Source organism: Cajanus cajan, chromosome 8 (assembly GCF_000230855.2).
Source record: "Cajanus cajan strain Asha chromosome 8, NIPB_CcT2T_4, whole genome shotgun sequence".
NCBI classification, from domain to species: domain Eukaryota; kingdom Viridiplantae; phylum Streptophyta; class Magnoliopsida; order Fabales; family Fabaceae; genus Cajanus; species Cajanus cajan.
The window spans coordinates 13,692,876-13,763,135 of NC_138524.1; the positions used below are offsets into that span (position 1 = coordinate 13,692,876).

At 30.9% G+C, this 70,260-nt stretch overlaps 9 protein-coding genes across 24 annotated transcripts; 3 read left to right on the top strand and 6 right to left on the bottom strand.

The window, feature by feature from the left end:
* Positions 1-5,224: 5,224 nt before the first annotated feature.
* Positions 5,225-6,088, bottom strand: LOC109806362 (ethylene-responsive transcription factor 9). The gene has a single exon (XM_020368735.3). It carries the CDS (start codon positions 6,040-6,042, stop codon positions 5,482-5,484), a length of 561 nt encoding a protein of 186 aa, XP_020224324.1. The 5' UTR covers positions 6,043-6,088; the 3' UTR covers positions 5,225-5,481.
* A 10,228-nt stretch (positions 6,089-16,316) lies between these two features.
* Positions 16,317-19,851, top strand: LOC109805597 (reticulon-like protein B17). The gene is made up of 8 exons (XM_020367748.3): positions 16,317-16,960; positions 17,854-18,007; positions 18,100-18,174; positions 18,276-18,417; positions 18,520-18,589; positions 18,699-18,764; positions 18,844-18,966; positions 19,294-19,851. Exons 1-8 carry the CDS (start codon positions 16,483-16,485, stop codon positions 19,470-19,472), a joined length of 1,287 nt encoding a protein of 428 aa, XP_020223337.1. The 5' UTR covers positions 16,317-16,482; the 3' UTR covers positions 19,473-19,851.
* A 534-nt stretch (positions 19,852-20,385) lies between these two features.
* On the bottom strand, positions 20,386-22,224 carry LOC109805596 (Tetratricopeptide repeat (TPR)-like superfamily protein). The gene has a single exon (XM_020367747.3). The coding sequence runs from the start codon at positions 21,931-21,933 to the stop codon at positions 20,539-20,541; it is 1,395 nt and encodes a 464-aa protein (XP_020223336.1). The 5' UTR covers positions 21,934-22,224; the 3' UTR covers positions 20,386-20,538.
* A 149-nt stretch (positions 22,225-22,373) lies between these two features.
* Positions 22,374-25,966, top strand: LOC109805598 (Peroxisomal membrane 22 kDa (Mpv17/PMP22) family protein). Its single transcript, XM_020367749.3, has 6 exons — positions 22,374-22,638; positions 23,169-23,324; positions 23,425-23,557; positions 23,655-23,694; positions 25,532-25,651; positions 25,734-25,966. Exons 1-5 carry the CDS (start codon positions 22,402-22,404, stop codon positions 25,617-25,619), a joined length of 654 nt encoding a protein of 217 aa, XP_020223338.1. The 5' UTR covers positions 22,374-22,401; the 3' UTR covers positions 25,620-25,651; positions 25,734-25,966.
* A 2,982-nt stretch (positions 25,967-28,948) lies between these two features.
* Positions 28,949-36,263, top strand: LOC109805541 (mitochondrial metalloendopeptidase OMA1). 10 transcript variants are annotated; one of them, XR_014428447.1, is made up of 6 exons: positions 28,951-30,492; positions 30,882-31,030; positions 31,719-31,932; positions 32,341-32,404; positions 32,485-32,526; positions 32,995-36,263. XR_014428447.1 is itself a non-coding variant. In XM_020367648.3 (5 exons), exons 1-4 carry the CDS (start codon positions 29,551-29,553, stop codon positions 32,374-32,376), a joined length of 1,341 nt encoding a protein of 446 aa, XP_020223237.1. In that variant the 5' UTR covers positions 28,951-29,550; the 3' UTR covers positions 32,377-32,404; positions 32,485-36,263. The 10 variants fall into 10 exon arrangements, 6 of the variants coding, with proteins under 6 accessions (XP_029128618.1, XP_020223237.1, XP_082918092.1 ...); XR_002240312.3 differs by having other exon boundaries at positions 33,655-36,263; XM_020367648.3 differs by having other exon boundaries at positions 32,485-36,263.
* Positions 35,362-38,492, bottom strand: LOC109806024 (protein NUCLEAR FUSION DEFECTIVE 6, mitochondrial). 7 transcript variants are annotated; one of them, XR_014428449.1, is made up of 5 exons: positions 38,267-38,490; positions 38,047-38,168; positions 37,331-37,378; positions 35,925-36,435; positions 35,362-35,662 (listed from the first exon to the last, which is right to left on the bottom strand). XR_014428449.1 is itself a non-coding variant. In XM_020368356.3 (4 exons), the coding sequence occupies exons 1-3, from the start codon at positions 38,410-38,412 to the stop codon at positions 37,371-37,373; spliced, it is 276 nt and encodes a 91-aa protein (XP_020223945.1). In that variant the 5' UTR covers positions 38,413-38,490; the 3' UTR covers positions 35,362-35,662; positions 37,331-37,370. The 7 variants fall into 7 exon arrangements, 5 of the variants coding, with proteins under 5 accessions (XP_020223945.1, XP_020223946.1, XP_020223943.1 ...); XR_014428448.1 differs by lacking the exon at positions 37,331-37,378 and having other exon boundaries at positions 38,267-38,491; XM_020368356.3 differs by lacking the exon at positions 35,925-36,435.
* A 3,669-nt stretch (positions 38,493-42,161) lies between these two features.
* Positions 42,162-48,984, bottom strand: RPN1A (26S proteasome regulatory subunit S2 1A). The gene is made up of 25 exons (XM_020368245.3): positions 48,726-48,984; positions 48,519-48,619; positions 48,278-48,398; positions 48,121-48,180; positions 47,906-47,973; positions 47,713-47,755; positions 47,063-47,128; positions 46,902-46,940; positions 46,729-46,811; positions 46,098-46,212; positions 45,878-45,952; positions 45,470-45,628; positions 45,280-45,387; positions 45,056-45,160; positions 44,830-44,970; positions 44,636-44,740; positions 44,303-44,524; positions 44,007-44,120; positions 43,681-43,896; positions 43,436-43,495; positions 43,247-43,360; positions 43,079-43,164; positions 42,856-42,964; positions 42,575-42,753; positions 42,162-42,493 (listed from the first exon to the last, which is right to left on the bottom strand). The coding sequence occupies exons 1-25, from the start codon at positions 48,807-48,809 to the stop codon at positions 42,421-42,423; spliced, it is 2,646 nt and encodes an 881-aa protein (XP_020223834.1). The 5' UTR covers positions 48,810-48,984; the 3' UTR covers positions 42,162-42,420.
* Positions 48,985-54,790: 5,806 nt separating this feature from the next.
* Positions 54,791-57,787, bottom strand: LOC145950693 (uncharacterized). The gene is made up of 10 exons (XM_083062333.1): positions 57,514-57,787; positions 57,237-57,440; positions 56,929-57,152; positions 56,195-56,836; positions 55,860-56,122; positions 55,619-55,786; positions 55,447-55,551; positions 55,295-55,367; positions 55,119-55,214; positions 54,791-55,032 (listed from the first exon to the last, which is right to left on the bottom strand). Exons 4-10 carry the CDS (start codon positions 56,645-56,647, stop codon positions 54,943-54,945), a joined length of 1,248 nt encoding a protein of 415 aa, XP_082918459.1. The 5' UTR covers positions 56,648-56,836; positions 56,929-57,152; positions 57,237-57,440; positions 57,514-57,787; the 3' UTR covers positions 54,791-54,942.
* Positions 57,788-60,398: 2,611 nt separating this feature from the next.
* Positions 60,399-65,232, bottom strand: LOC109805859 (putative transcription factor GLK1). Its single transcript, XM_020368112.3, has 6 exons — positions 64,373-65,232; positions 63,695-63,835; positions 62,823-63,101; positions 62,015-62,071; positions 61,714-61,824; positions 60,399-60,917 (listed from the first exon to the last, which is right to left on the bottom strand). The coding sequence occupies exons 1-6, from the start codon at positions 64,859-64,861 to the stop codon at positions 60,768-60,770; spliced, it is 1,227 nt and encodes a 408-aa protein (XP_020223701.1). The 5' UTR covers positions 64,862-65,232; the 3' UTR covers positions 60,399-60,767.
* Between the last annotated feature and the right edge of the window lie 5,028 nt (positions 65,233-70,260).

Consider the following 70,260-nt stretch of genomic DNA (forward strand, 5'->3'; position numbering starts at 1 on the left):
CCTTTAGCCTCGACTGGAGGGTTTGTTCTCATATGCCTAAAAATATCACATTGCTTAAGAATCAAGACTAATGATATTTTTATAAATATTTTCTCTCTTTAATTCACTCAAACACTTTTTCAAGAATAAAATCATGATGACTCAACAAATATTTAAGTAGATAATATCTTGAATACAAGAATCCTTATGATATTAACTGACTTACAATTGAAATATAGTTAAATTGGGATTGAATCTTACAAAATCATTAAGTAGAAGAGGTTTTGAATAACATCAAAGCCCAAAAAAAACAGGTTATATTTTTTTACTTATTGAATGTTTTGGTGATAGATTTTTATTGAAACAGTTCTCGTGGGCCATTAAAGACAAATCACCACTCTGTCAATTCATCTACTTATTTATTATATACGGTAAATAAATTAACAATTTTTTTTTAAAGAATTGTGATTAAATGGCAACAGGGACGAACTTACTTAGAGGATTAGGGAGGCCTTGAGTCCCTGACTTTTTCACAATTTTAACTTTTTTAATGTTTATTATATTCCAATTTTAGATAGTTAAGATAATTATTATATTTGAGAGTTTAGTTGTGGAGAGAATAATATATAATTTTTACTTTTATCTTCTATACTTTTTATAAAATATTTTTTGTTTTTTCTTATTATATTTATTACAAAGATAATTACATTTTTGTTAAACAATTTATATAGTTTTTATTGTAAATATAATTACGTTTATCCTTCTACTTAGACAAAATATTTAAGTATTATTTCTGAGAGTATCTTATTTGTTGTTAATTTTTTTACAACAGAAAAATCAAATTATTTCCATTTCAACAATACTATGAATACAGTGAGGCAGGTATTGCAAAAAAAAAAATGAAAAATTATGAAAATAGACAATGGAATATCTAACTAATGTATGAACCATTCTATTTGTCTCTCATCTAACAAAAGAAATAGAATAAGTAAGATAACTTGCAAGTAAACTCCACATTCTGAAATATCATCTCTTTCATTGCTACCGTTTTGGACAATCTCTCAATAATAACTGAATTATTTTTAGAAAGACATAATTATAAACATTTTATACAAAATTTAATACTTACATTTTATATATTTTATGCAATTCTAAATTTTTGGGTCCATCTCTAAAATTATTTTATATGACAATGAATTGATTATATTAATTATGACGTGCATTAGACGATTAAAAAGTCCCAGATGTTTAATTAAAAAAAGAAAAAAGTGGTACCACGTTTGGAAATTTCCTTCATCACTCTACTTTTAAATAAACTATTTAAAATAAAGTTAAGAATAGTAAGAAATTACAATAATTAAATAATTGCGTAAAATTATTTTAAATTGTTAGCATTAAATCCGTAGTCATGAGTTACTGATTGATGATGGATAAGGGTGTTTCGCCGTGACGCCGCCCACCACATGATTTGATTTTGGTGCAGTGCCACGTGGCGCCTCACCAAGCAACGTAATGCTTCCGTGGGTCCCACCCTGTGCCACGTCATTTAAATGGAAACAATACCCTCACCCAGAAAATAATCTTTTTTTTTATGAAAATATATGGTACATTTAATAATAAATTTAGTTTAATAAGAAAAGGAGAAATAATTGGGAGCATAGTTTTAAAAACAGGACCAGTAATCGAACCGGTTATGGTACTGGGTCAATGGCTACTAGTAAATTACTAGTTAAACTGCATAACTCGATTTTTATTTATTTTTATTAAAAAATATTCATATTAAATATATTTTATATTTATAAATTTTAATAAATTCATATTTTATTTTAAATTTCAATTTTTGTATCTTATTTAAAATTATTTTTATTTTTATTTTGTAAAAAATACATTAAAAAAATTACATGTTAAAAATACAAATTAAAAATATAAATAATATGTACATATATAATATGCTTGTAATTGATATCAAACAATAATATATGTAATATCTATATAGATATTATATTATTAAATATATAATTTAAAATTAATAATATACTATAAAAGTTATTTAAGTTGTATATATTACAAATAAATATATTAGAACAAGTAGTCATTGTTATATTTAATAAGACTTTTTACTCTTTTATTAAGAAATTTAATTTTCATTATTATTTTTGTGATTTATGTCTCTTAATTTTTTTTAAAAAAATAAAAAAAAAAGTAATTGAAACGGTTTGATTCACCAATTCATCAGTTGAATCGAAAAATTAATCAATTTAATTTAATTTAAAACAAGTCGATTACACAACCAATTTAACTTAAAATTTAGATCGATTAGATTACCAATTTTTGATCTCCCCAGTCTGACCGGCTGGTTCGATCTGGATTTTAAATTACTGATTGGGAGTTAAAGAGAAGAAGTGTAGGAGGCAGGGAGAGAGAGAGGATACTGGAAAATGCGGTGCATGATTCGGCGTCGGTGCATTAATTAATTCATGAAATCCACCACCACAATTCACAAACAATCATCCTTACTTTCATTTCTCTCACCATCCCCATTTAATTCTTTTTTCAAAATGCATAAAAAATTTATAACCACTCTTTTTAAATTTATATATAACAAAAATACTTTTTATTTTCTTAGTTTAAATATAAGTAAATTACGATTCAAGTCAATTTAATTTAATATTTTCTAGCCAAAAAATAATATATGTGATAAATGTGATTAAATATGTTTTTATAAATATAATATATTTTATATGAAATTGTAAAAATAAATATATTTAACTATTTTTCTTAATTTGTGTGACATTTTTTTTCTTATGTATAGGTTTAGAGGTCAAGAGTGTATCACATTAATAAATTTTAAAATAAATATCATGTTAGATTTTTAACGTGATATTAATTACTCTTTGTTTTTTATTATAACAAAAAAAAATATTTTTTTAAATATAAATAAATTTTAACTATTTTTATCTCATTTAATGATACTTTCTAGAATATCTTTTCTTTAATATATGATTTTTTTTAATTACACTACTTTTTTGATATTTATAATAAAAATAATTTAGAAATTTTTTTATAAAATTAGTAAAATTTAATGCAAATGAATAATTTTTTTAATATACATAAAATCATTTTTTTCTTATAATAGATAATAGTGGAAACACCTCTTTTTATATTTATTCCTCTTATAATATTCCTTCTATTTCTTTTTATCTATCAAATTTTCAATAAAATTTATTTTTATTTACTTATTATTTTTAAAATTTAAATAATATTAATTATTATATTATCAATTATATATTTACATTTCACCTAAATTTTAATTAATTTACATATGACAACTGATATACATTTATTATGAAACAAAAATAAAAGAGAGTATATACTAAGAAATGTTAAAATCATTCTATAAAGTATAAAAAAAAATTATTACATTTCTTGGTTTATATAAAATAAACTTAAACAACTACTATAAATGAACGAAAATCCTATTATGTAAAAAGTTGTTGTATTACATTATTTTTGTATTAAAAAATTATAAGATTAATTTTGTAAAATTATTATTTTTTTAATCTACTTATTAGTTTTTTTTTTAATATGAGTGAAATAACTTAGATCGATACATTTATTATGAGACGAAATTGGTCGATCAGAATATTTATTTTCATTCTTATATGTTATTACCATTCTTCTGTAATTAAAATTTATAAAATTTCTAAGCGAACTTGGAAGCAAACAATTTGTGGTTGATCATAAAACGCTGTTTGGTGTGTGCATATCTGTCAACTGATCAGATGTGCGAACAAGCGTAACTTGAGTAGTTCGTTTGTGTGTAAATCATCACCATTAAATTATCTTATATTCTTTAAATTGTTTATTATCAAAAATATTTTAAACCATAATTGTCTAAATAATTTTACTTTTTAGTCGCTTTAATTATGCTTGTTTTTATTCTAAATCAATTTTATGAAATCATTTATACGGCATGCTTCAATTCGAAGAATTGATCTTGCATGTCCTCGTTAATTAAGGACTTAAGGAAAAATTGTCTGTTTTCAACCTAAGGCAGTAGGGTTATATGAGCATCATTACTCATTAATTAGTCACTAGGATCACTCTAGAAAGTACTAAAAACCTAAGGTTATTTTTCAAAGCAAAACTACCTTAAATACACTACTACTATTAGTATTATTATTGTATCCCACTTATTGAACAAAGTGATTTATGATTAATGGGTTCGTATCTTTCCAATTATTAGAAAATGAATGCCTCGTGTATATGCTTGCTTGAGTTAATTAGTAGCAACATACTAGGACTTTCAAGTATAGTTTGCACGTATCATCTTTTTTTTGTTTTTGATTGAGAGCATTCACTACACGAGAGTAGTTTTTGATTGAAAAAAAATAGTTTTGCAATAATTCACGCAACTACTCGATTCAATTAGACCCTCACGACAAATTAAGCTTTACATTGAAGCAATCAATCCATGTTTAATTAATTATGTTTATACACTTGTAATATAGTCTCATTGAAAATTGAAATAAGTCAAACCGAGTGAAAGGTTCTACAGTATACCATATTAAAGCTATATGTGTAGCTTCATAAGTTTTATTTAATTTAGAATGGTTGTTAATTTTAATATGATTACAAAATGACCGTAATTTGATAGTGCTAAACTCTTTTATATATATATAAATAAATAAAGTGATAACACACTCAATCCTAATAATTGACAAAATTAACACTAATATAAGACGCCGAAACTAAATATTACTACATAAGCTTGAATTGTAATTTCATCCAATTATAGTTATTTGTCTTAAAAAAGCTTAAACAGTTGATTAGTTGAACCATACATTTATATGGTAACAACTACTCAAATTGTTCAACACCATTACAAAATTTCCTTAAAAGATGTATGTCAAAATATATAAACTTTCACTCAAAAAAAAAAAAAACTTTCTTAAATGGTCATTAACTTTTCAAACCTTCCTATAAGAAACATATTCAAAGCATGCCACCGTTTCCTTTATAGCTACGCTGCTTCATAATATTTGTCGATTATCTTTATCCTATTTTATGTCAACATTCCGTACAAAAACATAGAATTATAATTACAGTGTACCTAATATTACTACATACGTTTGAATTTACACATGAAAAAACAAAATCGGCATACTCCTCTACAATACCTGTTTCTTTCCCCCACAATTTCGTCCAATGCATAAAAAAATAATAATAATAAAAAAAGAAATGATTATGGTAAGAAAAATTATCATTAGCCAGAATTACATCTTACATAGAATTATACTACCAGATCTAAACAATTTCTGGTGATGTCCTTTGTCAATTCCAAAGATCTAAACTTATTTACACCCAAAGATGTAATTAACAGGAGATTAATTTTAATCTATCATAAAAATAAAAATTGTCCTTAGTCCTTTCCTTTCCGCTGTCTGCTTTTTTTTTTTTCTAGGTACTATATGAAAAATAAAAAAAAAATATAAAAAAAAATTAAACATCCATAGGAGGAGCGAGGTTAAGATCCAGATTTAGCTCTCTTTTGGGTTGACAATCCACCACAGAGGACGAATCGGAGTCGCTCTGAACCGGAACCGGTTCGAACCGGACAGGAAACAAGCCGGGGCGGTCCAGGAAAAACACCGGCTGAACCGGTCCCATGGGAGAGACGGGAGAAACGAGGAGCTGGTGGAGGAAGGGGAAGCGGTTGTTGGGGCGGCGCGTGGGCTCACGCTCCGGGGTGGAGGACTCCACGGTGCTGCTCTGGCTGGGGCTGTTGTTGTTGGTGGTGTTCTCGTTGGTTGCTGTCGTGTTGGGGAAGTTGGTCTTGGCTTTGGGGCCGCGGAACTGACGCGCCGCCGCATCATAAGCACGCGCAGCTTCTTCGGCGGTGTCAAAGGTGCCTAACCAAACCCGCGTTTTCTTGTTGGGGTCTCTGATCTCGGCGGCGTAACGGCCCCAGGGCCGCTTTCTGACGCCGCGGTAGTGAAGGTCGTGGCCATTGTGGGGTTTCTTGGTTTTGGCTTTTGCGTTTGCGTTTGGGTCCTTCACCATGGTGGAAGAAAGAAAGAGTGTGTGTGATGGAAGAAGAGGTGGGTGAGTATATATATATATATATATATATATATATATATATAAAAAAAATTATGCGGTGGGAGTAAGGGCGCGTTTGGGTTTTCCAGATAAAAGAATAAGAGAGGAAGATGCAGTCAAAGAAAGATGTGACGCCGCCCAAACGAAAATGACGTGTTTGTGTTTGCGTTTAGGGTTACGTGGCACGCGGGAGTTTCGAGACATGCGTGCCGGCTTTTAGTTTAACCTAATGTTAATGTTAATGTTTGATGTTATGTTACTACTTTTTTGGGCTCTTGTTCTCCACATTTACACACGCTTCTAATTTTTAATAAAATAATTTGGATAGTGATGAGTGATGACCGGGTAAGGCTGTTAACAAGTGTGAGTGTGTGTGTACTTGAATTGAATGGTTGATTCTTTGTGGAGTGAGTGGGAACGTGTGAAGGTGTGTGTACACGCGTCACTTTCTTTCTCTTGACGCGTCATTTCAGGAACCTTTCTAATCGCCTTCTGTCGCTCTCCGTTATGTAACGGAACGCGGTTCTTTTCACGGGGTTGGGAAGCGTAACGTTGCTAGAATTGTGCGGAGAAAAGGATAGAAAGTGGAAAACCGCGGTTGTTAATAAAATATTAATATTTTTTAATTTATTTATTATAAAATAATTATTTAATTTAAATTATTATTTTATTTTCCCCTTTTTTTGCCGTTGTTTTTAGCACCGCTTGGTAGTTGAAACTGGACGGCTAGATCCCGCGAAGCTGCTTACATGCAAGGCGACACATGGTGGAAAGGCCATAAAATATGGATTTTATGTCCATATATGTGAGATATCCAAAGTGTCGATATTTTTATTTAGGAAATACTAATTACTACCCTAGTTAAAAAAAGAAAAAATAATTAAAAACTGTAATGTTGCCTATTTTCATTATCTTTAATGAAACTTTTAATAAATAACTTTTTTATTAACTAGTATTTATATGGTGACTTTGTGAGTTAACATAAATGGTACAGGATTTAGTTTGAGATTGTGTTTTTTTTCTCTTGTGATTTGGATAGCTCTTATTATTATAAAATTATATTTTTGATAAATATAGCTATTCAAAAAGATACTTTAACGTTAGAATGAAATTTTTCTAGTAGATCTTTGTTAGTCTTCATTTTAAAAAATAAAGACATGAATCAAATTAAATATTAAATATGAAAATAGGTTACGTCTTAAATAGAAGTGTATAATCTGATTTGGTTAAACTTTGACCTTATTTTACTTATTTTAAAAAAAATATCAGGTTTAAACTTTGAAAAAGACCTATTCATTTAAATAGGTTGAGTTTAATCTAAAACAAAGTCATTAAATTTAATAGATTAACTTATTTATCTATATAATATAGTAATAATAAATAATATATTATATTATTAAAAATATAATTGAATAAATAATTTTGAAATTAAAAAGTTAAATTATTAATATTTTTAATATTCTCACTAAATTAAATAGTTTACTTTCCTTATTCATATAAAAAAATCAATAAATAGAAAATAAAATTTCTAGCAGCCGCATATTTTCCTACTCTCTTTTCCTTCATTCATAATTGTTTATTTATAATATTCTAAATAGAATATAAAAAATATTTAGAAAGGTTTTTGTTGATATGGTTATCTTCTTTCATTTCACTTACGCGTGAGTGTATACAAGTGTGCATGACTTATATCTCTTATGTTAGTTCTTATTTTTATTTTAAATTCTAAATTTTAATAATAATAATAATAAAGGAAACTATTTTTTTATCACAAAAAAAAATCACTTACCTATTTAAAACTAGGTCTATTGACTTGTTTAAAATTAATTTATTGGCCTATTTAACAATGTTAATGTAAAATAGATTTTTAAATAAGCTAGACTTTTAAAAGGTTAGGTCAAACCTAAAAATAGCCTCTAATAGATAATTGGTCACGCTTAGTTTTACATTTATGGAACAGGTTTGATTTGTATATTCAGAATTTTTTTTAACCTGACTTATTCTCATTCTTAGTGATGCTTTGTATGAAAATTTCTAATATGTCATTGATTACCTGTTCGGTAGTCATAGGTGTCATCATCTATCTACCATTTAAAAAAAATTACTTTTAAAATATTAATTGACAAGAATCTTTCTTATTTTATGTATAATGGTCATTTGAAGTTAGTACTTTATATGTAAAGACCAACTTTATATGTTTATCACATAAAGGGTTGACCTATAATAATACATATAAAAGATTTAAAGAAAGTGATAATCTCTTGTTGCAGGATCACTTCACTAGCACACCAGATGCATTGCATATGTTCAAGTCATAAATATTATTTCTACATCTACTCTTAATCATATAGGCATGAAAATTTTAATATTTATTTTACCTAGTTTGACCCAATATTCCTTTATTTTTTTGGTACCACTAAAGCTCATTTGCTTTCAAGTATAAAGGTCTTTTTTAATTTCCAAGGTTACTGCTCAGTGAAAGAAATTAGTAGTTGTCGTTCTAAAACTTAACATAATTAAATTTCAATGCTCATATACCAAATGATTGCCCTTGTGCATTATTAATCACCATAAGTTTGTATTTTAGTTAATTTTGAAATATTTTTTTTTCAAGAAACAAATATAAGGCTTTAAAATGAAATTAAGAGTTGACAAGAATTACTTACATATTTCTTGTATATGCTTTTTGCACACTTTATTTCTTGTACCAAGAACAAGTTAGGATAACATGTTTTCTAAAAAGAGAAACTAATTTTTGATATTCAAAATAAAAAAGTCATATTAAGCTTGAAGAACCTATTAAAAAGTAGTTGACAAGTCACTTCATCCTATGAAAGGTTGGACCGATTAACTTGTAAGAGAATAACCTCACCCTAAACATTTGCATCATTAACATTATATTCCTAGGCATGAGGATATGAGCCAATAGACGCATCAATAAACAATATGGTAATGGTATCATGTCCATGTGTTTAGGATTTAGGGTTTCAACATTGTAATTAATTATCAATTTAATTTGATTCATTATTTCCAAGTGCTCTCCATTAATGTATGACTCCACATGAATTATTGTCGTATTGTTAATCATGGTGGAATCTTACATGACTTCATGTTACTATCAATGAGTTTTTGTCCTTTTTTCCTGACTCAAACCTTTAAATCATAAGTCGCGTTTCCGTTTCTATTTGTAATAAATATTTCTTATGACGTGATCATAATATTTGTCACACTAAAAGTCGAGATGATAAGTTTACTATTTTCATCATTATAACCGTTTCCATTTTGTCACATTATTATCTTCCTTACTGGCTTCTATTTTTTTATACAATTATTATTTTACCTTTAATGTGACATTACCATCCAATCACCATGTAACAAATTCCAATATTTTGGAGTTGTATAATGTTCGAAGTTTGAATTAATTACACGATGCTTACATCTTCTACTATTGTTTTTAGCAATTGCATCACTTTTCATTAGTGGAATAGTCCAATAATGACTTTCAACATGTTTGTTTTGTTGTTTAATTTACCGTTTCACACATTTCCAAAGAGTGAATGTGGTTGAAGAAAAATGTTGCTTTCATGTTCAATGAAGGAAAAATGGTTTTATAAAAACAATATTTTTATTTTGATCTAGTTGAGGGAGAAGGGACTGGGGGACACTCACGGGTAAGATGTCCATGATGGAATTATGAAACTTCAATGCATACAAAGACATTTCTTACCTGTCATGACATGAAAATGCTATAATCCCCAAAGAAGTTCATTTTTTTTTAATTCATTTTAGATAAGTAAGTTTAGATTTAAGAAGAAAAAAAAGAATTTTATTAATTTACACACATTGTAACTTAAGGAGACAGAGGGAGAAAATTCCAATTGAGAATAGTTGTTGATAATGAAGGGATAAATTGTTTAATTGAGATGCCGATATGTTTTTTTTTCCTATTTAAAGAGTGGAATGACAATCTATGACATCCTCCTAATAGTTGGACCCATTAACTTATAGGAGAATAACTTCAACCTAAAATTTTGCATCACTAACATTAATCAATGAATTAGTCATGGGATAAGGTATTTTCCTCTACATTTTTAACATTACAAATAATTGATAATTGAATTTGACTCCTTGTTTCTAAGTTTCCCCCCTTGTAATTGGTAGGCCCCACTTGATTTGTCATCATATTGATCATGGTAGAATGTTACATGACTTCTCATTATTACTAATGAATTTGGTTCTTTTTTTCTTGACTCAAACCCTTGAATAAAAAGTTGTGTTTCCATCCCTATTTGTAATAAATGCTCCTTATAACATGATCAAATAATTTGTCACATTAAAAGTCAAGACGATAAATTTATTATTCAGGCCATCATCTTCTTTATTGGTTCTTTTTTTTTATTTATATCGTTATTGGCTATTTTCTACATGACTTTTCAATGTGAAAGAAGGGTTTTTCATCGTTACAAAAATGCACTACTGTTATTCGTATATTAGCATATAAATCAACTACTGATAATACAAATAATTATGTTTGAATTGGTGAAATCACTATTGTAGAATGCTTACAGAGATTTGTATCAGATATATGCACTATATTCATGGATGAATACCTTAGGAGGCCTACTAATGAAGATATTGAATGACTACTTCAAACGGGTAATGCACGTGACTTTCCAGGTATGTTAGGTTCCATTGATTGTATGCATTGGGAATGAAAATATTGTCTAGTCGCTCGAAAAGGACAATTTTGTTTGAGGTGATCACGACAAACCTATAATCATCTTGAGGTTTTGGCATCATAAGACTTGTGGATTTGACATACATTTTTTGGTATCTCAGGTTCAAATAATGACATTAATGTGTTAAATGCTTTGAATGTGTTTAATGACATTTTGTCGGGATAAGCTCCTATTGTAAATACACGATGAATAGAATCCAATGTAGTATAGGATACTATCTAGTTGATGAATTTTATCCAAAGTGAGTTACATTTGTGAAGACCATCCCTATGTCACAATGAGAAAAAAGAAAATTATTTGCCAACAACAAAAATCAACCAGAAAAGATAAGGAATGAGCCTTTAGAGTGTTGCAATTTTAATTTGCAATTGTACATGGACTAGCACGTGCTTAGCGTGTTAGCACATTGAAGAATATAATGTATGAATGCATCATAATACATGTGGAAGAAAATATGCACAAATGTTTTGATGATGCCAAAGTGATTATAAAACATTGAAGAAGAATCAAGGTTGAGCTAAAGCAAGTTGATGCAAGAACAAGATCTCAAGTGTTACATAGATAAGTCTTGTCAACTTAGCTAAGAATGTAAAATAATCTTTTAGAACTGCAAGTTTGTTTGGCCTTGAGAATAAGTTTTCAAAAATCTCAAATTAATCTCTTAAAATTTAAGCAAGTTTTAAATCTTTTGAAAGTAAGTAAAAATATTTTCAAAAGACTTAACAAAAGCTTTAAAGAATAGTTCTAATCATTTCTTAAAAGAGATTTGTGAAAGAAATTATTGATATGAAGTTTTCTACATAAAAGTTTTTGAAACAATGCAAAAATATGTTCTGGTAATCCATTACCAGGCCTTGTAATTGATTATCAGAACAAGGAAACTTCAAAGTTTAAATTCAGAATACAAAATGTGTTCTGGTAATCGATTACCAGGCCTTGTAATCGATTACTAGAAGAGAAAACTTCAAAATTCAAATTCAAAAATATAACGATTAAGTTATTTTAAAATTATAACTATTGTAATCGATTACCAAATCCTTGTAATCAATTACCAGTGTATCTTTTCAGAAAGAATTCAAATAGTTACACCTTTTCATGAAAAGATACAACCATGAAATTTTTATCTATAAATATGGATGATTTTTCCAAAAAGGGTGACGAACCAAAAATGTGAAAAAGAATTACAAAATCTTCTTGGCCATAATCACTTGCAAATTCTTAAGAGTTCGTTAAGGATCTTCATATTGTAATATCCACTCTTCAAGAGAATTGTTCTGAAAAACCCAATTGATCATTGGATCTATAAAAGAGAAAGAGTTTTCTCCTTGTTGGTTTTGAATCTCAACACAAGGAAAGGGAGTTTCGAGGTGTTGGAGGATTCAAGTCTTGTAAGGTTTACAAGAATAGTAGAAATCTCAAGTGAAAAACTTGAGGACTGGACGTAGGCAGGATTGACCAAACCAGTATAAAATTGAGTTTGCAATTCTTCTTTTCCTACACTTTTAATTACTTGTTATTAATTGTGATTGAGTAGTTTGCATCATCATTCATTCTTTACATACAAATTTATCTAAGGAATTGAATTTGTAAGAAAGTAATTCGGAAAAGTTTTATAAGAGGAAAATTTGGAAAACTTAATTCACTCCCCCCCCCCTCTCTTAAGTTATATGAGGGTACTTGACTAACACTACACAACATGATTTGTTGAAGATGAAAGACACACATACAATATTAATTTTGATTATGATAATGGTGGTAATGAAGTCTCAACTACCGATGTATCTAATGGTCCTCGTTTTATTTTTACTATAACATACTTAAAAGGAAGACACATCTTTGTGATAGATAACAATATCAACAACTTCAAAATGACTTGGTGGAACATATTTGACAATGTTTGAGACATGAAAATAACAAAAACTAGGTGTTAAATATTGTTATAAATAATTTATTGCTATGTATTTCTAATCTTTGTGTATTTCTTCTTTATTTGCTTTTAATATTTAATATTTTATACGCATTAAAATAATAGTGTCAATTTTTTTATCTATGTTAAAATATTATTTATTATATTTTATTAAATGAACATTTAATTATAATAATTAAATTTCTTTTAAGTTGTCAAAAAATAGTGTAAGTAAAAAATTATAAAAGTGTAAGATGCTTATAAGAACTACCAATTAGAACAAAACTTATAAAAATATAGTATGAATTTCTTAAAAGTGATGTGGTATGATTGACCTTATTTAAAGTGAAATAAAAATTTTAATAAATTATTTATAAGAACTTGCACCAAAAGTATTATAAGCTACTTCAATAAACATATGAAAATAAGTTATAAATTCCTAAAATAAATTATTGACTAAAAAAATTTGTTTTAATCAAATTAACTTATAAATTTGTCATAAAAATTTATAATTTTTTTGAAATATTTTGTCAAATGCATCGATAACATATGAAAATAGACCAAAGAATAAAGAAAGAAAGAGAAAAGTGGGAAGAGACAGAAAAGTTATGTTTGAAAAAAAACTTTTCTAATAAAATATAAGACATTTAACTCTTTAAATATTTTTTAAGACCACATATATTCTTTATAAAAGAATTAATTTCAAATTGAATAGAGCTATTGTGCACGAAAAAATATATATTCCTCTAAATATTTAACATTGTCATACTTAGGACTCATATTTAACACTACTAAATAAGATGAAACAACACACCAATTAATCCACATGTTGATTTTTTTAATGATAATTTTAACGTATTCGGCTTAACTTCTTGTTAGCAGAAGAAAAACTTGTTTTATTTTTATTTTTGGATATATAGAAACTATGTATTCTTTAGGTGCCCAAGGTATTTTGTTTGAGATCTTGGTCTTATTGCCCTTGGTTTCAAAAATCAAAATTATTTTTTATTTGATTTTCATGTTGAGGAAATTTTCATGATACTTGAGCTGTTTATTACTTTTTTTTTTAAATTTTTATTGGAGATAAACAAGTTTGTTCAGGATACTGTTTATGTGGAAGTTGGAAAAGTGAAAATCCATATATCTATCTTATTGGCATATTGATATTTGCATTTCTCCCTTTTTTTGGGCTTTCTAATATACAATATTATTTGTTTTTCCTCTTCCCTTTGCAATAAGTATCTTTTGAGGCCCATTAAAACTGGGCTATGCTTGATTTGTGAAGTATAATAAAGCTTTGGGCCTTGCAAATTCAATGCTGCCATCTTAATTGAATCTTAACAAATTCACCCTTCCAAGATCAAACTTTTGATCTAAACTCAATTTAGTATTGTGAGATTGAACTTCACATCATACCTACTTCAAATATTATTCGATCAGGTTTTTGTTTTACTTTTTATATGTGAATTAAACTTGAGAGGACTTTTTAATCTCAAATCATCCTTTGACATCTAAAGATATGAGAATAAAAAATAAAAAAAACTCTCGAGAACTACACAAACTTGAGTTACAAATGAGTTAAAACTATATACAAAGTCAATACTCAATAAAAACCTATTTATATGTTGGACCTAAGTGCACCTAGGTTCAACTCCTAACAAGTCTAACTTGACTTAGAAATAAAAAATTTCCCTAAAATATGGCACTACCTTAATGGGTAATGTTGGGAGTCAAATTCTTGACCCAATTTGGTCTCAACGCTAAGGTCCAATTACACAAACTAGTCCAAAGCTCAAAATACAAAAATAATGCCAAGGACTTAAAAAAAATATAAAATAACCCAAAAATTAGAATTAAATGTACTATTATAAAATTTAGTTCCCTCAATAAAATATTTGACTTGTTCTTAAGCTCTTCTTTATCCTCTTCCGCGTAGATCTCGATTAGGAATGTTTAGTAACACTTTTAATAACACTTTAGACTTCATTGAACATCATTTTTTTTTTTCTTTTTCAATCTAATATCTCATTTAATGTTTCTTTTCTAATTTAATGGCACAACTTACAAAATTATTGATTTTTAATAACAATTAGAAAGACATGTTCATTATATATTATTAAAATTTATAATAAATTATACATATATAAATACTATATTTGAATATATAAATAATCTCTATTATTGAACATGAATCTTTATCTTAAACAAGAGTATTTTTAGAAATTTTTTTAACTCTTTACTTAATTTAATTTTTATTTATTATAATTATTTATAAATTAAATATTAATATTTAAAAAATATCAATAAATAAAAATAACTTTTTTGCTGTAAGATAAATTATTTATATTAAATTAAAAATATTATTTATATATTTAACAATATTTATGTATGCTAATTTTAAATATAATTTATATATTTAAACATAGTATATATATATATATATATATTATAAATTTTAACTAATTTTTCTATATTAAACACAAATTTTTATTTTGCGCGAAAATATTTTTAAGAACTTTAATTAACTCTAATCTATTTATACAAAATTTAAATATAATTTATATATTTAAACATACTATTTATTTGTATATTTTATTTATTATAAATTTAATATATATAATAAATATTTAGCCTATACAATACACAAACTAAAGTACTAGTTATATTTAAAATTAGTATACATACATATTTTTAAACATATAAATTATATTTTAAATTTATGATAAATAATTATAATAAAAAAAATTATTTTTATTTATTAATAAATTATTTTAAGATATAAATATTTAATTTATAAATAATTATAATACATAAAAAACTGAATTAGGTAAGAAATTCAAAAAAATCTTATAAATCTTTTCGTTGAAAAAAAATCCCTAAAAATATTTATTCTCACATAAAATAAAAATTAGTATTTAACATATAATTTAATATATAGAAGTTAATATGAACTCATACTCTACCAATTAATGAGACTCATACTCTACCATATATATGATTTTAATTAAGGATATTTTTTTATAAACAAATTAAGTAATCCAAGAAATATTTTAGATTATTCTTAAAAAAAAAAAACTAATAAAAGTAATATTTATCCTTAGTAATAATTTTACACAATCATTTCCATTTAATTGAATAGATCTCAAAATTTTACACCTTTTTTTTTTTTTTTTTTTCTTTTCACAAATCTAGTCACCTTGGAAGAATTTTTTTAAGCATGAGTGTCACCAATTTTATTTGTTCTTCTTCCATCTCTCTCTCTTCTCTTTTTGAAACAACTAAAAAATACATCTTAGAGTGCACTTGATTCTCTCTTACTACTCTTTTTCTCAAGTTAATAATCTTCAAACATATCTTACAACTCTTTCAAATAGTGCACATTTTTCCATCCATGAATCTTTTGCAGTCATCTAATCTAAAAAATAACAAAAGGCACTCACATTCACACACTCAAACTCAAGAGGATCAATCCCATCATAGCTTGGTGACATCACATTAATAGTTAACTCCACTAAGTTCCAAGTTCCAACGTAAACAACCATTTTTAACTTTTCCTTAGCATTAACCGTTAAAGATGACGGACCCACGCACCGCTACATTTGAAAATAAGTCACGCCCATCAACGCCGTCTTTTCTCCAACGGCTCCCAAAATCACCACTCTAAAGTCTAAACCACACTCACTCGCGCAACTCATCATATCTCACATTCACATTCACATCAAATTCAGATTCAAATTCAAATTCACATTCACATTCATGGATTGTTTCTCTTCCCCCTACCACCACCGTTCGCGGACCAAGTCATCGTCGCGCTTGGCTCGCAGAGCCCACAACGGAACGGTGGAGCCTCTTCGAATTTCGCTCGACGTCGTTCCCTCGCCGGCGGAGGCCGCCAAGCCGCCGTCGCCGTCGCGGTCTCCGCTCTCTCTCCTCCGATCTCCGACGAGCTCGCTTCCGCTCAGGGACCTTCTCCTCCTCTCGCCTTCCTCCGCGCGGAGGTCCAAGGCGCGCTTCGACGAGGAGGCGCCGGAGGCCGCCGGAGTGCGGCGCCGGTGCAAGAGCCGCGCGGCGGCGCAGATTTCGTCGCCGAGGAGCTCGCGGAGGTGGCGGCGCGAGGAGAAGGAGGCGGCGGTGGATGAGGCGGTGAAACAGAAGAAGAGGAGGCACAGTGGAAGACACAGGAAGGAAAGACTGAGCTTGGTGCCTTTTCAACCTCCTTCAACTTCTTCTCCAAGTATGTATAAATGCATTGTTCTTAATTATGTTTTAATTGCTCTTAGAGATCATAAATGTGTTTTTTTAATTTGTTTAATTTTTAAGACTTCATAAATGTTATGGGATGATGCTCATATAAACTCACTTTTGCTTATTTTTGAGAGTTTAATTAATCACTTCTACATTGGAGCATTGATAGTTTAAACATCAACGCTTTTTTTTTTTTTTATCATGTTATCCAATAACGAATTAATTGTCATATTTAATAGTTTACCTCATTATCACATTATATTAATGAATTAACTGACAAATTAAAATAGTCAAGTATTACTGTAACATATATCTGGATGAAAATGCTGTACACTGATTTGGTGTACAAAAGTTTAATGATCCTTACAGTTTAGTCTTAATAATTTAAAATATTATATTTTAGTCTTTATAGTGTTTTTAGTTTCATAATTTTTACTTTTCAAGTCTCTATATGAATAAACAGTATGTATCAAGAGAAAAAAAATGGTATGTATATGAATTAAAATAGAATATTTTTAATTATAGAGACTGAAAGTATAGTTTATCAAATGGTAATTAAACTAATTCTAAACAAGTTATTGTAATTCTTATGAAAATATGCATCTAAAATTTATTTCAGTAAATTTGGAGGCTAAATTTATGATATATAAGCTCCTACATGATGGCACACTAAATATAAGAAGCCCATTGAAAGGATTAATTAATAATTAATTTAACTGAATTTTGTGGCCGAAAAGAGATTTTTGCGTTTCGTAGCTAAATTTTGTGCGACCGAATTTGGAGGCTTATTACACTCTTACTTGTTTTTGTTTATTTGATTTTATTTAATGTTATTTTAAGGCGTAGTATATAATTAATGCGTTACTTTGATTTGATGTTTAGAAACTGATGAAGAAAATGGGGTTGATCTTGACCGTGTTGGGGCGCTGATCACTGATTTGATTATGTGGAGAGATGTTTCGAAATCGACCCTTTGGTTTGGTTTGGGATGTCTTTGTTTCTTGTCTTCTTCCTTCACTAAAGGATTCAACGTTAGGTCTGGAGCTTCTCTCTCTTTGCTTCTTCTCTTTTTGTGTGTCTCTCTAAGTAGATGATGAGGCTGAGACGTTCCCATTCTTGTCATTGCAGCATATTCTCGGCCATATCACGATTGGCAATTCTCTTGTTGGGTGTTTCGTTCTTCTCAAACTCAGTTTGTCAAAGGTAATACAAGTTTAGTTTGTGATAATGTTGTTTTTCTTCTAAGCTGTCCTAGTTTTGGATTTGGATGTACTCAACGAATTTGTGTTTGTTAATGTGTTCAGAAACCAGGTTGAGAAAAGGAGTTACACCAAGCTGAAAGAAGATGACATTTTACATCTTGCAAAATTGATTCTTCCTGCGCTAAATTTTGCAATTTCAAAGACTAGAGAGCTGTTTTCGGGAGAACCGTGCATGACCCTGAAAGTAATCCTCGCAATCAAAATCTTGGTTTCTGATTGAGTGCTAAATTTCTTATAATAGCGTTTGTTCATTCCATCATATTGTATTTTAACTTTTTTGTTGCAGGTAGCTCCTTTCCTTTTACTAGGAGCGGAGTATGGGCATCTTATTACAATTTGGAGACTCTCTGCCATTGGTGAGGACATCATGAACTCTATTATGTTTAGCATTATCATTTTTTTTTCATTATATTTTAGTTCTGATTATGGATATCTTGTTAAATTGCTAAATACATGCACGAGCAGGGTTTTTTGTCAGCTTCAGTGTACCAAAGCTTTATTCTTGTTACTCTGCGCTGATAAACCAGCGAGGTATAATTCCACCGTCTTATTAACATTTGTAGGTCTATCCACGTTTTTATTTTATACTAAGGTAAGTTTTGTCGTATAGTTGAATGCTTGAAATTGCGATTGTTGGACACGTGGAGTGCTTGCACTCACAAGAAGATAGTTGTCGCTTCGGTGCTTATTACCTTCTGGAATCTATCTACCGTAAAGACTCGAATCTTCGCAGGTAATTCTCCAGTAAGCTACTTGTTTTAGTAAATTTAATTTAGTTCTGACCACCACATTCTCGTTCACAGCCTTTTACAAAAGAATACATGACTAATTAAGCATCATCAGTCTCCAAAATCGTAGCAGTAGTCTCATCTAACTTGAATATTAAAACAGTGTTTATCTAATGGGAGAATTTTACTCATCTTACTTATTTACTAGGTGGAAAGTGATCCTTAAAAGATTCATTTTGTCTTAAGGTCTGGACAGCTTAATTAACACGTAGCATGTGCAATTGCAACTTTACGACCGAGAGTTGATTCTTATGGTGTGATTTTCTTTGCAGCATTTATATTGCTTGTAATACTTAGATATTTTCGGCAAAATGTGATGCCACATGTAGAAGATGGTGAAGCACAAGCTGCGGAGAAGGAACAACAGCAGGCATTGATAGTGGTTGCAGAACCTGAGGAAGAGGAACCACAGCAAGCACTAGTGGTTGCTGAACAGCAGCGCCAATGCTAGAAACTTTGGTCATCCGGCAATTTCTTTATACTGAGCACGTATATGTATCTTGCATTCACAGATGGGTCATTTCTTTGCAGTTAGATTTACAATAAAAATGTGATTTCAAGGCAGCCAATGTTCAATATTTGCAATCAAAAGGCATTCTACAGTCATAGTCAACCTGTTGTCTAAATGTATTCATTTCTTGACACTTAGCACGAGTATGTATCTTGCACCTTGAGATGGGGCATTTCTTTGTAGCTAGGTGAAAAATAATAAATGTGCTTTCATTGCACAAATTAATTCAAGTTAGTGCAGTGCACATATGTATTAATTCATACACAGCTATTGTCAAATCGACAGTAAGAAGCTTCATATTTGCTGCCTTACCACTTCATTTCTGACTGGTGAGAGTCGAACAGCAAATTGCATCAAGAAAAATATGGCAATTGGCTTAATATTTGGATGGAGACCAAGGACCTGCCATTCTAAATTTTTTCTTTGTCTTTCAAGTTTTTTTACAACCATTGATTAGTCTCCTACTGACAAACTAAATGGTTAGAAACCTAACCAACTAACTAATTATCAGCAGCTGTAACGGCCTGCTGCAAGTTGGTGGTCGGTGAATGGTGATAGCTTCACTGATGTCACCAACAGTAATGGAGGGGTGGCTCCCACTGTGCAGTTTCTTTGTTACTTCTGCTGCACTCACCTTCATCTTCTGGTAATTTGCACCTTTGGGAAAGTGCTGCTTAATCCTAAGTGGTTTGTTCTCCATTGGCTGGTGCTCCACAAAATCTGCACCAAGTTCATGTACAATGTACAAATAATTTTGCCTCCTTCCTTTCCATCAGTTCTTCAAGTCTGCAACAGTATCAACGACAATATAGCAATTGGCTCAATATTTGCATGGAGGCCGTAAGGATCTGCCTTTCTATTTTTTTTTTTTTTTTCAAGTGTAATTGACATCAGGAAAATTGATATCTGGAGAATATGTCCATGTTGGATAACAGTAGAAAATTAAGCCAAATCAAGACAATCATCATGTCACTGAATTTCTCAATCTTTTTGAAAATAGTTATTTCTAGTGAACCATACTGTATGCGGGAATTTTCTGAATTCCAGCCTCCATTATTTCTCTCCTCAGATCAGCAGCATGATCCCATCTTTCCTTCTCTGCATTCATGCTTGACAATAACACATATTGGCCACAATGCTGCGTCTGCAATTTAAGCACATTTTTACTTATTTCTTCTCCAAGTTCAATGGCTCCATGAATCCTACATGCACCCAAAAAGGCTCCCAAAACAGATGCATCAGGCTGAAAAGGCATATTTCTAATGATCTCAGCTGCTTCTTCGATATGCCCTGCTCTACCCAAAAGATCAATCACACATCCGTAGTGCTTCATTATTGGCTCTATTCGAAAGTCATGCCACATTGACCGAAACAACTCCAACCCTTCCCAAATAAAATTTCCACGAGCACATGCTGTAAGAACTGCAACAAAGGTAATGCCATTTGGTTTCAACCCATGAAGCTTCATCTGCTCAAACATGTCCAGCGCCTTCTTTTCTCTACCATTGGAAGCCAATGAAGAAATCATTGCATTCCATGTGCACACCTCTCTGACAACCATTACTCTGAAAACATTCTCGGCATTACTCATGCACCCCATCTTCCCATAAAGATTTATCAATGAAGTTCCCACAAAAACCCCCAACCTTACCTCATTCATCAGTACATATCCATGAACTTGCTTTCCACAATCAAGAGCCACTTTTCCATCTAAGTTGGCACAAGAAGAGAGCACACATGCACAAGTAGCCTCATTAGGCTTAACCAAACCGTCCACCACATCCTCATGACTCATCATCTTCCCAAAAAACCGAATAGAGGCACCAAAATTTCCATTCAAAGCAAAACCATTCACAACAGTTGTCCATGAGATAACATCCCTTTGGGGCATGAGTTCAAAGAGTGACACAGCAGCCTCCATGTCCCCATTCATGGAGAAAGCATTCAGCATTGCATTGCAAGCGACAATCCCAACCATGGGAAGTTCCTCAAACACCCTGCGTGCATGAGGAAGGAGGTTGTTTCTCGCGTAGAGGGCAAGGAGAGTGGTGACAATAAAGGGGTCAGATAAAAGGCCACGCTTGAGGGTTTGGGAGTGGAGGGTAGAGCCCAAAGGAAGAAGGGAATATTTGAGAAGGGGAGGGAAAGTGTAACTGTTGGGTGGAGCTTGGTTTGCAAGCATGTGAGAGAAAAGGTGAAGAGCCTTGTGGTTGTGAATGTGATAGGCACTGATGAGGGCGTTGTAGAGAAGAGTAGGCATCCATTGATGTGATGATGGAGCATTTAAGTGATGAAGGAGGTGACCATTGGTGATTATAAAGGAGTGGATTTGCTTCATTTGTTTTGAAAGCTTCTTGCATCGTTGTGTAAGTTGCAACAATAACTCACCCGAGTAACTCATAAGTCGTAACACTAATAAAAAGTTCGAGACCCAATTGGGGAATTGGAGAAAGATTGTTGCTTTTGGTCTGGAATTGGGTTTTGAAACTATGAGGCTTCGAGAATCTTTACTTTGGAAAGATCGCTATGTGAAATTGTGAGAGAACAAAAAGATTGCTATTCATTCTAGAGACCCAATTGAGGAATTGAAGAAAGCTTGTTGCTTTGGGCTTGAACAAAAAGATGTCTTTAAAATGGACTTCACTTAATCACAACGTGAAATTCTGAGAGGACAGAAGTTGCCGCTCATGCTGGTTGCTGGGTCTTGAATTGCGTTTTGAAACAAGAAAAAAAATGATTTTTATTTGATTTAGAAACGGGAAAAGTTGAACATGAAACGGTGCGTTTTCGTGTTTGTTTGGTCCCACGTTTGTGTTTTGCTATAAAACCAAAAATATCACGTGTTTGGAGGGGTGATAATATTGGGGGAATGGACGCCATTGGGAATGGGGGCTGGGGGTTGTGGCAGTGGAATCCGTTACGGCAGTCTCCACGGCGTCGTAATCGCCCCAATTCCGGTTCGGCGGGCGCAACCGGTGGAGGCGGTTTCCGGTTTCCGGTGAAGCAGGCGGTGACCGCCGCCTCCCTCGCCCTCACCGGTGACACAATCGCTCAGCTCAGCAACCGTTGGAGGAAAGCAAAGGAGGGGGATGACAGTGTCTCCCAGGTGAGTAGAAAATTGTAACTTGGAGATTGTTAATTCAATAAAGGGTAGAGAGGGAGAAAAAATGGGGGTGTAAGTGTAAAGTTGTTTAATGTGTGTGAAAATTATCATACTTTCTTGTAAAGGGTGGTTAATTTTGCGTGCTACTAGTAACTTGAAAAGAATTCTCACATTTTGAGACATTTTTTTTAATGTAAAATTACAAACAATGCCTGAAGGTTCCTTAGTAACTGAATTGTGTTTGGTTTTTGCACTTTCAATAATCTACAACTCTTTATAGTGTTATTAAGTGGGAAAAAAAAAAAGGTTCATGTAAATTTTTTACACCAGTAATATCAATTTTTATGGTAATTAAAAATATATTGTAAAATGAAACTTGTTTGAAAGTTTTACTTTATCGATACATTATAGGATAAACCAATCTGTTGGTGAAGTTGTGGTGGTGGATGAGAGTTGCTGTTTTTCCTTTGCAATAATAATGCTTAGTAAAGATACATAGGGGTTTTGTTATTAACCAAAAGGGGTTGTTATAGGATGTATTGTCGAACCTACTTTCAGACCATGATTGGCTACGTGCTCTGCGAATGACTTCCTATGGATTCCTTTTATATGGCCCTGGTTCTTACGCCTGGTACCAGTGTCTTGACCACTATCTCCCCAAACCAACGGTTCAGAACCTAATGTTAAAGGTACTATGCTTCATTTACAGTTATATTCAATTTAATTTATAGGAGCAAGCAGAGTTAAGGATAGTGATGCCTTCAATGTTCTCTTTGTCTCTTCTGGCAGGTTTTACTAAACCAGATTGTGTTAGGTCCATGTGTCATTGCTGTTGTTTTTGCATGGAATAATTTATGGCAACGGAAGCTCTCTGAGCTTCCAGAAAAATACAGAAGAGATGCTCTTCCAACATTACTTTATGGTACAAACATTGTTGCCTAATTGATATTTATCATAACTTGTTGATGCATAGTTCATATGTGTTGATGATAGTCTTTTTTTCTAATTTGTCTGTGCAGGATTTAGATTCTGGATCCCTGTCAGTGTATTAAATTTCTGGTGCACATCTTCATACCCTTCAATTTAATCTTCTACTTATGTTTACTATTTTCCCTTTTTCTATTGAGTAAGTGTGCTTTTGGAAATCCCAGTAGCTAAAAAAGCGAAACATTTCCTTGCTAAGTTGCCATGAAAAATGCTCTTTTGTAAACGAGAAAGGCATTTGCATCCAGTTAGAACCATGAAAGCTTAAGCAAGAGCAATTTGAACAAATTAAATCGTAGACAAGACACCTTTGTAGAACAAGTGATTTTTAGATTTGCAAAATGCTTATATATCGTGCATATGAAGTCTTCTCTTGCTTTTGTGAATGCCAATGTCGTAAAAACCAGACTAGATTGTCAGTTTGATGGAAAACTAGTGAATAGATCATGTGTCAAGCCTTTCAACCGAAAAAAAAAAGTGGATGATCACAGAACCAGTGAAAACCAGTGGTGGAGGAACTAGTTTGAACCAATTTTTTTTTGTTTAGGGTTTAATTCAACCCAAAACATCTTTTTTTACAAAGCTAAAATCTCAATGTCAAGTTACATTTTTTTTTAGAAATATTTATTTGGTTAAAAATATATTAAATTAACACTAGTACAACCATGTTTCAACCATAGTCAGATTAATGAAACGTAAACTAGTAGCTTCACCAGTTCACTGACTACTTAGATTTCACTGATAATCTACCCTCCATCTGCAACTGGTTCTTATTAAGGTTGCTTTTCTTTTAAAATTGAATTCAAGATCAATGACATACTAGCTCTTTTTTAAGCTTTAATATTAGTTATATTACAAATGTGACTTGAATACTATGAAGCACAAACACTCTTGTTTATAGTGTTGGAGTTTCGGACACATCTTCCACTTTGACACCTCCCCAACATCGGCATGACACATGTTGGATATCCCACACTAGATTGATTAAAATAAATTATATTTTTTAGCCTTGGAGGCTTGGACACTTAAGCACATGTTTGGTAACACGTCACTTACCTTCGGACATGAAAGCAGCTCAGACTTGCTTCTGCGTCTCTTTCCTCCTTTTGACATGGAATTAAGGAGTAACGTGGATCTTTAATGCAAAACCAAACATGCACTAAGTTGATACTTCCATATAGCTAGGACACCTGAGCCCAATTCCATATGCATGGACACTTCAACGACGCCAATAATACTTTAAAAAATTATCATTTCTTATTTAAAATTCGTAAAGTTTCAGCTTAAAATATAATATAGAATACTTAAAAGTAATCTCTTAGTATTTATTTTGAGGTTCATTATCATAGAAAAGAAAATAAAACTCAGCAAGTTGTAATGAGAGGATGAATATATCTTGAAAGTTGAAAGATATAATTCATCTTATTTTGAATTTTTTTATGAAGACATAAAGTGATTATGTTGTAAAATAATGGCTTTAATTTTTTGCAAGGCTTACTTTATATATAATTGGTGTCCTGGGGACCACTATTTTGGACATTAGCTGCGTGAGAGTTTCGATGTTTTGTTTGGTGTCTGGATTAGAATCATGTTCCATAGGTTGGATATGATATTTTGCTCCTTTGTATGATGGTTGCAGTTCATAGACAATCTTGCGTGTTAATTATTATCAGTTTGATTTTGAAGCATATAAGTATACCTAATTCTTGTTTTATTGGATAAAAATAACAGTTAACACTGTACTTTTTAAATCCTTTGATGGGGATGTTATTTAGGGGGACTTGTGATCATGTTGGTATAACATCTAGCTTTCAAATATCTCAAATTCTCAATGATCATCTAATTATTTATGGTTTGAATTGTTCATATGTGAGTCTTACATTCCTTGGCTATTTTTATGGTGGATGTATAGGGTAGTGCCACTTCAAGCTCGAGTGGCTTTCATGTCAATGGGTTCAATATTTTGGAATTTCTACCTGTCATCAACAATGATCAAGTAAAATGCATGGTCTACCAGGAATTTTTACACTAGGTATGTTATGAATACGTGATTATTTTTCGCCTTTAATAATTTGGTTAGTTACAAATTATAACATCAAGCCTTGTCTTTGTAGATTAATAAGTTTTGGTTGAGGAAAGTTGTGGGGGATGAGTTATGACTTGGTGTGCTGTGCAGGAAATATGATATCAAAGAACAATTGCATTTTTCCTTCATTTCTGACAATTGTAAAATTTATCTTTCATATGAAAAGTTATAGTGTAGGTGCTAGCTTTCAAGAAGGAATAATATTTTTTGGGATAATTTGTGTATGTTGTTTATTTTTTAATGCATAAGCAACTTTACTTATTTCAGAGTTATTTATTTAAGAGTTGTTTATTTTTAAATAATTTTCTATGTCATGTTTTTTATTAGTAAGATGCACCAGAAGTACTTCCTATAAGAGATTCTCTAATAAACTTTTGGTAAATTATTATTTCAAGCATTAATTTTTAGGATTTAACTGATTGGATTTATACATTTATCTTTTCATCTTTTGTTACAAAATGTTTACATTATTTATTCCAAATATGGTGAAAAATAACATAAGGTGATTTAATTCAGCATCATATGGATATTATTTTTTAAAAATATTTTTATTTTTATAATTATCAATAATTAATAATTTTATATCACAAAATAAATTATTTATCATAAATGTAAAATATAATTTATTTATTATATATTTTAATTAAATTTTATGTTCAAAATATTTAATTATTATAAATTTTAGTTATATAAAATTTATTGGCTAAATTGTACTTTTGATCATTCTATTTTGTCTATCTACAATTTTTGTCCCTAATAGAGACATTTAGTTTACCTATTTTTTAAAGTATGGAATTTGAATCTCCATCAATTTGATGTTTTTGTATCATTAAATTTTAACATTGTGAATTGATTCGTCACTACTTTAATGATATGATATTTAGTGATACGACATATTATGATAAAAATAAAAAAATAATAACATAAAAAGGTTATATATATATATATATATATTTACTAGTGATTGATATTTATTTTATTAATAAAAATTTTATTTGTATTTTTTTTTAATTTTTTCATTTTTAAATGTCTTATTGCTAAATGGTATATTACTTATATGAGTAAACACTAAAATTTACTCTTTAGTAGATGTCAGTTTGATAAGAGGATCAAAATTTCATATTTTTAAAATTAAAAATATTAAATGTCTCTATTTTAAAATAGAGGATCAAAATTGTGAATTAATAAAAATGAAAAGGTTAAAAGTATAATTTAGTTTAAAATATTCATCCTTTAAATTGCAAAAGATATAATACTATAAAGGAAGTTACGGTAGTTTAAGAAGTCAGAACATGGAAAAAAAAAATTATATATTACTTATCAATGAAATTAGATTAAGATAAACATTAATAAATGATAAATTAAAATAAATAATTTATAAAAACTTAGGTTAAAGTACGTTAAGTGTTATTCTTAAAATTTCATCACAGTCGTAGATTAATTTATAATGTATTTTTCTCTTAAGATATTAAAATTCGTTAAATCAATCATATGTTAAAAAAATTAAATCAAAGAACACCACTATAAAAATAAAAAACACTTTAATAATAATATCAATAAATATTTAATATAAATTGAGGAAGATAATTCACATACTATAATCTATTACAAATATGTGATTTATATGCGTTGTGTCTTGTGTATAGTTATTCATCTATAACAATACAGAGAATTGCGCACAAAATTATATTATGACTAAGTTAAAGGAAATAAATAATAATAATAATAATAATATAAAATAAAAAATAATCTTAATAAAATCGGATTTCACTCTCAATGTGCAGCAACAAATTAAAGTAACATTTAAAAGATAAATTATAAGACTTGGTCAAATAATGTTAAAAGAATAATTAAATTAATATTTAATATAACATTTAATTTAAATTTTAAATTACAAATAAAATTTTCTAACCAATAGCAGAGAAATGAAGGAGATAGAGAAGAAGTACGAAATAAAAAGTTGAAGTTATTTGAGCCTGTAGAAATAGATTAAGAAGAAAACATATTGATATAAAATTTGCACGTTAATCGCGATTCTAAATGCTGATGATCCATTATTATTGGTAATTGATAATCAACTCATTTTTTTTATACGTAAAACTATTTTTTCTACCACTTATTTGATTAAATCATTAAAAAAAAACAAATTATTTCACTTAAACATGTTTTTTGTTTTTATTTTTTATATTTCTCTGTTTCTTATCATATTCTGGAGTTCAAATATATATCAGAATAATTTAACAAAAATATTTTAAGATTTTTTATTATAACGACTTGCTGTAACCCTTACACTTAACGATTTCAACCATTAATGACGAAAATAATTATTTATTTAGGATTATATACATCATTAGTTGTTGTCGACTAACATGCGTAAACTAATTATATAAGAGTAACATCAAAATAGTATCAAATATTGTCATTTATTATATGGCCTCCACTGCACACTTCCTCGTATTTATTCATACTTTGCTTTCATATCAAGTATGACTATTATAGTCCAATCACATGAAAACAAATAAGGATAAATTAGAGTTTAAAGAATAAACATAGTCTACATAAGATATGAATCATAATTATATATTCACAATATAAAGCAATAAATTTATAGTTATAAAAACAACATGCAACCATCTTTATATCAAAACATAAATTTTCAACCCAAGTATACTTCAAAATACCACAGTACAATCATCTCATCATACAGTCCAAGAATCCAATGCATCAACACATTATTGATGGACAATACAACATATGCAACTTAATAATCAAATAAAGAATTAGTCCTAGCTTCCTTTAATTTAGGATTGAGGTGAACTAGAGAAAAGATGAAGAAGACTTCAAACAACCACTAGACGACTTCGAATTGAAGTGAACTAGAAAAGAGATGAGAAAGACTCCAAACAACACCTAGACGACTTCACATGAATCAACACTCTTGATTTAAGTTTCTACTAACCTTGATCAACATACAACACAACTAAGATGAAATTTCAGGAAAAAAATCACCCTTATAAGAAAAGAATTAGAGAGAAAAAAAACTTACAAACTCAAAATATTTCTCTCTAATTTGTCTCTATAATATATTTTTATTTCTATACATTACACTAATTAAAATACTAATTTAACTAAATTCAGACACCCTTAATTTAATTTAATTTTATTTTTATTTCCCTTTACTCTAATTTAATTTAATTTGTTTTGATTCATTCATTGTATTTTTTAGCTGATTTTTTTTCCCTGGTACCAAAAACTTGTAGCCTGGTGCACGAGTTATTAGAGATAAGAATGAGTTATTTCTTGGAAATGGAAACAAACCCTTATTTGGCGAAGTTCAACACTCAACACTCAACACTCAACAGTGCCATTCACACCGAAATTTCCCAATTCAATCCATCCAAATGCCATATCTCTCCAACATTGACACCGTACTCATTGCATTTTCTTATTTACTTTTGTTCATTCCTTAATATAATCACGTTCAACGTCATAAGTAATCATCTTCAGAACTTTAACCAAATTTCTTTTTACCAAATTAGTGTAATTGATTTTTAATTTAGTGGAGTGGTGTAAGTTTTGATTATTATTTTTTTTTGGTCAAATTGGAGTAAGTCGTGATTGTAGGGAGTGAGTTATGACGGTGCCATGTGTTTCAGTGTTCTCTCCATGTATATTCTTTGTTTTTTTCTTAAAGGTGCCATGTTCTCAACTCTCTATAAACCTTGTATTTTTTGCCACTCTCATTCACCTATATATTGGCTTCCATTTAGCACATACCTTGAGTTTTGAATTTCTCTAAAACTTCAAATTTGCCTCTTTTTTTCTGGTTTGGATTTGGTGTTTTGATGATCATGGGGTGGTACAGAAGGGGAAAGTTTGCACTTGATCATTTTCGCAGCGTGGCTTCAAGGGTTGTGCCAAAAAATCAAAATTTTCAGCGTAGTTGGAGGAATTGTCAATCTGGGTATTTGGATTCAGCTTCAAAAGGAGCTGGCTTTAATGGGTTTTTTTTGTTTTGTTCAATTTATCCGAGGCTAAGAACACAAGGTGTTGTCGAAATTAATACGAGCTTTCACAATCCGTTTCTTTTGGGGGCTAAGAGATTTTACCATGTTGATCCTTACAATGTGCATCATTTCAGGCCAAGGGGGCCAAGACGTTGGTTTCAGAATCCTAAACACTTTTTTGTTGTTGTGATGGTTGGTTCAGGGGTTTTAATCACTCTGTATTTTGGGAACTTGGAAACAGTTCCTTACACCAAGCGAAAGCGTATGATTCTGTTGTCAAAAGCCATGGAGAGGAGGGTTGGGGAGAGCCAGTTTGAACAGATGAAGGATGCTTTTAAGGGAAAGATATTGCCTCCTATTCATCCCGAAAGTGTGAGGGTGACAATGATAGCTAAGGAAATAATTGATGCATTGCAGAGAGGGTTGAGGAAGGAGCAGGTGTGGAATGATTTGGGGTATGCATCAGAGCATGCTATGCTGGTTAAAGGAGATGGAAGGGATACATTAAGTGCATTGAGTGAAGACAAGGTTGAAAGGAGTTGGGACAAGGAGGATAAGATTCTTGATGACAAATCAGTTCGACAAAGCCAGAAAAATGGTCAGGAAAGAGGGTCACTGACTGCTACATCACATTTGGATGGATTGAATTGGGAAATTTTGGTGGTAAATGAGCCAAATATTAATGCCTTCTGCTTACCTGGTGGGAAGATTGTTGTGTTCACTGGTTTGTTTGAGCATTTTAAAAGTGATGCTGAGATAGCAACTATTATAGGACATGAGGTATTATACTTGTGCTTGGTTTTAAGTTTAAGGACCTTTTTGGGTAATCTTTTTCAGAAACACTTCTAGGAGAGAAAAGTAGAAAAGAAAAATGAAATAAGTTTCTTCATAAGCTGAAATTAGCTTATTTGCATAAACTAATTTGTAGAACTTCTCACTAATTAGTTTCACATGCATAAATTAGTTTTAGCTTATGGATAGATTATTCAATTTTTCTTCCTATTTTTGTCTCCTAGACGTAATTATGGAGAAGTTTATCTAAATTGTTTTTGCAGTTTAAAATGCCTAGCATAGGAGACCTAAAGCTTACACCTAACAATTTGCAAATTTTTTATTTGCACAAATGATATGCAAACATGTTAGTCTATATAGATTTTCTTGTTAATTAGGTTGGGCATGCTGTGGCAAGACACAGTGCAGAGGGGATTACAAAGAACCTGTGGTTTGCAATTCTACAGTTGATAATTTATCAACTTGTCACACCTGACATTGTCAACACAATGTCATCCCTTTTCTTGCACCTACCTTTCTCCAGGCGGTATGCTTTGTTCACTTCTCTCTTTCTAACCAATTGATTTGTTGGATAGTCTTCAATTTAATGGATTCATTTCATAGAAAGATAATATTTATCATGACTTGTTGAAATATGTTGATTTGTGGAGCAATGCTGCTATTTTCTTGGCTTTTCAAACAAATTGCTTTGCTAGACTAAACAGAACCAATAGCTTATCACAATTTTCCTTTAATTTGACTGTTGAGCCTAAGTACTTACATTTTTCATATATGTGAAACATAATTTGAGCTTGTGATATCAATTTTCTATAAATAGAATGAAATTCAATTGCATTACAGGGAAAAAGTGTAAAGAAAAACAGAAACCAAATCAAGTTTAATTACTAGTTGGAATCTATATGCAAATTGCATGCTATCTGTATGTTTTACTGTAATTTCAATATATCTTCTATCCTGATGTATGGTTTTTGAACCATGGTAAGATGAATCCTGTTGAGTGTTGATGGATACAAGTTGAATGGCACAGCACAGTTGATATTGGTTTCAATTGCACTTGTATAATCAATAATTATCCCCAATTACTATACTTTCCTGTGAGCTTCCTAGATCACAATAGATTATAAGAAAATTTCTTGAACAATATACATTCTTGATGAAAGGTTTTTTGGACTACGAATCTTGTAACCGCAACCTAATTTGTTCACAATTTTTAGGATGGAAATAGAAGCTGATTATATTGGGTTGCTGTTGATTGCATCAGCTGGCTATGATCCCCAGGTGGCACCCAAAGTGTATGAGAAGTTGGGAAAAATTGCTGGTGATTCTACCCTTAGGGATTATCTCTCTACTCATCCTTCAGGAATAAAAAGAGCAAAATTGCTGGCCCAAGCTAAGATAATGGAAGAAGCGCTTACTATATATAGAAATGTAAGAGCGGGATGTGGGGTTGAAAGTTGAAACTTCAATGGAAGTTTTTTTTAATATACAATTGTCTAGATAACTTCTGTATTTGTTTGTGTGAGAATACTCTCTTACCACTTTTTTCCAATCAAAATATGTGAAGAGAATCTCGTGCTTATAAGTTAAAGTTAGCTTATATAAGTTAAGAACAAGATTTTATAGAAATTAAAGAGATAATTTTTACAAAATAATTTATACACAAACTAATTTTAACTTATGAAGAAACTTATTTTTTGTTTCCTCCCTATTTCTCCTCTATAAGTGTTTCTAAAAGAGTTTACCCAACCGGACCCAACGTGTAATGTATGAAATTGTTGTTATACAAGATGCTTTTATGTGATTATATTCTCACATCATTAAATTTTGTTGTTACAGGATTCAACAAATAAAATAAAAAGAAAATGTAACTAGTTGGATTAGCCCGACAGGGTGGTGCAAGGTATCAGGCATTCTTTTAAGTTCATCCAATCACGCATTTCTGAGATAAATTTTTTTCATGAATTCAATAGTTTACTTCAGAACACTGCAGATGCAGATACATGGAGTACATATGTAAATAAGGTGATTTACCAGTATCAATTAAATATTGGAATTCTCAACTAAGCACACACTACTGCTTCTCTTTTTTTTTTTTTTTTGTCACTGTTGAAGAAAATTTTGTCCATATTCATTTATCAATTATTCTTTTCTGGATTATACTTATATAAAAAAGGAAAGATAAATAATCATAAATGAAATGACAATGTGGTAAATGAGGGATAAATAATATATTAAAAAATTATAAATGAATTTTAATGTAGATGAAAAGATTAATTACATCTCTTAATTTGCATGTTATAAATTTTAGCGATGAATAAAAATAATAGGAGTAACAATTTACCTTGCCTTCATGATAAACATAGGAGGCAGTGTCATTAATCATTAAAAACATGCAACATTGGAAGGAACAATACCATTATATGTTCCATTTCTTCCATAGTAGCCTGTGGCATGAATGTCTTGAACATAATCTTTGACTGTGTTTACCAGGTGTTTTCCAGTGTCATGGATGAATAATTCTTGTTCTTTTGTTTGTTCCATTGAAATTTGAAGCCTGCACAAGTTGTTAAGGATTTGAATGTGTTCTCAGATGAATTGCCGAAGAACCATATGTATAGAATTTTACCATTTGAAGTTTGAACAGATCAAGAGAGGTGTAACACCATCAGGATTCATATTTACTGGCCTACAGGCTACAACCATAATCAAATCCAAATGTTTCTTGAGCACGTTTCTCTCTTGAAATCATTCTTTAAATGATTTCCTCATGTTAATTTTCTCGTTAGATCACAGCCCCCCTCCCTAACAAATATCTGTAATTTTTCATTTGAACTAAGTACCTTAAGTAATTACATATAATATATACATAGTTGCTTAAATTGGGGCTTGTTGAGAGTTTCCTCACAGATGCTTGCTGATCTCACTGTAAAGAGTTAGAGAGAGTTGTAGTTTCTAAGAATTAGAATCAAGGTTAGAAATATGCTTTTTCTTAGTAATTCCTGATTTTATGCTGCTTTAATTTAATTTACTGATGACATCTAAACTTGAAATATCTGAGCCTATATGGCATCATAATTTTTGCCTTCTTGCTTGCTTCAATATGTGCTTGCAATTGCAGTGACCAAATCTTTCTTGTTTAACTTGTTTAAGTTCAAGGTCCGTGAGGCTGGCTGTTGATAAATGGGCTGCAAAATTTCATGTTAAAGAGGACAACAATCTTTCCTTAGTTGAGCATGAACTGGTAAATATGATATGATTTTGCTTATGCTTCATATGTAAAGTAGATATTGGTATGTATTAAAGATTCATTTACTCAATATTTTCATTAACCCAGTGGTCTTTCAACGAATCATTTGGAAATTGTCATGAAAATGTTTTTCCTGAACCTTGTATCCAATGGCCATGCTTGGACGCACCAATTTATGATTTAAGCAGATTCTGCTCCATTGTCCCGTGAATTTGACAATATTGTATTGAACTGATAATTGGCCTATTAGTAAAGTAATAATAGTAACAGATAGATAGATAGAAGAAAAAGGAAAATCAAAAAAGAAAGAACAGGTTTTAGGCGCAAAAATTTTTTCTAAAAAAGTGGCAATCCAAAACCTTCTTTCTTTTATTAGTAGTAAATAGAAAAAATGAAAACTTTTAAAACATTTCTTGAAGAAATAAGATTTTTTAAATTATGCATATTTTTTAAGATATTATAAAATGTCAACCCTAAACCCTCATCATCTTGAAGAAATAATTTGTTGAGATACTTGAACTTTTAATTGTTTTAATTGGATAATTTAGCTCAATTTTTTAAAATTTTAAATATTTAATATATAAGATTATATTTTAATATATGATAGGAGAAAACTTAGAGAGAAGAAAAAGAGATAAATGAGAGATATGAATAAAAAATAAAATAAAGAGAAAATATGACACAGGAAAAAAAGAAAAAGAGAGAGGAAGAAAAGCAAGAAAGACAAGAGAGAAGAAGGAATATGAAATAGGAGAGAGAGAGAGAGAGAAGTAAGAAATGTGAGAGAGAGAAGATTTAGGAGAAAGAAAAAAAGAAAGAGAAAAAATAAAAAGAGTAAAAAGCCATGCAATTTGTAAGATTGTTAAAATGAATAAATTATATGTAAATTCTACTCGAGTCATAAAATTCATTATTCAAAATAATTGATTAAAATTTTTATATTTTTTAATATCAAAAGACTTTTTTAAGTAAAAAAAAAATCTTAATTAAATACTACCAAATTTTAATATACCTCTAGAAAAGTCATAATTGTCTTGATAAAATATTATCATATGTTGACATACTATTAAAAAAACTCTTAATTATCTTAATTGAATACTTCTTTTGTTTTTTATTATAAACAAAAATAACTGGTTTTGTGCATATTTAAAATATTAGTTATTTATATTAAATCTTACTGTTCCCATAAGATTATTCCTAAATTATTTGTTATAAATTATTCTTATTATAAATGTCAAAAGTAATACAACTGAAAGGTTATAAATTAAAGATTATTTTAAAGAAAATATATGTAAAAATAATTAAACTTATTTATATTTCAGAAAAAAAAATGTTTTTTTCCCTATAATAGAATACAGATAGAACATCGCATACTTTTTTATATTAAAAAAATATTAATTAAATATTACAAAAAAATTATAATAAAAAATCTTTTAAAATCTTAATCCCATACACCCACTTAATCTCCTACTCGTTTTGGCCAATAATTTTTCTAAGAAAGTACATGGTTAAGTTAAAAAGCAACTCAGGTTGAAAACGATATAGGAGTAACAAAGCCATGACTTATTTTGTGACGTGATACACATTAATTTTATTGGTTGAAAAGAATATCAGCAAAATTTAATTTTCATTCCACCAAAAAAGAAAAGCGAAAGATTATTCATGATACATGTACCAATCAACATCAACTTCCATAAATAAATAAATAAAAACATACTAATCGGGTAACTCAATAGAATTAAGAGTTCAGAGTTCTAAACGAAACAATCCCGTGCATGATCGAGATGCTAAAACCTTTGAGAAAACTGAACAATATTCTGTGGACAACTGGTGGCAAATCCCTTCTATCAAAGGCAATGAAAGTGACAAGCATTCTGCAAGCCATAGTTGCTTATAGGGGTGTTCACAGATCTATACAAGCAAAACACTGAATCAGAACTTGAATGAGTGAGTGGGGATTTGGAAGAAACATACAATTTAAGAGTTTAGGTATTCAGAGCTCAAATCACATTAAATTTGGTAGAAAAAAACAAAAGTCCAACTAAGGTAACCACCCTCCGTACGTTTTGAGCATAATCGTCATTGCATTCAAAACTGTGGTAATCACAAATTATGATACAGAAAGATAACGGGCCATAGATAAACTAACGTTTCTCACGAAAAATGCCGTTACCTGGATCTAATCAGCCAAGAGCACAAAACCAACTCATTGGATCCAAGTCATTGACAAGGAGAAAGTACATACTGAGTCGAAGAAAAGAATAATACATTTGACTTAGTTTGGGATAATTGTATTGGAACTACAAATATTTCACTACATACTCCAATCTTACATTTATGAAGCATCCCTAGACGATTCAATATGAAAATTCTAATAAACACGGAAAAACAAGATGAAACGTTATTAGTACTTCGCAGTACATTTCCAAATTATTTGCCTAAAGGGACTAAAGTTCGTATGCATAAAATAGCAAGTCTTTTAATGCATCTGAAATAGAAAAAAAAAATGAAATTGAAGTACAGGTGGTCTAGGTATTAAAAGTCCTTTTTTGGAATCAACTTGCCCCTACAGTACTTAAGTCAAATCTCCTGATTTTTCAGCAGAAACTTTTCATACATTGCAGATTTTTATGTAAAAGTTTGCTTGAATCTTCATCACCCTCATCAAACATCATCATTGCAATCTGATTAAACAAAAAGGATCAGTATACCATACCCCTTAATTACAGATTGACCCAATAATGCATGATGCAAGGAAATCAGGGGGAAAAATTGAAATATAGCAATATGGTTATTACAATAAATTCACCAGCACGATCACATAATAAAGATATATACAATACTCCAAGTCTCCAATTAAGTAATTGTAGAATGAATGGGCTAATAAATTGAATTCTACAAAATCCCTTACAAGAGTGGAGGAGCATTTTATCTCAATCTTTCCATCAATAATTTCTTGTACATTGAGATGTTTTTATGTAAAATAAAGACCCACAAGAAAACTAAGCTATTGTTCCCTTTCAAATTCCCTAACAAGTGATAAATGCTTTCAATAGGGATAAACATTGGGCAATATGGTTCGTAAATAAAGAGAACTACAACCGCATTGTAAAATAAAATAAAAAAAATGTTCTGCATAAAGACATACAACAAATCAAGGAGCACACAAACGTGCTCCAAATTCTGTCAAAAAAAATTTTATAGATGCATACAAATTATTCCGAGTAACTACAAAATCTTGTTTAAAGCTGAACATCATATCATAGAAAGTCCCTGCAATCCCATTTATGCTTCCCGATCTTCAAGTAGTCTGTTTTTGGCCTACAACCAAAAGGAGTGGGTATGGCTTCACTAAATGATTAAATGGGTAGGGTGCAAGCAAATGAAGCAGGGAATAAACTAATCCACAATCTTACAAAATGGATTAGTAGTTATAAAAACACATGGTCAAGAATTAGATAGACAAAATGCCTTTAGCCTACAAATATGGTGATATTAGATTACGCATGCATCTTATCTTGAATGAATCATCATCATATATCAAATCTCACGGGCCTCAGGAATCGAAAGAAAACATACCCGAAAATTAATTGAAGAACATCAAGGAATCCTAGAGATGCTAGCTACCTTTTCAGAAGAAAAATCCAATTGTCAGGAAATCATAACGAACACAAACTAGTTAACCTAAAGAGAGGGACCATGTAACAAAAATTTCCCCCCTAGTTCTAATTTTAATATTTTTTTACCAAAAAAGAAACTGTAAAATATATTCTGAGCCCCTTACCAACAAAATATCCAATACACATTGAACAGCAATAAGATTTGGAGGAAAAAGTTCGGAGACATGAACATTGATTATAATGAAAAATCAACCATTGTGATTATAGTAAGATATACACATTCATATGTACGACAAATTATGAAATGCTATAAGAATATAATTTGAATGCTGTTTTTTACACTGTCATTCAATTTGTAATAACTACTTTAAAAACAATTGTATGTAGGATGATTTCTAATTGATCCACACCAACAATGTATGAAAATTAAACTCTTGTTATAATCTGCAGCATAATCTTCCAATTTCCTCCCAATTACACCTCTCATTGTAAAGGACTCAAATCCAAAAGAATAGCCATATGTGAATCATGAGCCTGTTTAGATAAATTTTAAAAGTGTTTCAAGAAATTCTCAACCTGAAATAAACTTTTTGGTAGAGAATCTAAATCAAATCCATTCAAAATTTCACATAAACACGTTGAATTTTCCAAAAGCATTAGTACAATCGACGATACCTTCGGGAAGCCAAGCGCACGTGCGGCTTGAAATGGAGAGCATGGAATTCATGAGAGCCGAAGCAGTGGCCGTGTGGTACGGCATCATTGATTCCACACACGAGCTCAATTCAACGGGAAACCTTATCACACAAACACAGCACAAAGCAATTAGTTACTAACAGAAGAACACGAGAAAGAAGCTTCCGTGCAATGCATGAATGTGCGAGTTGGTTATTACCTAAGAGTGGATTGGGACTGCGAGAGAGGTTTATTGGACGCCATGCGGAACGGAGAACGAGCCGGTTTGGCTTCCGATGCGGCGCGAAACGCTGATCGTACAGAGGAGCATGATCGGAATGCCGATCTGGCGGCGGCGGATGCCATTTTCGTGATCGGAATCGTTTGGGATCGGAGTAGGGTTTTGCGAACTCTAAAACCCTAACCCTTGTGTGATTGAAACTGTGATTGTTACACGGTTGTTGGGCTTCAGTCACGGCCCAATGTGTGCGTGGGTCCCAACTTCTGCCCAAATGAAGTTAGGAGAGCTTTTATTTCAAATGTTATGCTTTGATGTATTTAATTATATTTTAACATTTTTAGTAATATTTTTAATTTAAAATAATTTAAATAAGGTTGAGACAATTCGTGCCTCTACTAAAAATAAAATAAAATAAAAATAAAAATATATTGGGCTAATTAATATTATAATTAATCCATTAGTTTCAAATTCTTGAATTTAATTAAAAATATTTTTTTTCTATTTTATTTAAAACAAAAGGGTATATTAATTAACAAAATATGAAGATCAAGGTAATTACTAAAAAGAGTATCTCCTTTATATATTAGTATAGATAATAAAAAAATTATAAGTGTGTTAAAAAATGACTTTCATTTTTATATGAAAATATCATTTTTCTCACTTATCATTTGAATAAAATTGTAAGAAAATATAATAAAAATAATTTTTCAAAATTCATAACAAACATGAGAATATTATATATATATATATATTTTTTAATGAATTTCTAACCAAGTTCCTTTTTTACTCCAGATTCCTTTTTTTTACTTGAAATAGATTTGTGTGAAAGCTTATAAAAGGAGAAATGAGAAATTTTAGCAATATTTTTTCTAAGACTCTTTTAATACTACTTTTACTATTAAAATATTAGAAATCATTACTTTTGGTGGGTTTCACTTCTAAACTAGGAGAAAAAAAGTCATTATATGAGAAATGGGACACACAAATTTTTTAGTTTACAATAAACTTATGCGAATAGCAATTAAATTGCTAGAGAGAATGTTAGGAAAGATTTTATGTTAATTTGAGCATATGACCGAAAAATGTGAGGACATGATAGGATTTCATTATTATTATTTATTTATTATTTTGTCATTTATTTGGATAAAAGTTCTCAATAACAACCTATTGTAGAAGAAAACATAATTTTTTTTAATAATTTAAAATTAACTTATGCAAGAGTAAGCTTTTGGATAAACTAAATAGGAGAGGTTATATAAATAACATAAACAAATATATGAAATAAGCTTAATTTATTTTACCCTTTTTTCTCTAATAAATATTTAATCAGGACTTTATCAACGTAGAACTTAAGAAAGTAAATTAAATTAAGCTCTTTCACAAGCTAAAATCAATTTATGAATATAATTTTTTTTATAAAAATTCTCTCGATTAACTTCTTTAAAGTAGAAGTATATAAGTTAATTGTAATTTTTTTTTAGAGAAATTCAATTCATTGTATATTTTTATTATTTTTCTCTTATAAATTATTATATATAGGTATAAATTATCATTATACCTTTTGTGTTATACAAGAAAGAAAGAAAAAATATAACCATACCTTCTAATTATCTTTTATCTTAGTTTTACCCCCATTTTTTATGTTTAGTTTTGTCACATGACTTACCAATTATATTTCTTTCTCTATCTATTTATATTATTGTTGGTTGCATTAATAAATTTCATTAGTTTTTTATATTGCAGTCATGAATCTTGATGAAAATTTGGATAGTATGAAGATGAATTAGATTCAACAAAATCTTCATCTAATATTAATTGAAGCTACTCCAACTAGTAATTTTTTTGTTAATTGTAGTATTATTATTGTTAAGAAAATTGAACCCTAATGCATGTAAGGTATGAAATTATTTTTAAAAGGTTTGTCTAACATAAGAGATATTAGTTGTTAGAAATTATACACATGTAAATCAATTTCGATCACAAATTATTTAAGATGTCATATTCTTAAATGTAATGGGTGCCTTAAGCACCATGATGTAGGAAGTTAGTTTGTTGATGTAAAATATCGATTATAAAACATGTGAAATGCACTCACTAGATGTTAAGCACAATCTTCAATTTAGATAGGTTGAGTTTGAGGAGGTTTGAAAATTGAATAAAGGATTGAATCATTATTTTAAACCCTACTGTAGAAATACTACAAAAGTTGATTGTGGTAAAGTATTTTTTAATTGAAAAGACAAAGTTAAAGTAAGTGATAATTGTTATTTCAAGTAGAATATGTTTGACTCTTAATGTATTGGCTATTTAATTAAGACTACATAATTGTATCAACTCATTATATTGATGAAAATCAAAAGTTATATAATAAGTAACTTTCATTTTGTTACTTGGATGTTTAACATATTATATTAGAATTATGTGAAGAATTACTCTAAGTTCTTAAGGATAAAGGAATAGATAGCAAAATATTTTCTCTCGCATTAAATGCATTTTTCGATTATAACAAGGTAATTTTTTTTAAAGAAAGGCTTAATTTGCAAAAATGTTTTGTTATCTAACAGGTAAATATGTTCATGTGAGATGTTCAAATGTTTTGTTGTGTAAAGGTAAATGTGTAAATAGTGGCATGGAGAGGTAATGGTGTGTGGGCTGGAGGTCATAGATTTCATTATTTGTCCATCATTTATGTCTGGTCTCAAGTCTCTGTTTAACACGATACTCTTTTTTCACGATACTCTTTTTTTTTTCTTTAAAAAAAAAAACACTACTTTTTTCTCTTACAAGTTAATTCTTAATTGGTTTGCAAGATGGTTATAGAATTTTTTAATGAATCTGATTGCACATGTAACTCATTAAAAAATTTGAAACTCGTGCTCCAGGATGCTAGGTTACCAAAGATAAATTAGTAATCAAAATCCAAAAATATGAACACCAAACTTTCATGGTCGTAGTTGAGCTCATATGCAATCACAGATTCATTAAAAAAAAAAAAACAAAGTGGAGGACTTTATATTCCTTTTGTTGTTTAATTCAAAATTTTAGATAAAACACTATAATTCCCCGACTTAATTTCGATTTCAAAATTGAAAAAAAATATTAACAAGAAAGATCAGATCTCTCTTGTGAAACGAGCAACACATAAGTATCCAATTATAATAATAGCATCACCATTACATTATACCTGCCGAAAATTATATCCAATTACGCAAGGCGATCGCCTTTAATCGTTAATTGATAATTCATGAATTATGCAAATTACATAAGAGTGTGTTTGGATGAAAAATTTTAGTGAAGTAATTCATTTATTTGAAGAATTTTAATTTTTTTGATGTAAAATACTTTGTTTGGATAGAGAATTTACAAAAAATTTGAAATCTAAGCATTTGTGAAATTCTTTGAAATAGTAAAAAATTCAAATTCTCCCCAAAAAGTAAGAATTTGAAATTCTTCATATTTTTTCCCTTATTTCACTTATACATTTTATCTTATATCTTCATATTTTTAATTATTGAATACTAAAAAAATACTTTAAAAATTATTAAATATTATATAATATTAATTTTTAAAATTATTAAATATTTAAAAATTAGTTAATATTTATTTTTATAAAATTATTTAAAAATCCCAACATATAAATATATTTTAAAATCAATTTTATCATGATAGAATCAAATTATCATACCCAAATTAACAATTTAAAATTTAAAAAAAAATTGAATTGACTTATTCAAATAAAATATTTTAAGAATAATAGAAATTAAAATCAAAATAATTCAAATACCAAGAATTTCAAATTACTTGAATTTGTAAAATTCTTCATCCAAACACACCATAAGGGTAATCGAAAATATTATAAAATAAAATAAAAGCATTTCAGCACCGCAAGACTTTTATCTTTCGAATCAATCTAGATCGTGGTTATACATGACCAGAGTACTCGTATAAGAATATGCTCATAATATAAAATTAAAAATTGTCGAGCTAATGGATTCTCTGACCATCTTTTATCCAAAAGGAATGATTTTCAATAATTTCTTCTACGTTTGAACACACTATCAAATACAACTTTTTAAACTAACTACTGTTCAGACAGTTGAACAAAAGAAAAGGCATCACCACGGTGGTTCCTCTCACTCTTCCCTGTAATCAGGATTCTCTTTCAAAATTACAAAACCTTCAAGAATTGGTGACACGGGAATGTATCTGAGGAAAAACCAAGTGTTAGTATTAGAAATATAACATAAGGCAGCTTTGAAATTTAAAGGCATTGGCACAAATACTCACTTTTCGGTTGCCAGCTCTGCCCTGTCACCAGCAGCGAGGAGAACAGGGGTAGAGTGGGTCTGAAAGCCAGTGATTGTTTTAGGACGACCTGCTTGTCCAACAACATCTACTGCTTGGCCAACACGAACAGGCACTGATAGAGGCTTTAAGTTCTCATCCACAGTCAACAACATTCTTGGCTGTTGAAACAAATTACAAAATATAACCAAGAATTCCTTAAAATGGGCACATGACAGGAGAAGAGTCTGTGACTGGAAAGAGGAAATGAAACCCAAACAAACCTGCATTGCCAAAACGAGAAAGTAGAGAACATAGTGGTATTTTCCCAACACGATAGCTTTCATATCGAGGCATGCGTGCAACATGGTAATTAGTCCAGCAAGTGCTGTCCTGTAAAAATGATACAGAATGTTGATTAGAAAATAGTAGGGCGGTGAGGTAAAGTTGTATGCGACATTTTCAAGCCACCAACTTGGTCGGAAAGGCTGATAAAAATTTACTTACGGTGAGATCAGGAAGCGATCAGAATGATATGGATTAAGTGTTAATAAACCCTTTCCCAAATGTACAAGACCTTGGGCAATGCGAACCTGTGGATAAGGTAAAAGAAAATGGGTGACCATGGAAACAATGGGATTAGAAAATAAGGATGACAACTTAGAAAAAACTTACACAAAATAGAAGGCTGGTATCCTTGTAGTAATAACTTGAAAGATTGCGAAGCATGCCAGCGATTCGGGCATTGTTCGTTCCGGCACCTATTAGACCCAGGGAGATTACTGCCGCCTGAAGCATATAAATTGTTATTTTAGCTTAAAATAAACAAGGTATAGACAAAATGTTCAAACTCTAAGATCTTACCATAGCTACTTCTGAATCAGTATCATGGCTAAGTCTGCTCAAGGTATCCATAACATTGACCTGGAATGATCATGTAGCAAGTACGCCGAAGTTATTAAAAGTGAAACCTTGTACCCCAGTCCCAGAATTTAAATGTTTTAACTAAAGGTCATCTTCTCAGAGCAAGATAATGTTTCCACATTGTTACATTATCAAATGATAACCCTGTCATAGTGATAAAATGCAGGGAAGCAACTACATTTTACCTTTGGATTCGATATACAGAGTAGACCAAGTGCCAGAGGAACTGCCCGGCGAATATTCTGCTCTCCATACTGTAGAAGATGTTCTAATGATCGAATTGCCATCTCAAGTCCCAATTCCTCAGCCATAGCTACCATAGCTATTCCAAGCACTGCAGGACCTTGGTGAGTCTCACCTTTATCAAGATGTTGTGAACAATGACCCAAGAGATTTTGAACCTGCAAGGAAGAATATCAGTAATTATAAACATAAAAAGCTGCATCAGCAAGCAATTATATACATAGATGAATGCAGCAGAGGTTTCTTTAAAAAGAAGCTTCATAAATACCTTGAGAACATTTCCAGTTCCAGCATAAGCACATGATAGTAGTGTCATGTCACAATACTTTCTAATTTTTTCATTAAAAGTCTTTGAAACTTCCGCTGTTGCCTCCACACTGTCCTGTAATCACAAAGCACAATGTAAAAAGTGAATATTACACAGTAACTACTTTAACCTCACCTAATAGTAGAAACTTCCTCACTATCAATTGTTATTCAGATATTAAAAAAGTAAGAATGATGAGGTGATAATAATCTATAATTCAAAAAACAGAGACCACAGACCGCCAAACATCTAATTACCTGCTTCCCAAGATATAGAAGACCAAGGCCAAGAGGTAAAAATCGTGTAAGGGGCTCTCCCAACTCTGACTCACTCCGGTCCATTAATGAAAATATAATTGCTTGAGCAACCTCCTCATTGCAGGAACCAACGAAGATCAAACCCAAAGAAATAGCAGTGAAAGCACTCACATCAAGTGGAGCTTTGGTATCATTCAGTATAGCTGTCAATTTCTCACGTAACTGAAAGAAGCAAGAGTAAATTAAAATCTTTACATTTGCAAATAAGAAGTAACATGTATCTCAACAAATTAATTACTAACAACATTTCAAAAAAATAGAGAAACAGCTCACCTGCTCATTCTGGGAACCAGCATATGCAATTCCCAAACCCATAATTGCACCAATCCTGATTGAAGTGTCTTCTTTATCTGTATAGTCACCTAGAAGTGCCATTGCCTGAAAAGTGGACAAATAACATCTAATATAGAAACAAAAGATACACCATACTCTAATATCAAGCACAGGGAAAGGTAACAGAAACTCACAGGATCACAGTCATTCTTGATACCACAATTGACAATTCCAACTCCCAATAATGCACCAGCAATGACATGATTATCATTACTGTGGAAGTATTTGTCAATTTGAGCAAGTCCCGAGTCAACATCCCATAGTAAAATCATACCCTGTTACAATACATCACTATTGCAAATGAAATTATATGGTCCACACCACAGATAAGAAAAACTGATTCAGTAAGAAAATGCATACCAGACTAGCTGTAGCACTAGTCTTCCCATGTTCCTTATTTTTGAAAAGCCAATTTCCAGAAGAACCACTGCTTGAAGAATCTGATGAAACGGTCATTAATTTATCCTGCAAAACAATAATGGGAAGAGAGGGAAGTAGAAGATTGAAAAGAACAAAAGAGATCATTAACCCAAAATCACTACAATTACAACATACAAAATCGTGACATATGAAATACATTGTACCTGACCAAAACCAGCATTTACAAATGCATTGACAAAAGTAGCAGCAAGGTTCTGTCTAGCTGAATCAACACTTGCTCCAGCACTAGCCCGGCCATCAAGCAAGTGCGCCTACAAGATGTAAAAACCGCAGGGAGTTATATCCTGTACAGAATACATTTAGGCAGAAGTAAAATTATTATCAAAACGTCACCTTGTATATATCCTCAGGGGACTTGGGCTCCGTGACTTCAATATCACGAGCAAGGGTGAGATATCCTTCAGTTAGCTTAGAATTGTTTATGATTTCTTGCAACATTTCTCTGTCCTCATCATCTGCAACCATCTCCTCATCGAGCTCAAAAGTAATGCCCTGCATGTAAACAATAATCAACATAATAAATATATCACAACCATCAAGAGTCTACAAATAAATCTTGATAGAGGAATCTTCTCAGTAGCTATCTCCCTCTAGCTTTGCCATTTGTCAACATCAACAGCTAAAAAGACTTGACTTCATAATCTTAAAAACCTAATGTGTAACACTAACAGCTACCTCACACAAAGAAACATGAGACAATATAACTTCACCCAATGTACTAACACAGTATTTAGGACTTACATGACGTGCAAGCATATAACAGAACTGCTTTTTTCGCAGCACATCATTGCAAGAGGTGAACACCTGCCTCACATACTGTCAACAACACTGCAACTAGTTAGTTTCAAGACACAAAAGTTTAAGAAATTATATAAGTGTGTGTGTAGAGCGAGAGAGACTCCTTTAAATTGAACACAAACTAGTATTAAAAAAGATACTGCAAAGAATTTCAGTGTCACACCTGCAGGTTATCCATGAACAGTGCAATTTGAAGGGCATTCGGATATTCTCCAAATTTTTTATAGATTGTATAAGCTATGTCCAAAACTAGCATATCATCTGGTCCAGGAAGGTATCTGCAAAATTACATAAAAAAAAATACAAATATAAAATATAACATGTTTGTCAAAGAAAGAGTTAATTTAACCCAGACAACACATAAAAGTAAAAAACAAGAAAGCAGCATCTGATTTATCATGCCAAAAGCTTACAAGTCAAAATAGCTTCCTCCTAAAAAAATCTTTAGAACATTCACTCCATTGCAAGTCAAACTCCATCCAAAAATCTTTACATTATAAAATACCACTCTTAATAAGCTTTCAAAACCAAACTTAGAAGCTTAGTATTGGATCACGTTATCACTTAGAAGAGTGCAGGATGATAACCTATCACTTAATTATTAAAAGCATAATAATTTAGAAATAAATATAGAGATGCCATAGAAATAGAAAATCAAATGAAAGGATACAAGATTGTGAAACAAACAAAATATCATTAAACCACAAAAGATACAAAAGTTCAGATGTAATGATAAATTACTATTTTTCTTTGAATTTTCTCTCGTGCTTAAACTGAGGCCTGATTGCACTTACCTAGCTGAACTGGTGAGATATAGGCAAGTCCTTTTAAAATTTGTTTTGTCAACATGTTCAATCAACATATCAAGGTCTTCAACCTGACATTAAAATGCATTACAAACAGAGTTTAGTTCACCAACTGAAGTAGCGAAGCTAAGATACAAACTTAAAAAGTATATGCTTATTACCTCCATCAAAAGATCAACAGCTTCAGGTTCGGCATTGTGCTGCAGCACAATTGAAATTAATTAAAGTATATAAATATTAATCTTACTCACATCCATCTTATTGCATCTATATTCCATATATGTACAACTTTTTTGAGCAAAATGAATGCAATATACTGTACCTTCATGTGAAAAGCAACTATTTGTTGCACGAGTTCCATGAGATCATCTATGGGGGCTTCTTCACTCTGTAAAAGCATGAAAAAAGCCAGCAATTTTCAAGTTAAACAGAAGCTGGAAACAATCAGATAAATTCTTAACAGTTAACACTTAACACCACTCAACATAAATCCACACCAAAAAGGTTGTTTGATATCAAAGCATCAATAGTATTCTAAACAATATACACAAATCTTAATTCACATATTACTATTGAGTGTATGTTTGAGAATGCATTTGAAACAACGCAAACAGCATTTCCCACTTCCCAAAGCAAAAAAAAAATGAAGCAAGGGGGAGTTGCTTTAGATTTAACGACCATTAACGAGAGTTCAACTCCAAAACAAACACGCTGTAATTAGTAATTCTTAATTTATAACAACGGGGCACCAAGGGATATTCAACCCTGAAAATAGATTTCATATTTCAGTTATACTCAAACCCTACTTCTCCGGTTATAAAAATAGACTATTGTTGAAGACATACAGAATAAGTTATTAAATGAACTAGAGAAGGTGATTCGTACTAATTCATTGGGATAATAGTACACAAAATTCCATGGTAAAAGCACCAATCAGTAAATATTAACACTTAAATTATCCAGATATCCAACCTGTCGCTTTGCATATTCTTGTGCAATTTCTCCTGCCAGATTCCTGACAACAAAAGAAAACACTAGTGAGATTAAGATTGACTATTACTCCTCAGTCAGACTTCAATCACCAGAACTCTAAACATCCCTACTCCCTAGTAATTGCCTTCTATTTAAAACCATAAAAATATATTCCGAAATACATTATTCTCACCTAACATACTCGTGGCCCCAGGAACCAATGTCTCCCTCCGAACCCAATAATCTATACTTAAGGCTTTCCTGACAGAGCCATTGGAAATATTCAATACAAAAACTGACTTGTAAAGGCCTTAAAAGGCATTTGAATGAAGGAGCACCACCAAGTCTGAACACAACCAAGGCAATCAATCACCGAAAAAATTTCAATTTCTAACACAACAAACTTACTCGTTCTCCTTCAGCAGACATTGTGAGGGCCAACACCGACAAAATGTCCGCCAGGTACTTCTGCATTGAGGAAAGACAAATAGGTTAACCAACAAAACACCAAACTAATATCTTCTATAGAGGCAGCAGCACCACCATAACACACGAATAACAATACCTTCAAATCAGACTCCCCCATAGTTTCGTAATAAGCCTTAAGAGTGCCATAATGAGGGCGAAGAAACTTCAACGGCTTAGGAACTGAAGTCATGGAACTCGTCGAAGTTCGAATCTCTTGCCTACAAAACACAACCACACATCCCAATTTCAAACACATAAAATTATATATGAAAAAAAAAAAGCAAAATATCCTCATTCAAATAAAAAAAAATTCCGTTCGAGCAAACAACTAGGTTTACCGCATGCTCTCTAGCGCAACCTTCTGCAATCCCTGGTCGGGATCCTGAACCCTCTCCACGTACAACTCTAGCTGCTGCTTCAACGCCAAATCCTCATCGGACTGCACAAATTACCACAATCGAATTTCATTTTGTTGCAAGATAAAGCTGAGTAGAAATTAGCGGTCTAGAACGAGAGAAAAATTGAAGGGAGGCTTTTGGACTCACCAGATCTTCGTTCTCGACCTTCTTCTTGGCAACGGCGTCGTCTTTGGCGGCGCTGGTACCGGAGCGATTAGGATCGGGCGCCATCGAAGAAATTGGAAACCCTAAAAGCGAGAAGTGGAAAGGGATTGAACTACGACGGAATAGAAAAGAAAATCTCGCGAGTAGAGTGTGGTTAGTCTCAGAAAACGTAAATGAAGGACGTTGTTGGGACTTTGGAACATATCACAGAAAGGTTTCTTGCTGCTGAGGATTTTCTCACTTTATCTTTTGGGCTTTGGCCCAACTAAGAAACTCTTTTCGTCTTCTCACCAGCGTTTTTTTTTCTCATGATATATACATCTCCTATCTTTTATAAATATACCTCCTATTTTTTTTTAAATAATTTTTAAAATATCCTTTTAACTAAATTTTTATTTTAAGTTTTATTTTTAAATTTATTTTATATTCATCCTTTCTTTTATTATTTTTTTTTTCTTTTTTCTCTTTCTTTTTCTCATTCTCCTTTTTTATCACTTTAGTCATTCTTTGATAATTTTATTCTTTTTCATTTTTTATTCTTTATTTTTTCTTTTACAATCAACATAATCATATTTTATATTTTATATTTTTATCTTTTAAATTCTACTTTTAACTTTCTACTCTATTCTTTCTTAAATCCTAATTTTTCATTCAATCTTCATTATTTTCTACATTCAATATAAGGTACAAATTAATATATTAAATTACATTCTATATTTATAATTTTTTTAAACTTATTTAAAATTACTTATAGACAACAAGAATATATAATTAACCTACTTCGATCGTAGACGGTGGTGGCGGACGACGGGATAAAGAAACACGTAAGTTAAATTTGTCATATTTAAGGAAAATAAGATTCGAAATGCTAATTTTAGCATTCTGGAAAGTACTTTCCAGAATAGTAAAATTATTGTTCCGGAAAGCATTCTTTGAAAGTGTATTTCTTATATAATTTCGGAAAGAACTTTCCGAAACAGTAACTTTAGTATTCTGAAAAGTACTTTTCAAAAAATGTAACAAAACATTTCTGAAAAATATTATCCGAAATAAGAATTTACTATTATGAAAGTATTTTCTGAAACAAAAATTTTATTATTCTGAAAAGTATTTTTCAGAACAAAAACTTTACTATTCTATAAAGTACTTTCTGGAACAAAACAAAAAAGGAAGAAGATATTGCAAAAATTGAAAAGGGTAGAAGAGGATGTAAAAAGGTCAGAGAAGTAAGTGACGAAGAAGAGAAGAAGAAAGGGGTGGAAAAGAAAGAAAAAGGGAGGTGCAAGGAAAAGAAATAACAAGAGATGTGCAAATCTGAAAATTATAAGTTTCGAAAAATATTTAGGGTAATTTAGGAATTTAATATATTTTTTAAAAAAAGGAAGTGTTTTTATATAAAAATGGAGGTGTGTATATCATTATCCTTTTTTTTTTCCTCATGATATATACACTTTTTTTTAAGTACACCATTTTTAATTTTTTTAAAAGAAATTCTCAATATATTTATATTTTTTTAATTTTACATCTTCAACTCTCAATTTTACTGCTATCTTCTCCTTTTTCACATATTTTATTATTATTATTTTCTTTTCAATTTTTACATGTACTTTATTGTTTTCATCCAATTTTTCACTTATTTTGGTAGTTAATTTTAATTCTTTTAATTTTTACATTTCTTCCTTTTTCCCTCACCTCTTTTACTTTTTTACATACACTTAGACTGTATAACTAGTACGCAACAACATTATAGGTATGTATAACTTTTTCAACAGTTTCTACTGAATTAGATACATTTTTTTCTTCTGACACTTCATCTCCTTTCACCTCTCGAAAAACCTTAACATTAAGTTTACTGTTATGAAAAAAAACATTTTCACTATTTTAGAGTATTGTGCAAGATAGTGGAATTAGTATTCGGAAAAATCTTTCTATTGCATTTTTTTTACATATTTCTAGAAAGTACTTTTTAAAATCATGTAAAATAACATACTTTTGTAAAGGACTTTTTAAAATAGTAAAATTATAATTTTACTATTCTAGAATATTATATATATATATATATATATATCAACGAAGTTACTTTTTATCACTCAAAAAAATTGTCTCTACTCCCTCTATGATATAACTTTTTTTTCTCTATTTTTTTATATAGATAAAGAAAATATTGTTGTTTGTAATTTTTTCCCTATTTTTTAAGACAATTTTATACTTAGTTAATATGAAAAATGTCACCATTATACTTATTTGTTCTCTACTTCTTTTATACTCTTTTTTTTTGTACAAACTAAAGTTACTTTTCACTGCTTACATATGTTGTCTTCACTCTTTCTATTATAGCTTCTATTTCTCTATTTTTATATAAATAAAGAAAATATTGTTGTTTGTAATTGGTTTTGTATCCACTTTTTTAAAGACAATTTCATCCTTAATTAATATTAAAAATGTAACTATCGTGCCTATTTATTCTCCACTTTTTCTGGAATCCTTTCCTTCGCTTAAATGAACGGGAATTACTTTCCACTGCTCACAAAAATTCTTTCTACTCCCACTATTTTATGACTTCTATTTCTCTATTTTTTAAAAAACAAATAATACAAAGTGTTTCTTTTCTCATTAATACATACTAGTAAGAAAAATGTACTTTATGTCTTTATTAAAAAAATAATAACAAAATAATTGAATAATAATAATTATTATATATGTCTATATTCCTATTTTATTATTAAGAGATGATTAGTGAGAGATAATATTAAAGTATAACATAAGATTAGAGGTCTTAAAAAAAGTAGTATTATTATAATTTATAGATAATGAGTTTAAATATGTTCAAAACGTAAATTTTGAAAGTCTAGTGATTAGGTAGGGAGAAATTGAGGTAGTTAGAAACATGAGGATCTAAGTTCAATCCGACCATTTTTGTAATCTTTTTTATTTAAAAAAAACAACATACATTTTGAAAGATGAATATAAAAAAATGGTTAAAGACTTGTAGGCTCATATGTAAGATAAAATCCAAAAATGTCAACAAAAACAAGAAGTAAATAAATAACTAAAGGTCCGGGCTCCGATGGTCCAATATAAAATATAAAAATCTAACACAGGTAAAGGTAACTGACAAAGAAATTGGGCTTAAAGGTCCAATTAGAAGCCGAAAAGGAGGAATAAAATGAAATAAATGGGAAGTTTGGACTCAGGTTAACCCAAAGCCAGAAAAGGAAGCAAAAAAACATGTTGGCTCATTATATATACACCTTCTTTTTTATAAGTACAATATTTTAAAAAATATAATCTTAAAATCTCTCTCCCTTTGTCTCTCACTCTTTTTAATTTTATGCCTCTAATATTTAATTTAACATTTTATCTTTTTTTTTAAATAATACTTTTTTTTTTCCTTTTAGTTTTTACATGCATTTATTTGCATTCCTCTCACTTTCCCCGTATTTCAATAAGTAATATTTATTAAGCCTTCACATTACTCACTTCCTCCTCCTCTTTTAGTATTCACACACACCTAAATCATAGAACTGATATATGACATTGTTGCAGGTATGTGTGACTTTCTCAATATATAGTGTCGAAGGTGTTGAGGTATATACACATTTTTTCTTTCAACATTTTCTCTTCTTTTACACTTTCAGAAATTTCAACATTAAATTTAATTCAGTGTTCTAAAAACACTCTATTTGTAATCCACAGAAGTTGTTTTGATATATATGAATTGCAGGCAATTTTTTTTCTTATAAAAAATATCCATAAGGTGGGGTGAGGGGTCCCTTCTTTTACTATTTTTGAATTGAATCGTTTAGTACTTTAGGAAACAAAGTATCTTTGATTTTTCTTTGGTCACAAAAGTATCTTCGACGTTGTTGAACAAAATTTTGAGAAAATGACCTAAAATGAGATAAGATCCATGGGAATGGGATCATTTGCATCGTTCATTTGATAACTTATTAAATACAAGGTCTAGAGTGAACCAGCAAGTTGTGATAATATTGTCTTTAATTGATGGCAATCAAACTTTGGATGTCACATTAATTTACTATAATAAAAAAAAAACCCTAGAATTGATGACCAGAATAGAAGCATCAACTAACCATATTGGATATGAGATAATGACTATTGAGGGAGAAGACAGAAAATATAAATCAAATGACAAAATCAAGAGTCAAAAGCATACAAAACTAAATATTTTGTTTAAACAAGATTACTATGCTCTAAATCTAACTATACGTGGAAGTGATATAAAACACATAACCATCTCTATAAAGAGTAGACAAATAGTTATAGATTTATCTTTTAAACAAGATTAATAGCCTCTAAATCTAACTTTACATGAAACAGGTGTAACACTAATAATTAATGTATAAAAGATATTATCATCTTGTTTGAAATATGTTTCAGGAGTTAATAGTTAGCACAATATCACGAGTGATATTAAGTTATAATTTAATGAGTTGAGAATAGCAAGAAAAAATATATTTATGAATCTTATGTTCATCTAGCAAATGTCATCACTCTATGTATGAATGTGTAAATTCACAAACAATAAAATTTATTATTATCCGACAATTATTTAATAATAATTAATTAATTATTTTTATTTTATTATTTAATAAAAATATTAATGACTAATATATAATACTCTCATTAAAAATATATTTACATCATACCAAAATTTACTATTAATGATAATTATTTATTGAAAAAATTTAAGTCTCACATCGACTAGAGATAAGATAATTAAAGAGTATATAAGTGGATGATAACTCTCATCTTACAAGTTTGTTTTGTAGAATTGAGTTAGACTTATAATAGTCTAAGTTGGTATCAGATTACTTATTATTACCAAATCTCACGTCAACTATAGATAAAATAATTAAATCATGTCCTAAACTTTTAGTGGTAATAGCAAAAAATATTAAATATCAATGTCACAAAAGCTTATATACTTTTTCTTACCAATGTTTTAACGATAAATTAATATAAAAATGTTGATAAAAAGTTGTACAACAATTTTTATTGTTACTAAAAATTCATTTCATTTTGTTGTAGTGATTGTTTTGAATTTTGGGTCCCCATTTTGTGATGGGTCCTGTCTTCTCCCTACCTCATTTTCCACGTCTTGGAAACCCTGGATTTTGCGTTCCTTCCAATTCCAACCCACTGTGACTGTGGTCCACCCTTTCTACTGTGTGGCTCCCTTTCATTCACCCTTTTTCTGGTAATCCCAAAAATTTAACCTCTGCACTCTCGTGACTTGTTTCTTTGCTGATTTTGCTTGCGAATGAAGCACACACCATGCTGTGTATTACATTGGTATGATCATGCACATGCATGTAAGGTTCATATACACATTATACACCATACATGCATGATTTGATGGGTGTTTTGGAATAATGTTGACTACGGATCATTAACAAGGGGGGCCAATGGCCCACCATACCATCATGTCGCCACCACCATACTTCATATTATTTTCTATTTCTATTTCAACTTAATTCCTCCTCATCTTCCGTTTCGTGTCCATCTTTCTTTCTTTTCCTCTTCAATTCTTTAATCATCTATGTCCACCTTTCATCAATCAAGATTATATTCAAGGTGTAGAACATGATACAATAATAATTAAAGATCCATCTGGTACAATTTGGTTGCAGCTGAGTGACACTAGTTCTTTAACAAGCACTAGTACAAAAGGTCTTTTACGTTGGGTATTTTGAGCCTTTTACGTCGGAAAAGATTCCGACGTTAATACGAGAAACGTAAATTTACGTCGCCTCTAAAACGCGACGTAAATTTACGTCGGACATTATCCCAGCCCGACGTAAAAGGGACCAAAAGTATGCCATAATTTTACGTTGAACATGGCTTGTCCGACGTAAATTTACGTCGGCCATTGATTATGGGTTTTTTTTTTGAAACGTTTATAAATTTTTGATATACCCAACACCTGCATATATATAGTCCAGAATACCAAATCTAAACCAGGCAGTCCAGAATAGAAATTCAAATTATATTTCAAAATTGAATGACAAAAAGAAAATAATATATAAATCTTAAAAAGCATAAATTATGACAATGTAAATCCTATTATCCTAAAAAAGCTATAAAACATATGTTTGTCAATGCTATCTAACTAACTAAACTAACTAACTATCAAACTATAAACATAATATCTAACTAACTAAACTTAGAAATCTAACTATGATATACTTTGAAGAAAAAAAGTTGCCCATTGTTCTCTTATCTTGAGCATCTCATCTTCGGGCAATGGAGATGGATCTTGAAAGACCTGAAACATTAATTTAAGTGTCATTAATATGCAATGTTAATTATCCTAAAAGTAAATATACTTAAATAAATTTTGATATGAATTACCTGCGCCCAAGAATCAATAATACCCGCAGAAACTATGGCTCTCATCCAATACATGATGTAATAGCCACATTCAAACGAGTCTTGTTGCCTATTACACTAAAATGAGAAACAAATAACTATTATTTCCAAAGTCAATAAATTTAAATATTATTGACTATATGAATTAATTTGCTAACCTTAGGGTATATGAAATGCAATGACTTTGATGATCTGGCTCTTCCACTTAAAATATTAACTCCAGACACGATTCTAATTAATTAAAATAAAAACAAATGTTAGCCAATATATATAATTACAGTTTTAAAACATAATGAAAAAATTTAATTACCCTTGTAATTGGCATTTAATTTCGTGGCTTGGTTTTCGATGTAGTGAACAAAACCACACCACGGTGTATTCCTTAGGAATGATTACCATTAACTGCCAATGAGACCTACATTGTATGACAAACAAATTAGTTATAAAATTACCATGATTAAAAAACCAATTAAAAAACTAACCCGTCAATGTATGGAGCCATGTATATATCTCTTCTTGAGTCACTCATCCATGTTTGCATATATTGCTGGATCTGGACCTGAGTGTTTCCTGATTTTTGGATGGATTGAGGCTCAATAAATCCATATACTTCTGCTTGTGCATGCTCCACACTCAATTTGTCCATGTACCTAACACAAATAATTATTATAAGTTAAATGTAATTATTGTAAATTTAGACTCATAAAAGAAAATATGACTTACATGGCCCACAACTGTATGATAGAAATATTTAACATGGAGTTTCCCCCAACAATCTCTAATGCATCAGGCATAGATATGTATAGTGGAACAGCAGCGCTATCAACTTCAAAAACTCTAATGTCCCACTGCAATTGAATTGGCTTCTTCTTTAATCGTGGTAATATGATTAGAAGCTTAGATATGGGATCATCCTCAACTGTTGCGATATTAGCATCATCAACATGAGGTTCTCTCATGACCTCCTTACCACGATTGATAAAATCCTAAAGAAATAATCACAATTAGTTAAACAATAATAGAATTATAAGAATATAAAAGAGCAATAATATAATTACCTTTGCCCGTGCTGAAAGCGGCATGACCAAACGTTTTGGCCAAGCTAAGAATGTGCCGGTTGCCTGCCCCACTAGTTGAACCTCTGTATTGGGCAAAGGCACTGGAGCTGCAACATCTTGAACTTGGTCAACCACAACCCGTGTCCAGTCTGGCTGTAGAGGGACACCATGGATGGTTGAGCCACCCTCAAATACTCGGCTAATAGCCACTAACCGTGGGGGGTCATCCTCAACATATAACTCACACTGGTTTGGTACATCAGTGTGAGTCTGATCCGGTGAGGGATCTGGAGCAGCACAACTCCCTTTAGTGCTGACTCGAACACCATCATGAGCAACTGCAGTCTGTTGCTGAGAACGAGCCAAAAGTTCAAACTTCTGTTCAAACTCTTTTTGAATATTCTTCAATTTCTCTTCAAACTGCATCTCTAATCTCTGCTCCATTCTCTGCATAACCTCTTGACTGCAAGAGTCAACAGTGCTCCTCGATGATCGGGCACCAAAGAAATCTCGGTGGCTCCAAGAACCACCAACACCACGCACACGGCCTCCGTGCTCTGGCCTTCCTATGGCTGTTGTGAGGATATCATTCCGACCATCGGAAACAAATGAGCCCTAGGTGCTCTGCTCAACTAAACCCTCCTACAACATATTAACAATAAGTATACCCTAAACTACACTTATGAATTAAATGAGTTGAAATGAAGAGTCTTAGTTTGTATATTTTTACTTACTATTTTATCAGCAACGACCATTGCAGACTCAGAAGTCATTTACCCATCTGATTTTGTTCGGGCTGCTATCCACATCTCATGGCGGGGAGGTGACTCCACACGGTCAGCAGACTCAACCCCTACTGCCTCTGCCCTAGCCTTCTTCATTTCCTTTTTTTTTTCTTTCATATCCCCCTCTTGACAATAGATGGGGTGCATCATTCTTGGGCAGCTATTCTTTTAGCCTGCAATAATACAAAAAAGAAAATGAGATTAATTAAAATATACCTTAAGTATTTGTGTCAATGTAAGAGTTATCAATAACTAACCTGCCACGAAGGGTCCAATCGAGTGGCACGAAATTGCATCCACTCCCCATCAGTGATCTGGTACTTTAGACAGAGAGTCTCATTTTGTCGCTCTCCAAATACATACTCCCGTGTCAAGAAAGTCTTGAAGTTTCTCCACCTGGTGGCCAGGGCAGATAACATCTTCCTCCTCATGACCTCAGTGTTGGGAATGTCAAAATTTTGCTATGAAAATAACAACAATTAATAAATAATGTATTTAAGTTATATAATATTCAAGGGATGTGAAAGTATATACCTGAATATCCTGCCACATGAGGTTCTTGTCAACCTCGTGAACGTCATCCCATGATGGAATGATAATAGAAACATGTCGTCAAGCTAGGACTCCCAAATAGCTCTTAAACTTGGCAGCATTTGGGCCTAATGCCTTGCGAGAACGAGGATCCACCTCAACCAGTGTCCTCTCCTTGACAATGCGTCCAGCTGTCAACCCAGACAATCGGGTGACAGATCTACCTTCCCTCCTTCCACTGCCAAACCCAGAATCCTTCATAATCCTGAAAAAATTAAACTTTCATTATTAAAACAATGAATTGAATTAACTGAATAGACAAATAAAGTAAAAAAGATAATAACAATATAGCAACAAAATAACTAATAAAAAAATAAATAATACACAAACAGAAACCTATCTGGAACAGCCCATACTAAAATCAGAACGGGCCGTTCCAGATAAACAATTTACAATACAAAAAATTTAAGTAGAACGGGCCGTTCTGCAAACAGAACGGCCTGTACTGCTTGCAGAACGGGTACGGGCCGTTCTGCAAGCAGTACAGGTCGTTCTGCAAGCAGAACGGGCCGTTCCAGATGAATAAATAGCAGAAAATAAAACAAAAATTTGCGTAGAGAAGAAACTAACCTCAAACGTGTAATGTGCAGACACTTAGAGAGTTACAAACGTCCAATGTAGAAACAAACGCACTGAGAGACTTAGAGATTGAGAGAGATTATTAGTTTCCGTAAACAGGGAGCGCGGGAATGAAAAATGGAGTGGGCGTTTGATTTTAGGGGCATATTTACGTCGGGTGAGTGTTGGTGCGACGTAAATTTACGTCGGACTAGGGGGGACCGACATAAATTTACGTCGAACAGTGAGAGCTCCGACGTTAATGGGATAATTTACGTCGGACCCCCTTTTATCCGACGTAAATTAGTTCTCATTATTTACCATTCTGCCACCGCGTTTTTATAACGTCGGTGGTACCTTGTTCCGACGTCATTTAGGTGACGTAAAAGCCTCTTTTTACACTAGTGAAGAATAGCCAAATTCTTTCTACTCATATTATACCAATTATACATGTTTATGTACATCAAATATTTTTAGTTATAATTGCAACCTATGATTGTCCATGTGAGAATTTTCACCATGTTTATTCATTCGATATCATTCTTATATGTGGCCTTATATATATATATATATATATATATATATATATATATATATATATATATATATATATATATATATATATATATAGTGTTTTGAAACAATTCACACCACTTATATTTAACATTGATAAAAAGAATAATTATTTTTTAGACTAATAATTATACAAGTTATTGTCATGTCATGTCAATTTTATCTAATAAATTAATATTTTTCATTTGAGTTTAATCTTTAAGTGCAAGTTCATTGAGCAATTTTAAAAAAATCCTTTGATACACACAAAAAAGTTTTTTAAACTTATTATTTAAGACATGTTTAAATGATCGTACGTATAATCGAATAAAAAAAATGATCCATAACTTTTAAACTTTATATCTTAATTTATATTTTAAAATAACTCTATCAATTATTAAAATATATATAAACATTCATTATATATACCTTCATAATTCATAAACAATGATCCCATCAAGTAGCCCCGTTATAAGTGAAATGAGACATATATAATAAATAAGATTATTATCCTTTTAAAAGTCCAGTAAAATAAAATATTAGAATTTATACCATTCAAAAAAAATATTACAGCCTAATTAACTAATTTAAATAAATAAAATTAATATGACAATAATGTTAATATTTTTAATGTTATTGCGTAAAATTTGTAATATAAATATTTTGAGATTATATATTGGTTGATTCAAAGAATGAGACTTGTGAGCGTATGTAACTTGCTCGTTTTTAAACAAAAATTTAAGTTGGGTCTAACTTTTAAAAACTCATACCTTAATTTTGAGAATCATATTGCCAATATAAAATATAATTCATTTTTATCTCCACTTATCTATTAAAGAAGCAACATTTGCTCTCCTCGATTGAGGTTTGACCGAAATTGTCAACTTTATCATAAAGTATATGATGTATCCAACTCCCATTTTTGTGTCACCATTCTTTGCCCACTTCTCTAGCTATCTCAAAATCTCAACTCTCATCTTTTCAAGTCACTTTCCTCCTCTTAGTCTTCCGTTAAAAACTCTAACTCTATTTTTTTATGGTCACTCCTCTACCCTACTTTCACATCATAAAACTCCATTTTTCGAGATATCATCCTTTGCCCCACTTATTTCAAAACTTTAACCCATCATTTTTAGGTTTTTGTTAATTCAATTAAAATCATATGATTTAATGTGGCAAAATAGAGAAACTTGATTGTCTGTTGTATAAAATAATTTTATATTGGACCATTAAACTCATTTTTTTTATCCTTATCGAAATTTTATTTTATTTTTAAACCATGTGTTTGTTTTCTATAATTTCAATTTTTTTTCCTTGATTCATATTTTTAAGTTATGTTAAACATTTTTAAAAATATATTATTTAAATTTAAAATAATCATATAATACAATGAATATTTGCTAGTGTATATGACTATACATTTATGCATGCAACTTAAAACAGTAAGAATGCTGATATTTTCTCACTTATTTTTTCATACAACTCTACACTACCCATCCATTATATATTTTTATATATTATAATTTCAAAAGAAATATTTTTCTTCACATTCTCTTTCTCTATTCTATCCTCCCGACACACCTCAAATTCTATAGCATAAAAATAAGATAGATAAATTTAAATTTCTTTTTTTCTTCTATTATATTATCAAATGTAGGATAAATTAAATCAAGTGAGAATATTAATGCGAAAGCCTAAAGTGAGCACTTAATTAGAGATTTATCCGAAATAGAAATATTTGATGAAAGTACTTTATTAGGATTTCCTCTTCTTAATACAAAAATCACTGCCTTTACAACCGTAGTGCATATACAAAATGACTATAATGACCAAGATCACTTAAAACCATTAACTCATGCATGCATTATAGCACATATGAAAAACTAGAAAAAGTCTTCAAGAGTTTTTCTTCTTCTTTTCTTTTTGCTGTTAAAAGCAAATTAAAGAAAAAAGACATGAATCACTCACATAGTAGCTTAGATGTAACATATATGCAATGCAACATCTAATGGATGATGAGAAGTCGTCGAATTAAGGTTAAGTGGCCTTCAGAGAAGAACGTCTCTTCCATGCAAGAAGGGTTGCTTTCAAGCACTAGAGGGTGGAATGTTTGGAATTCCTTGTCTCTGTAATTCATTCATCACACTATCAAGAGCTGGAGCCTTAAGTCCAAGAGGTAGTGGCAGCCATGGTTTTGATAAAACATCTCCAATTGCTGCATCTATGCACTCCTTTGACTGCAAAATCAAAATCAATAAAAAAAGTTATACATACAAATTATTTAATTAATCATGTAATTCTACTCTTCATATGTAAAACCAAAATATATGATCATTTAACAATCCTCAAAATGTATACACCTCATGTGAGAGAAAATATAATAAAAATTGTGTTTAAATAATTAAATATGCATGTCCATTTGATAAAAAAAAAACTATGCATGTCCAAATACTTTGTACAAGCGTCTAAGTTCAATGAAACATTTACCAAAACTTTCTATTTATAAACCATACGAACAAAATGATAAATGTGATTTTGGAAAAAGTGATGGAATACTAAGAAAGACAAGTAAAAGATACCTTTCACAATTAAGTTACGTGAGATATCAATCTATAATGATTCATCATAAAAGGTTACAATTAGAGTGAGGGTGTTACTATGAAGTGGTCCTCATAAAGATGATTCATCATAAAAGGTTACAATTAGAGTGAGGGTATTACTATGAAGTGGTCCTCATAAAAGAATCTTGTACATTAATTAAAATATCATTATTCAAAAGAATAATCATTAATTTCAACCTAATGTACAATCAATACATATATATTTTTTATTCATAAATTTTAATATAAAATTTATTTTAATATAAAATTTTGTGTATATTATTTCAACTTCTGATTCACAATAATATATATATATATATATATTAGTAAAATTACGATGATAATATCAAAATTTTAATCTAAAATTCTATATATATTATTCCAATTTTTAACTACTAAACCGACACTTGATGGTTAAAAGAAAGAAATTTACCGGATGAAAGTCGAATAAGGTCCTGGGAGGAGGGACAGCAATGGCGTGATCTGGTACTGGTTTGTACATGGCATGGGGTGGAATGCCGGGGACAGGAGGACTCCCAAATCTCTGCATAATATTTGTATTTCCTCTATTGTGAGTGAGCCAAACTTATAGTGCTACATACTTTGTGTTCGTGGTTCAGAGTAAATATGACAATTATTTTATATACTGTTAATGTTTGTAAAAGGATCCAAGATTCCTAGGTGAAGGCAATTGCATGGCTCCAAAAATAGTAAGGCGTGTAATGAGTAGTTACCGTTGGTGTCAGAGGTTGTGGGAAACAAGCTGTTCCTGGGATTAATGTGTTTGGAGCCTGTTTCAAACAAGTGTATATACATGAGATCTTGGACAAATAACAAAAAGATGAATAATTAATAACTAGGTTTAATTTTTATTTGTTGGAAAAAAAAACACTTTTCATGTAATTAGGCGTGGATAAGTTTTTAAGTAGTTAATAATTTTTATTTGATACATTTAAATATTTTGATTAAAAATATGATATATACACTACAAGAAAATTGTCATATAGTAACACATACCCTATAGTGACACGATACATGTCATTAAAAATTAATTTTATCTACACAATAAATATAATATATGTTATTATATATAACATTTTTTTTAATGATAACTAGCTGTTTATTATTAATTACAATGTGGTAAACTAAAATAAGTTTTAATCGATACGTGTTTTCCTTACCCCTTTAGTTAACTATTCATAATATTTTAATAGATCTAGAACATAAAATTAAGAGAAAATGTTTTTAATTAGAGAGATAGGGAATTAACAAAAAAAAAACAAGAGTAGAATCAGATAACTTCAATTTGAACAAGATTCAAATATCAATTATTAATTTTTTATTTTAACGAAATATATATTTTCTTTTTTACTCGCCCAAAATAAACTTAAAATCTAATATTAATTAATAAAATAATGAGATCTAAAACTTAATTTTCTTCTTTCATTATGATTTGTATATTCCAAACAAAACCTTAAATAATAAAAAAATAAAAAAATAAAGGGTTTCATTGTTAGGTAAAAGTTTAAAGAGTTAACCAACCCGTTGGTGCCAAAATGAAGGGTCTTGATGTGGTGGTGGCCATGAGAGTGGTGGTGGTGGTGGTGAATGTGGCAAATGTTTTGGCCACATGTGCATGGAAGGGTGCCCCCATACATGAAGGGGTCTAAAATGGTGCATTGGATGAGGAGGGAAACCCATGGTTGGTGCCACCCATGCACTCCCCTCTCTCTTCCCTACTCCATACATTTGCCTCCTTTGACTCCAGCTTGCTGCTTCTGCCTCACGCGCCAGCAAATGTTTCCTATGAGATCTATATTTCTGCATCCAAAAAACATTTTTAAAATTCAATTATCAATATCTCTCATTAATTCAAATAGTTAAGTATCTAATCCGTCCAACCTTGAGACAAACACAAAAACCAAGACAACTTATCTGGACACTTTTTGCCACTACATGCGTATATATATAATATAAAGTTCAAATTCTATTCAACTTTGTTTCTGTAAAAGGATGTCATAATTCAGCATTATTGATCTGACTGATATATATCATCAACGTCAATTTGGGTGTAACTTTAGTGTGAAAGGTAAAGAATTGTTACTCGGTATACTTTATTATACTTTCTTTACGTGAAAACTGAATATTTCCAGCTTATATAAAGTTTGCAGGATAATGATATGATAAAACTAATAATAATCGATAAGTCAGATAGCATTTAATATTATTTTAAAATATAAATTTTGACTTAATATAGTCTTATAAGATTGACTTTGTTTTTCACTAGTCAAGTTGAAATCTTGAACACTTATATCATCATATATAATCTACAATAAGCTTAATTTAAGCTTGAAATTTGTTGATGCAAAGATTGAAAACCAGAACTAAAGGGAAGAACAAGCTGGAGGCCATACTTGAAGGTGGCTAGCAATGTTATGGCGAGTGAGACAATCAATTCCCATAATCTCCAAAATCCTTGAAGGCACTGCCTTATCCACTCCTAGCTGTTCCACTGCTTGCACAAATCGTCTGTGCAATTCTGGGGTCCAATCCACCTACACAAACCCAGAAAAAAAAATAACATAAATACATACATATTAATAATATGCACCTTCTTCAAATCAAAAGTCCCATAACAAACAATTTCAAGTAGATAAATTTTATGCTACTTTGCAAATTTAATGGTTCTGATATTGTTATTAACTAAGAATCTCTCTCTATACCCCTTCCTCTCCTTTGATGTATTCAAACTCATCCAAATATCTCTTCAATTCTAAGGGTACGATAACAAGTATCTTGTGTTACTTCTCTCTATTTTAATTTCTCTCTCTCTCTCTTTCTTTTTCTGCATCCTAGGGTACCCCGTACCCGTGAGTTCTTTTTTGAAACCAAGGAACTTATTGTCAAGAGCCATAATTGAGACAGTGACAGAACCTTAAGAATTAGCTCAGTTGCACATGACTCATGACATAGCTACCTAGCTATAGCTAAACTTCAATGAAACTAATTCCCTAATTAGAAAGAAAAAACAAAAAAAAAAGCACTTAGCTAGAAGATAAGTTCAAACTTCAAAATGCAAACTATCTAGCTACCTTGACTTTTCTCTTCCCTTGAGGATTACTATTACTACTATTATTCTTCGATTGAGCTGATGAAGATTTTCTTCCCTTTCCACCATCCTTTGGTGGTGCCGGGTCCACCACCACGGATTCATCTCTCTTGCTCACTATCTCTTCTCCTCGGTTTGAAGAACTTTTATCTTCCTCTTCTTTCTTGGAAGCAGTTATAACATTACTCTCATCATTCTCCACCTTGCTGTTCTCCCCCGAAGAGTTCATCTCCGACGAATCTTCGCCGGCGCTGACGGAGAACTCGCCGAACATTTCCAGGTCCGGCAAGACATCTCCGTCAACATCGATGTCGACGAAGAGATCGTCGAAGTTGATGCTCTCCAACAAGTTACCTTCAGAAAGGTCGCCAAAGTCAACATCATCCGTTGTTGTTGTTGCCATCGAAAAACCCTCCATCGCTCCTTGGTTCTTTTCATCTTTGGTGCTCCTCAAAGGTGACACCGCGAGCATCAATCCCAAGTTAACACTCTATGTTACTCGAAAGTGGAAACTCCAATGATGTGTTATGCCAAACGAAATGAACCCTTTTGCTTCTAAATCAATGCTAGCTATATATATATATATATATGTAGTTAGTTAGTTCACGTGCATGAAACAAAAATATAATAATTAATTCACAAAAGGGGTAAAGGGAATTTGGCCTTGAATTGCATATGAAGGAGAAAAGTTAAGCTTAGAGAGCAATATAGAGAGAACTAATATAACGGTGTGTGAGAGTGTGTTCTCTATGGAATGGTTTATGAGATGTTCCCTTTTTGGAAGTGTTGTGAAGAAGGAAATGAGATTGGATCTCGACCACAACTTTGGTTTAAAAGAGCTTTTGTTTTTATGCATTTCCTTTGGCAGTGTGCGTGTGCTACTTGCACTGTTGGTCATGCATCCATTATATTGCATTATTTTTGTTTGTGGATGACCTTTTTTTGAATCTTGAATTAAGGGTTTTCTTTTCTCTTTTTTTTTTCCTCTCAAAATTCATCACAAGTGCTCGTGAGCTTTTTTGTAATTATGTGCATAGTCTCGTATTCTGAATGAAGAGAGAGAGAGAGATATAGGTGTCATAAGCTCATCAAGTGTGTCATAGTAGCACACAGTGAATGAAAGGGATGTGTGCTGTGTTAATGTTTGCCGGTGCCAAAATTGACCGCTGTATTTTTCGCAATGATAGATAACAGTTATGTATAAATATATATATATATATATATATATATATATATATATATATATATATATATATATAGTGACGCATCCAGAAATTTTAAATAATGAGGACAATATTAATACATAAATTCATATATTAAATATATAATTTTACATTTTTTTAAATATAAATATATATTAAATTATTTTTATGAGATTTTATATTTTAAAAATATTAAATTATTTTCTCATTTTTAACACTTTCAAAAATATCTCTTTTTATATCTTATATCAAAATTTTGACCTTTTACATTAAAAAAATAGTATAATATGAATTTAGATCAATTATCACTCCTTAATTTTTTTACTGGCTTGATTTAACTATAACTAGTACTCCCTTTATCTTATAATAAGTATCGGTTTAGGTTGTTTCATACAAACTATAGAAATAAAAAACTTATAATTAATCTTCTTTACTATAAATAATACAATACAATATTCACTTTCTAAAAAATATTATGAAGGGTATAAATGAAAAACAAAAGATAATTAATATTATATAGAAAAACTAACATGACACTTATTTTAAGATTTATTTTTTTCAAAAACTTAATATATTAACTTTAACTTTTTTCACAAAATAAAAATATAGAAAAGAGTGAGAGCACTTAGTTTTTAACATGACAAGTGTGAGTACATTATTATAAATTTATAATAGACTTAAATATGTTTTTAATATCTCAAATTTAAGGTAAATTTGTCTTTAGTCCCTGTAACACCCCAATTTCCTTAAAAGGATATTTTTATTAGTAATGGCATTTTCGTAATTATTGATGGCATTTTCGTAATTTTAATAAAGGGACAAGGGTATTTCTGGGTATCGGAACGGGCCGTTCCAAATGCAGAACGGGCCGTTCCAAAAGAGCGAATATGCTATTTTTTTCAAGTTCCAGAACGGGCCTGGAACGGGCTGTTCTGGATGGAGAACGGGCCGTTCTGGTATGGAGAACGGGCCGTTCTAGAAACAGAACGGGCCGTTCTGCTGAGTCTTGGAACGGGCCGTTCCGATTTTGGAACGGGCCGTTCCAGTTGAGAAATTTGCCCACGTTTGAAGGATCCGGAACGGGCCGTTCCGAAATCAGTACGGCCGTTCCGGTTGCGTCAGGAGGCCTATAAATAGGGGCAGGGGGTGAAAATTTGGTACAGAGGAGCAAGAAGTGATAATCTTAGAGAGAGAAAGAGGAGAGAGAGAGAGAGAGAGAGAGAGAGAGAGAGAAAGAAAGAGAGAAAGAGAGGGAAGAAAGAGAGAATCCAGAGGAGGCCCTGCCCAAGTTTCAACTTCGCTTATCCAGGTAAGGGGGGGAGTGAGAACCTCGCTCAGGGGTGTAGGGATAATTGTTGGATAGTTGCTTGTCGGATTGGCCCCCAATCCCTTACCGTTGTTATGTCTGATTTTCTATTTACTCTACTTTGTTTTTGTTGAAGGTGTCGTTGTTCTGTTTGATTTTCTATTTACTCTACTTTATTTTATTTTTGTTGAAGGTGTCGTTGTTCTGTTTGATTTTCTATTTACTCTACTTTATTTTTGTTGAAAGTGCCGTTGTTCTGTCCGATTTTCTATTTATTATACTTTGTTCTTTGTTGAAAGTAATAAATGAGTATGAAATTAATGTTAATAATAAATGAGTTTTAATATGAACAAGAATGCTCTCTGTGAATACCTATGCAGACCTTATGAGGAGTATTGATGACATGACCATGTGAAATATGGACAAATGACATGAGACCTAAGAATGGACTATTGAGACAAACTATGATTATGATACTATGACAAATAATGATATGATGTACTAAATGAAATTATGTAATAAGTTAAATGTTGAGTTAATGAGATTATAAATGTATGACATGCATCATATGCATATATTACTCCAGGTGTGTCGCTGAGGCCGCATACCCACGACTAACAAGGTGTACCTTATGGTCACCCACGATGTAACATGCTAACAAGGTGTACCTTATGGTCACCCACGACTAACAAGGTGTACCTTAGGGTCACCCACGATGTAACATGCTAACAAGGTGTACCTTAGGGTCACCAGTGATGTAACCAGGTGTACCTTAGGGTCACCAACGATGAATTGTGAATCTTCCGTATGGCGCCACATGCATGCATTTATGAGTTGAGTCCATGACATCATAAGCATGATAAATGAGTATATATATGTGATATTGATTATTTATGTGTATTATTTACATATGACTTGTATGATAAATGAATATATATGTGATATTGATGATGTATGTGTATTGTTTATAAGTTACTTATATTTGTTGTGTGTGTGGGTGCTATCTAACCTTTATTTCTGCACCTGAAACTGAGTGAGATGTTTCTCACTCCCTTGTTGTTTTGTATATGTTTTAAATTGTGTTGCAGATGATCAACATCATGGGGATGTTGGTGATGAGGCTTAAGGCTTCAGTGGGGCATGCTCTGATAGGATGTGACATCGGGCATAGCTAGGCTTGTTTTTTTAGGGATGTTATTGTTTTAAAAGCTTTAATTTTCTCTTCTTATGTAATTTTGAACGTTCTTGAGAAAAGACCAAAATGTACATCTTTGTTATATTTATTATTATATGATTTGGGAGTATAAATTAATCCCTAACTAGGAGGCACTGCCACCTTTACTGGAGTTAATTTATATTTCCTTTATTATTATTTGTATATATATGATTTCTTGTTTTTCACTAAATTGTATTGAAAATCTTAACTTCTTTTCTTTTATAATTTCTACACTGGAGTTATGATTTATGAGTTACGAATGTGAATCATCTACCTTGTGATATTTGAAATATTTGTCAACTATGAAAGATTTTATTTACCCAAAAAGAAGAAAAGAAATATTTTATTGTTACATTTGTTGTATATTAATAATGGGGTAGAGGGTGTCACATTTAGTGGGACTAGAGCAGGTCGATCTAATCGGCCGTGACTTATCGAGATTCTGTTGTGTACTCTGACATTGTTTTGTTTGTTGTATACTTTGGTGATGCTTTGCTTTGATGATGTTTTGCTTTGATAATGATGATGATGATGTTCTCCTTGTGTTGATATTGTAAAGTTTGATATTGTTAAGTTATTTTTTTTTTATTAGAGGAATGATAGTCATGATAGTGTCAGCTAATACCATTATGACCTTTCTTCTTCATTCTTATGATTGCTTAATTGTTTGATACTTACGTAAGAAGTGGTGGTTGAGTAATATCGTTTGTGTTGCAAGCATATGTGCGAGTAGTGGTAGACGAAATATGTTGTTAATATTGTGGGAACTATTGAGGCCTTAGATTTGGGTAAGACATTGATTTATTTTAAAGTGTATTAAGAATTTATGATTGGTGAAATTTTTGAAAAGCTATAGTTGTAGCAACTGAATCCAAAGATGAGGTATGTTGAGAATTGGAGTTTTGGTATTCTTAAGGAGAGATTGAAGTGTTGATAATTTTTAGAGTTTGATGGTTGCATGAAAATTTTATTTTCTAAGCCTTTTGTACTGAATAGGTGAGTTATTTGGTTTAGATTTGTAGTGGGAAACTTTGATATGAATTTCAGGTGGAAAGGGGTAAGTTTGGAAGGATTAAGGTATTTTGTGGCATAGATGCTGATGCGTTAGTGTGTAGAGAATGTTTGCACTCCCGTTACAGCAACTTTGGTGATCAAAGGTCTAGTGGTAAGCATTGAATATATCTATGGTGATTTTTTAGCTAAGAAAATGATTTTTTTTTAAAATCTCATGTCTCACTAAGAGTTGTAGCCTATTCACTTAGTGATAGGTTGATATCACGTGGATGAGTAGAACTCTTTATGTGTTGTTTTCTTTGATAGTTGTTAAAAAATAGAAGTTAGTCTGTATAATAATGTTTTCGGGTTAGTAGGCAATGCAAGGATAAGAATTGACATGTTTTGAGGTGTTTTCGTGTAAATTGAAAGGTTGTTTAAAGGTTGTTCATGTACATGCTTATGGATGATATATATGAAGGTTTAAAGTAGGCATTCTAATATGACTTGATGTGCATGTATGTCGATATGTGAATAAAAGACCTTAGGGATCAAATGGTGAATGTTGTATGGTTAGTGATATTGATCTTAGGATGTGATATGATCATATTGTAGTTGAAGGTGAAGATATATCCAAGACGGTTGTATGTTAAGTTTTCTAGTCCCTGTAAATTTCAGTTAAGGTGAACATGAATCTGTCTTAGGTAGAAGTTATGTTTAAGCAGAGAGATATCTAAGCAAGTTAGCGAGAATAAAAGTTTTATGAGGCTTACTATTGGAGATTTATTGAAAGAATTTCTAGGATAGCATTGTCCTTGACTACATTCACTATGAGGGGTATTGTCTTTATGTGAGATAGTAAGTATAAGAGTAGTTCTAACTCTTATGGCAAGATTGACTAGTGATAATATTACCTGACTCTAGTAAGTCTTATGTGGGATATAGTGATGACTTTGAAGACAGGTTTGGGTGGATTATTGATGCAAAGGTAGTAACTTATGTTTTTAAGCATCTAGGAAATGGAAAATTCATGAGAGAAATTACCTTGAATTAGAAGTTGTAATAGTTACGCTTGAGATTTTAGAAATATTATTGAGATATTTAGTGATTATAAGGATCTTAAATATCTGTTTGATCCGAAGGAATTAAATATG

What these genes read in the sequence shown, in the direction of transcription:
- LOC109806362 (XM_020368735.3), bottom strand. Translation starts at nt 6,042, where the DNA reads ATGGTGAAGGACCCAAACGCAAACGCAAAAGCCAAAACCAAGAAACCC.
- LOC109805597 (XM_020367748.3), top strand. Translation starts at nt 16,483, where the DNA reads ATGGATTGTTTCTCTTCCCCCTACCACCACCGTTCGCGGACCAAGTCA. An exon ending in ACTAAAGGATTCAACGTTAG is followed by an intron (nt 18,008 to 18,099) that starts GTCTGGAGCTTC and finishes TTGTCATTGCAG; the next exon opens with CATATTCTCGGCCATATCAC. An exon ending in AAAGACTCGAATCTTCGCAG is followed by an intron (nt 18,967 to 19,293) that starts GTAATTCTCCAG and finishes TTTTCTTTGCAG; the next exon opens with CATTTATATTGCTTGTAATA.
- LOC109805596 (XM_020367747.3), bottom strand. Translation starts at nt 21,933, where the DNA reads ATGAGTTACTCGGGTGAGTTATTGTTGCAACTTACACAACGATGCAAG.
- LOC109805598 (XM_020367749.3), top strand. Translation starts at nt 22,402, where the DNA reads ATGGACGCCATTGGGAATGGGGGCTGGGGGTTGTGGCAGTGGAATCCG. An exon ending in TTCAGAACCTAATGTTAAAG is followed by an intron (nt 23,325 to 23,424) that starts GTACTATGCTTC and finishes CTCTTCTGGCAG; the next exon opens with GTTTTACTAAACCAGATTGT. An exon ending in TCTTCCAACATTACTTTATG is followed by an intron (nt 23,558 to 23,654) that starts GTACAAACATTG and finishes TTGTCTGTGCAG; the next exon opens with GATTTAGATTCTGGATCCCT.
- LOC109805541 (XM_020367648.3), top strand. Translation starts at nt 29,551, where the DNA reads ATGATCATGGGGTGGTACAGAAGGGGAAAGTTTGCACTTGATCATTTT. An exon ending in CAACTATTATAGGACATGAG is followed by an intron (nt 30,493 to 30,881) that starts GTATTATACTTG and finishes CTTGTTAATTAG; the next exon opens with GTTGGGCATGCTGTGGCAAG. An exon ending in CACCTACCTTTCTCCAGGCG is followed by an intron (nt 31,031 to 31,718) that starts GTATGCTTTGTT and finishes CACAATTTTTAG; the next exon opens with GATGGAAATAGAAGCTGATT.
- LOC109806024 (XM_020368351.3), bottom strand. Translation starts at nt 38,412, where the DNA reads ATGGCATCCGCCGCCGCCAGATCGGCATTCCGATCATGCTCCTCTGTA. An exon ending in CAGTCCCAATCCACTCTTAG is followed by an intron (nt 38,169 to 38,266) that starts GTAATAACCAAC and finishes TTGTGTGATAAG; the next exon opens with GTTTCCCGTTGAATTGAGCT. An exon ending in GTGCGCTTGGCTTCCCGAAG is followed by an intron (nt 37,073 to 38,046) that starts GTATCGTCGATT and finishes TTTTGGTTGTAG; the next exon opens with GCCAAAAACAGACTACTTGA.
- RPN1A (XM_020368245.3), bottom strand. Translation starts at nt 48,809, where the DNA reads ATGGCGCCCGATCCTAATCGCTCCGGTACCAGCGCCGCCAAAGACGAC. An exon ending in TCAAGAATGACTGTGATCCT is followed by an intron (nt 44,741 to 44,829) that starts GTGAGTTTCTGT and finishes TCCACTTTTCAG; the next exon opens with GCAATGGCACTTCTAGGTGA. An exon ending in CTGATTCAGAAGTAGCTATG is followed by an intron (nt 43,361 to 43,435) that starts GTAAGATCTTAG and finishes TATATGCTTCAG; the next exon opens with GCGGCAGTAATCTCCCTGGG.
- LOC145950693 (XM_083062333.1), bottom strand. Translation starts at nt 56,647, where the DNA reads ATGCAGAGAATGGAGCAGAGATTAGAGATGCAGTTTGAAGAGAAATTG. An exon ending in CGCTTTCAGCACGGGCAAAG is followed by an intron (nt 56,123 to 56,194) that starts GTAATTATATTA and finishes TTATTTCTTTAG; the next exon opens with GATTTTATCAATCGTGGTAA. An exon ending in ATCATACAGTTGTGGGCCAT is followed by an intron (nt 55,787 to 55,859) that starts GTAAGTCATATT and finishes TATTTGTGTTAG; the next exon opens with GTACATGGACAAATTGAGTG.
- LOC109805859 (XM_020368112.3), bottom strand. Translation starts at nt 64,861, where the DNA reads ATGCTCGCGGTGTCACCTTTGAGGAGCACCAAAGATGAAAAGAACCAA. An exon ending in ACATTGCTAGCCACCTTCAA is followed by an intron (nt 63,102 to 63,694) that starts GTATGGCCTCCA and finishes TTTTGGATGCAG; the next exon opens with AAATATAGATCTCATAGGAA. An exon ending in CACAACCTCTGACACCAACG is followed by an intron (nt 61,825 to 62,014) that starts GTAACTACTCAT and finishes AATATTATGCAG; the next exon opens with AGATTTGGGAGTCCTCCTGT.